At 43.0% G+C, this 58,309-nt stretch overlaps 3 protein-coding genes across 6 annotated transcripts; 1 reads left to right on the forward strand and 2 right to left on the reverse strand.

The window, feature by feature from the left end:
- The first annotated feature begins 334 nt into the window (after nt 1–334).
- Nucleotides 335–32,199, forward strand: mtmr10 (myotubularin related protein 10). 2 transcript variants are annotated; one of them, XM_060853818.1, is made up of 16 exons: nt 335–407; nt 488–545; nt 5,861–5,997; nt 8,903–8,975; nt 11,905–12,047; nt 13,940–14,030; nt 16,235–16,385; nt 16,607–16,694; nt 17,369–17,457; nt 18,305–18,435; nt 19,264–19,333; nt 21,439–21,509; nt 22,108–22,280; nt 22,678–22,848; nt 27,540–27,719; nt 28,277–32,199. In XM_060853818.1, exons 1-16 carry the CDS (start codon nt 342–344, stop codon nt 28,874–28,876), a joined length of 2,292 nt encoding a protein of 763 aa, XP_060709801.1. In that variant the 5' UTR covers nt 335–341; the 3' UTR covers nt 28,877–32,199. The 2 variants fall into 2 exon arrangements, with proteins under 2 accessions (XP_060709801.1, XP_060709802.1); XM_060853819.1 differs by having other exon boundaries at nt 28,280–32,199.
- Nucleotides 32,200–32,739: 540 nt separating this feature from the next.
- Nucleotides 32,740–44,404, reverse strand: fan1 (FANCD2 and FANCI associated nuclease 1). 3 transcript variants are annotated; one of them, XM_060853606.1, is made up of 13 exons: nt 43,649–44,404; nt 41,616–41,756; nt 40,835–41,033; nt 39,710–39,943; nt 39,240–39,368; nt 38,002–38,110; nt 35,855–35,974; nt 35,351–35,515; nt 34,522–34,675; nt 34,328–34,431; nt 33,829–34,023; nt 33,370–33,498; nt 32,740–33,234 (listed from the first exon to the last, which is right to left on the reverse strand). In XM_060853606.1, exons 1-13 carry the CDS (start codon nt 44,400–44,402, stop codon nt 33,097–33,099), a joined length of 2,571 nt encoding a protein of 856 aa, XP_060709589.1. In that variant the 5' UTR covers nt 44,403–44,404; the 3' UTR covers nt 32,740–33,096. The 3 variants fall into 3 exon arrangements, with proteins under 3 accessions (XP_060709589.1, XP_060709590.1, XP_060709588.1); XM_060853605.1 differs by having other exon boundaries at nt 32,742–33,234; nt 34,510–34,675; XM_060853607.1 differs by lacking the exon at nt 39,240–39,368 and having other exon boundaries at nt 32,741–33,234; nt 34,510–34,675.
- Nucleotides 44,405–45,069: 665 nt separating this feature from the next.
- On the reverse strand, nt 45,070–57,397 carry mphosph10 (M-phase phosphoprotein 10 (U3 small nucleolar ribonucleoprotein)). Its single transcript, XM_060853644.1, has 11 exons — nt 57,312–57,397; nt 55,893–56,541; nt 54,587–54,735; nt 53,764–53,932; nt 52,286–52,427; nt 51,883–51,950; nt 48,765–48,902; nt 47,930–48,040; nt 46,983–47,090; nt 46,367–46,597; nt 45,070–45,343 (listed from the first exon to the last, which is right to left on the reverse strand). Exons 1-11 carry the CDS (start codon nt 57,377–57,379, stop codon nt 45,194–45,196), a joined length of 1,983 nt encoding a protein of 660 aa, XP_060709627.1. The 5' UTR covers nt 57,380–57,397; the 3' UTR covers nt 45,070–45,193.
- Between the last annotated feature and the right edge of the window lie 912 nt (nt 57,398–58,309).

Here is a 58,309-nt window from a genome sequence, read left to right on the forward strand (position 1 = left end):
AGGCCCGCCCACCAAAATTCTCATCCTCCATCAGACCCCGCCCCTCCATCGGGCCCCGCCCCATTCCCCTCCGCAGGCCCGCCCACCAAAATTACGCGCCTCCATCAGACCCCGCCCCATTCCCCTCCACAGGCCCCGCCCCATTCCTCCCGTCAGACCCCGCCCCTCTACCAGGCCCCGATCCATTCGACCCCGCACAAAGTCCTGCCCAAACCCCGCCCCTCCAACAGGACCCACCCCCGTCAGACCCCACCCTCCGAAACCCCGCCCCCACCACCAGACCCCGCCCCCTCCCAGGTTCCACCCCCAGCAGACCCCGCCCCTCCCCGCCGTCCCTCGGGATGTTCCGCGGCTCGGGGATGAAGAGCTCGAGGCCGAGTTTCAGGAGTTACCTGCCGCCGGCGGAGGTGAGGCTGAGTGCGATGTGTCAGGCCGCGGTCTCTCTCGATCTCTCGGTGCCTGCTGTAACGGGTGTTTCTTTCCGTAGAGCTCCTTCCCGAGCCGGGCCGAAGTGAACCGGGTGTGTGAGGCCGCGCTGTTGCCGGGTGAGTCTTTACTCGAAGCCGGGGCCGCGGAGGCGGTGAGGGAGGGAGGGCCGCACTGAGAGCCGGGAGTCTGAGCCCGGGGTAGAAACCGTGAGGAAAACGGAGAGAAAAGTTCCAGAGAAAGGCCCCCTGAAGTGGGAGCTCAAGGTGGGCTGTTATGGGGGCGACGGACCGAAGGTTCCCCTGTGGGTGTGCACCTTGGTAAGAGAGGTTGTGGATTAGTGTTGCTGGAAGAGCACAGCAGGTCAGGCAGCATCCGAGGAGCAGGAGAATCGGGCAAAAGCCCTTCATCAGGAATGAAAAGAGAGGGTCTACTGTCTGAGGCTGGGCTGCAGATTGTGCCCAGGGTTTGATGTTTTCTGAGTGAGAATCTGGTCAGGCAGTTTATTGACCAGAGTCTGGGGAGAGAGCCATGTTCCTGCTCAGAGGTTATGGGCTGAAAATGTGTTGCTGGAAAAACGCAGCAGGTCAGACAGCATCCAAGGAGCAGGAAAATCGAGGTTTCGGGCATGAGCCCTTCTTCAGGAAGGGCTCCTGAAGAAGGGCTCATGCCCGAAACGTCGAATCTCCTGTTTCTTGGATGCTGCCTGACCTGCTGCGCTTTTCCAGCAACACATTTTCAGCTCTGATCTCCAGCATCTGCAGTCCTCACTTTCTCCCAGAGGTTACTGGGCTCAGTAACAGCTTGATGGGCCGAATAACCTTTCATATTGAGCAACACCAGGCAACATTAAAATGGTTTGGCAAAAGAGAGGAACGATGGAAGCATATTAAAACAAGGGCGTGAGCTTCAAAATTGAGGTGTTGCTTTTACTGTTCAAGTAGATCCTGATTGCCCTAGGACCCAGTGTATGTTGCTCAGATTGATTTGGAACCATTGTACATTTGGGACGCAGCAGTGGGTCAGTTTTTGTACAATCGTTAAGTTCCAGTTTTGCAACGAGATCACAGTTGATCACAGTTGGAGGGTGAATTTCACTTCCCTGCAGTGTCTCAGATCTAGCTAAAGGTAGATTTGATTGATGCTGTGTATCTTGTCGTGACTAATTAGGACATACTGTTATTTCCAGCAGCGGTGCCGCACCAATCTGTTAGGTGTCTCAGTTACTTTGGTCTGAGTCTGAGAGATTGGAGCATAGGATAGCACTGGGACAGTCGCTGGACCAGAGGATAAGAGGGAGAGAGTACTCCTTGGTATGGGCAGGGATGCAAGTTTTGACAAAATAGCTTATTTCTAAATAATTTTAGAAAGTTTTGTCTCATTCTGTCACAGCTGTGTGAATTTTCTCCTTTGGGAGCAGATGTCATTATTGATGGGATAATAATTTGGAAGGCTGTCACGTCGGAACCCAGCTGTAGTATGATTGGGCATGTCGATGTCTCACCAGTGGAAATCATCATCATTAATGTTGTAACCTAATCATCAAATTAAACAAGATACACACAATATTTCTATTTTAAAAGGACATGACTGAGGGAACGCTGCGCTGTTGAAGGGTCAGTGTTTGGGGGAGGGAGATCTGTTTGGGAATTGTCAGCGGGTCATTACTGAAGAGCTGCACTGATGATGGGCAATGTTCGCATTCAAAGAATTGAGATGCTCTGGATTTCACAGGGTGAAAGGGTGTTTGAATCAGAAAACCTCATTTTTTAAAAGGTACTGGGTATGCAGTTGTTCAAATGTAACCCACAAGGCTGTGGGGTGAAGTATTTCAATGTGGGACTAAATTGGCTGGTTGCTTGTTGGCTGACTTGGGTTTAATGGATTGAATCCTTTCCTTCCATGTCATAAATGTATTTGCTTCTACCGGAGCTTTTTTGTGCCATAAAACTCAACAACGGTATAAAGTGAACTGTGGAATCGCTCTGTCCGTTCGAATGTGCTGAACTGGATTTTGAATGGATGAAAATATTTAGTCACAAGTGAGTAGTAGCTCACTTGCACCTTCTCGAGGGCAGGTAGGGATGGGCAATTAATGCTGGCCCAACCTGCATCCCATTGGTGAGTAAAAATATATTGACAGCATTATTGCTGTAGTAATGTCCGGGTGTTCCACTGAGTTACGCTGAGCACTTTCAGGCAGTGCTACACTCGTGATAACAGTAATGATTCTATGACTCACTCACATGGCAATGAGCTTTAATAATTCAACAGAAAACTTATTGTTTAACCCACCACAAAGCAAGTATTTTGTGTTGTATGAACAGTTGAAGAAATGGCAGAATGAATATTTCCTGCACACTGTAAGAGGGCTTAGGCCTTTTGCTGACTGTTGGTGCAGTGATTGAATGTCTGATTCGTTTTGCTTTTGATGGACTGGGTACACTGACGTTTTCCACGTAATTGAATTGTCTTGTGACCCTGTCTCAAATACTTATACGTGTATGCACTGTTGGCAACGTCTTGTGTCTGACTGATGAACGTTGATGGATGTTTCCATCACTGTGCCCATTTTACAGTTTTCAGTTGTAGCAAAAATGAGGCTATTCAGTCCCTGGAAGACAGTGAGGTCTGCAGACACTGGAGATCAGAGTTGAGTGTGTGTTGCTGGAAAAGCACAGCAGGTTAGGCAGCATCCAAGGAGCAGAAAAACAGCCGTTTTGGGCCGGAGTCCTCCTTCAGGAATATTCAGTTCCTTGGACCTGTTGTATCATTTAATAAGATCATGGCTGACTTGTATCTTCAACTACCTGTCTTGGTTTCTATCCCTTAAACCTACAGAAAATGTTTACAGTCTCAGTTTTTGTGATTTTCAATCAGCTGTTATTGGGGACATATGTTCAGATTTCCACCCACTGTTCTGGTGAGAGAGATCTGCTGGAACATTTCAGGTGGTTTAGCTGCTCAGTATCAGAAACAAGTCCAAGCCTGTCCTACTGTGATGACAATAAACATTAATTTCATGAAGAGTTTTTTTTGTTATACAAGAGAGAAATCTTTCAGGCACACTGGGTCTTATTAAACTCCCCAAAGCAGTGGAGATTCAGGGCTTAGTAAACAAAATTGGTTAGGAATAATTTTGGATTTGGATTTCCTACAGTGTGGAAAAAGGCCTTTCAGCCCAACAAGTCCACACTGACCCTGTGAAGAGCAGCCCACCCAGACCCTCTGACACCCTAATGTACCTAACACTATGGGCAATTTAGCATGGCCAATTCACCTGACTTACACATCTTTGGACTGTGGGAGGAAATCAGAGCACCCGGAGGAAAACCATGCAGACATGGGGAGCATGTGCAAACTCCACACAGACAGTTGCCTGAGGCTGGAATCGAACCTGGGATCCTGGTGCTGTGAGACAGCAGTGCTAACCACTGAGCCACCATGCTGCCCCCATTTTAGAATGCAATCTTCGTGAAAAGGGTCAATATTTGAATTGGATTTTAAAAATGCTGATTTGTTATGTGACATTTAAGAACAATTCTGAAACAGACTGATGTTAGAATGGCACAAAGTGTAGATTTAGCTCAGTCTGTGGATTAATCTATTATAGAGGCAACTAGTGTCATATCAATGGACTGGAATTTCTGTGCAGTCTCTGCCTCACCATATGAAGGTGTTAGGTGTATAATTAATGGCTATGCTTTTCAGCTGACTGTACAACTGGCTGATACTCTCAAACACAGGGCCAGCAACTGCTAATGAGGCAGTTACACAACCTGAAGCTGCTGGCCAGGCTGCATTTTTTGATATGAAGCAGCAGATGTGATTATGGCTGCACAAATGCATTGCTTTTTTTTAAACTGATTTATAACCATCTGAAACATGTTGAGTAGGAACATTTGTAGCCCTGTTATAAGCCACAGCATGGAGTGACATGTTAATTGAATCTCTGAGCAATCAGACTGCACAGTGATGGTTTTTCTTTATTAAATCAGACATTTTCTGTCGCTGTCAAAACAGTAGGTGGATGTCTCGTGTGTGTGTTCTTAAACTATTTTCACTCTGCTTGTTGGAGTGTTTTTAATCTTTCAACATCACTTTTTGAAAAAAAAAACTGGTCAAGTTGCAGACTGGAGTTATTTTTGATAATTTAATGCATCTTGGTTAGCATTTTAGCTCATGACCAGTTGAGTTACAGTAGAACCAGCTTGTAACCTTCGTTTCTTTGGTTTTAAACAGGATAAAGCAACTGTTTTCTATAGGCTGAAAAAGCTGGCAACAGTGGGGATCCAGTGCATAAAACATTAAAAATCAAAAGTGAATGGAATGCTGACCTTTATATCCAAATGACTAAAACACATGGGATAGAAGTTATATTTCAGCTTTACAAAGCCAAGTGTGGACCCTGTCTGGAGTTACTTTAATCAATGTGATCGCAACACCTTAAGAAAGATATATTGACTTTGGAGGGAAATGCAGTATAGGTTTATTGGAATAATACTTGGGATTCCAATGCTTAGATTGGGAAGAAAGATTACACAACTGGGCACGTGACCCTGGAATTTAGACGGTTAAGCGGGGGGAGGGAGGGGGTGATTTGGTCAAAAATTTCAAACTATTGAGAGGAACAGATTTTGTAGCTGGAGAGAAACTTTCTGCTGGTTTGGTAGTGGAGTTGACGAGAGGGTAGTCTCAAAATTAGAATCAGACCTTTTAGGAGTGAAACTAGGAAACACAAGGTGCTGAGAATTTGGAACTTTTCTATATGCTGTTAATTAAAATTAAATATGATATTTTTTGTAAATTAGAGGTACAAAAGGAAAATTGCCAAATTAATTTATCTCATTGAAAGCTGGATCAGGCTCAAGAGGCTGGATGACCTCCTCTATCACTGTACTCAATGCAGATGGTGGATGAATGGAATTTGAAAGACTTTTGAAAGCCAGTATTTGATTCTTTTCATGATTGTCTATACCTAACACCAGAATTGAAAATAGCAGATCTCAAGTTAGCCCAAGTTTACTTGACCCCGTTCTTTCCCCAAAGCTTTTCTGACTTGACTTGGATCCTGTTTGGAATTATTTGGTTATGAAATATTGGGCTGGACAACATTACCTTTTAGTAAAAAGTGAAGTCTGCAGATGCTGGAGATCAGAGCTGAAAATGTGTTGCTGGTTAAAGCACAGCAGGTCAGGCAGCATCCAAGGAACAGGAAATTTGACGTTTCGGGCCAGAGCCCTTCAGGAATTCCTGATGAATGGCTCTGGCCCGAAACGTTGAATTTCCTGTTCCTTGGATGCTGCCTGATCTGCTGTGCTTTAACCAGCAACACATTTTCACCACCGTAGCCTTTTATTCTGGAAATATAAACCATAATCACTAATGTGGTGGGACACTGAGGTATTTCTAACCTTCAGTTGTTTTATTTCAGGGGAACTTGTGGTGAGTGAGACGAGCAATGTCCGAAAATGTATTGCTACAGACACAAGTGCTCATGATCTCTCTGGGACACTGCTATGCACCAACTTCAAGATCTCCTTCATTACAAAGGATGTGACACCTTTTCGGGTTTGTGCATTCTTGTAAATATTCAAGACTTGAGTGATATTTGTCTCCTAATAAGTATAAATAAATTGACAAATTTCATGTAATTCTAGACTGGAGAAAGTTGAGTTATTATACTTTAAAGCAATAAAGATTATGTAGATATTAAGTCTTCAAAGTAAAAAAAATGAGAGAGTAAATAACAAGAAAATATTTTCACTGACAAGAGGGCCAGTAACGAGCAAGATAATTGGTAAAAGAGCCAGAGGGTGTGATGAAGAGACTTTTTGTTTGCATTGAGTCATGATACACAGCCTGAAAGGATGGTGAAAACAAATTTACTGTTAATTACAAAAGAAAATTTGGGTGTACAATTGAAAAAGAAAACAATATCATCCTATAGGGAAGGAACTGGGCAGGAAACTACAAATGAACACAGAATGTGGGAGAAATTCAACTGGTCTCGCATCATCTAAGGAGAGAGAAGCAGTTACTGTTTCAAGTCTGTTATGACTCTTCAGAAGCACAACTTCCTCATTTCACAGATGTTGACAAACCTGAGTTTATCCAGTACCCTGCATCTGCAGTGATTTGATTTCTTTTGGGGCAGGGAATTAGTTGGATTGTTCTTTCAAAGATTGATGTTCAGAGATCTTGGAGTTTGTTGTGGTTTCAGAAGAGGGTTGATAACTGGTGTTGTGAAATGGGGAGAAGTTGATACTTTTGAGACAGGGCTAAGGGAGCCAAGAGCAGAGATTGAAATGGGGAGACTGTTGAAGATGCGCTGGGAGGAAAGCATATAAGGAGGACATAGAGTTTCGCGCTGTGATCGATAGCTGATTGTATATGTTGGGGTAGGAGGAGGAATAAGCGAATACCCAAATTTCCCCTCATGAGTGTACTGTATCAAATAAAGCTCAGTGTGTATTAATGAGGGGCTGCTTATTGACTAGTTCACGTGAAATGTTTTATACAGAGTAACAGACTGAGTGTTATATAACATGAGATTTTATGCAGAACAACTGACTTTTATTGTGGGGGGGAGGTGGAGAGAGAAGAGGGAGGGAGGTAGTATGAATAATAACAGACCTTGCATTATGACATGAGCTGTATGTTAATCTAGGTACAGCACAGCATGTTCTCTCAGCAGTCAAGCCACAAGAAATGTTTTGTGTGTTTATATAATAATAAGCAGAATGTTGTGTTATTCTGTATGATGTGTTACAAGTTAATAGGGAGACTGCTGTAACAGGTATTCTGTAGCAACGTTGGTGTTATACTGGGTAGTGCACAGCGTGATTTACGGCAGTGAGATTATTATATCGGGTGCCCACAGTTTACAGAAGATTATATTTTATGGACAATCTGAGGAAAGCTTTCTACTTGTGGTTTGTCTTGAATCATTGTTCCATTCATCTGGACTGCTTAGGAAAACTAAAAATGGTGCAATTATCTGAGATGAAGCACATGCCCAGACAGATTCAGAAAATGAAAAAAGGCTCAGCTCTTCAACAGGAGCAGGAAAACTGTGTCTATCCCCTCATTCATTACTGTGAACAAACTAAAGGCAGTTGAGGTGACAGAATTTTGTGGGAAAATTCCAAATAGTAACATTGGAAAATTTCTTTTGCATTATTTATGACCAAAATATGCTTCAAACAAATGCATTTTAAGAGTTCGCTATAAGCCAATGTGACAGAATAGAATACTAAAGATACTTGGGCTCATTGTTATATTCTTCATATAAAGGTTGTCCTCTGTTGCAGGTGTAGGTAGGTTGGTAGGTCAGAATTACAGGGTCACTTTAAAATGAATTGAATTAGCTTTATTGTCATGTACTCAAATGAATACAGTGAAACGTTTTTAAGTCGTCACTTACAGCGCCACCTTGGTACAGAGATACCTAGGCACGATCCTGAGTTACAGAATAGAGAAATGAAGGAAAAAAGTTACTTTACATCTATACAGAGTATAACCAAAGGTCAGAAAAACAAGAAACCGAATTAAAAAGACAAACATTGCAGTCTCTCTCCAAAGGTTCTCTGCAGCAGACTAGTGTAGGGGCCTCCATATGGTCTGACCACGAGCCGCCGCCATGCTCTGCAGTGAGCCACTGGACGCCTGTTTCGTGCCACTCTGATTCCACAATGACTGTGTAATGGTCACATCTGTCAACGCCACTGTGGACAGATGTTCCTACAGATTCGTCTCCACCAATGCCGTTTCGGAGGTTGGGGCCATGTGTCCAAGGCCGAGAGGGAGGAGAGTGAGAAGGGATTTCTGCATTTGAATTGCATACTTAGTAATAGAACATAGAACAGACCCTTCAGCCCACGATGTTGTGCTGACCATTGATCCTCATGTATGCACCCTCAACTTTGTGACCATATGCATGTCCAGCAGTCTCTTAAATGTCCCCAGTGACCTTGTTTCCACAACTGCTGCAGGCAAAGCATTCCATGCTCTCACAACTCTGTGTAAAGAACCTGCCACTGACATCCCCGCTATACTTTCCTCCAACCAGATAAAACTATGAGCCCTCGTGTTAGCCATTTCTGCCCTGGGCTATTGACTCTATCTATGCCTCTCATTATCTTGTATACCTCAATTAGGTCCCCTCTCCTCCTCCTTTTCTCCAATGAAAAAAGGCCGAGCTCAGTCAACCTTTCTTCATAAGATAAGCCCTCCAGTCCAGGCAGCATCCTGGTAGTGTAACACGATAATGTAACATGATTTCCTCCCGCTACAGTTATAAATTGTGTTCATTTTGTACCAATTGTTGATTTATCGCCACACTGCTTGTAAATTGTAAAGCTGCAAGTCAATTGTCTTGAGATGTAGATATCTGCACTGTTAAGGAGTAAAGCTACTCATTCTTACTATTGTTTTAGGGAGGCAGAAATTAACTCTAACTTTGTTTCAATTTCAGAAATTTCAGTACAGAAACCTGCTGTTGGAGGAACATGACATCTCTCTCACCTGTGTGGAACAGGTTGTAGCAGGTCTGGTGCTCTTCACTTGTCTGTTCTGTTATTCGCTAAGTAGACAAGCAGGAGGCTGGAAGAACATAGCAAGCCAGGTAGTATCAGGAGGTAGAGAAGTCAATGTTTTGAGTGTAACTCTTCAGGAATAATAGAATCTCTGCGGTGTGGAAACAGGTACCTCAGGCCCAACAAGTCCATACTGACTCCCTGAAGACTATCTCGTCCAAACCCATTCCCCTACCTTATTAATCTACATTTACCTCTAACTAATGCACCTAATCTACACATCCTTGAACACTATGGGCAACTTAGAATGGTCAATTCACTTAACCTGCACATCTTTGGAATATGGGAGGAAACTGGAGCACCCGAAGGAAACCCATGAAGACATGGGGAGAATGTGCAAACTCCACACAGTCGCCCAAGGCTGTGACTGAGTTACAGTTGTTTTCTGATTTTGTTCCTCCTGATTTGACTTTTGTAGGCTATAAATAAAGGAAGGTTAAGTCACAGGTCATCTCAAACTTGTGTTTATTGGCCACGTTAATGGTTAAAGACTCTGATTTTCGGGTTGTCACAGGAAGTTCTGTTTTTGACCTGGATTCAGAAACAACTAATAGTCATCAGAAGATTAAATCATTGTTGTGGTTCTGTTTGCCGAGCCGGTTGCCCCCTCCCTCGACTTCTCTCTCGCTTGACCTTTCTCTCTCTCGCTCGACATATCTCTCTCTCTCTCTCTCTCTCTCTCTCTCGCTCGACATATCTCTCTCTCTCTCTCTCTCTCGCTCGACATATCTCTCTCTCTCTCTGTCTGTCTGCCTGTCTCCCTCTCTCTCGCTCTCTCTCTGTGCCTGCACCCCCCGCCCCCGCCCACGCCCTCACCCTCACTCTCGCCGCCGCCTTCGCCCTCTCCGCAGCCCTCTCTCTCTCTCGCCCTGCCTGTAGCCCTCTGCGTCTCGCGCATCCCCTCCCCCGGCTCCACCAGAATCACTTGGGTGCTGAGCTCCAGAGATGAGAGTAACTGTCCTGACAGCACACAACTTTTGACTGAGTGTGGTATCAAGGATCCCTACAAAACCATGTCAGTCGAAATCTGAGGAAAGCTCTGTTCTGGTTGAAGTCATGCCTCACACAGTGGAAGATGGTTGTGGTTGTTGGAGGTCAATCATCTTAGTCACAGATGATCTCTGCAGGAGTTCCTCAGTGTAGAGTCTTAGATCAGATCACCTTCAGTTGCTTCATCAATGGCCTTCCCTCCACCATAAGGTCAGAAGTATGGGCTGTTTGCTGATGATTGCACAAAGTTTAGCACTAGTCTTGATTCCTCAGATACTGATGTAGTCCTTTACCATATGTAACAAAACCTGGACAATATCGCGGTTAAAGCTAATAAGTGGCAAGTAACATTCGCACCACACAAATGCCAGGAAATGATCATTTCCAACAAGAGAGAATCTAACCATCACCCCTTAACATTAAATTGTATTACCATGACTAAATCCCCCACTATCAACATACTATTGACCAGAAACTGAACTGAGATAGTCATCACATAACATTCTGGCTACAACAACAGGTCAGAGACAAGACATTTTCCAGCAAGTAACTCACCACCTGACTTATCTATCTCCAAGACAAGTCATGAGTTTGATGGCATTCTCTCTCATGGATGAGTGCAGCTACAACAAAACTTGAAGCTTTACACCAACCAAGTCAAAACAACCGCTTGATTGGCATTACATCCATGAGTGATGCACAGTAGCAGTGTGTAGCACCTTGAAGACATAATGCAGTAACCTTCCAAATCCTTCCAAATCTACCACCTAGACAGACGAGAGCAGCAGATCCATGGGAACTCCAGCACCTGCAAATTCCCCTTTAAAGTCTCACAGCAATCCTGATTTGGAAATATATCGTTGTTCTTAAGTGACACTGGGTCCAAGCCCAAAAACTCCCTCCCTTAAAGCACCCTGGGGTCCCTAAGTGCCAAACACTTCAGTGGTTCAAGAGGCAGCAAATCACCAACTTTTCAGGGCAGTTAGGGATTAGCAATAAATGTTAGCCAAAGCAGAATACTCTCTTCTCTTGAACGAATAACTAAAATCCTTCAAGTGCAGGTTTGCCCAGGAGGAATGGGGTCTTGGAACATTAGGATCTGGGGCTCAGTGCCCTGCAGACCAATGGATTGCTATCAGCTGTGGAGGGAATGCAGGTCCTTTTAATCTCATCCTTATATCTGTGTCACTTCTAGAATTCTATCATGCTTCCAGGTTTTTTTTCTCACAATTACATTGCTCCGTCTGCATTTGCCTACCCTTTTCAGCCTCTTACACAGCTGTTTTCCATATACTTGTTCCTCACCTTCCTTTCTATGTTAAAAGAAGTCTTCATTGTGCAGCTTTTTAACATCGCATTCACTTCTCGTGTCTCACCTTCCTCAGTCTCCTTTTTGCTCAAAGTCCACAGCCCTTGAAAGCCCAAGCATGGTCTTACCAAGACTGTTGCTCCAGATTTCCCTCTTCTCCAAGGCTGCTTTGGTGTTTGATGTTGGCCTGTATATTAAGTCATGATCTTTCACCCTTTGTGCTGTTGTATACAGAATGTGTTGGTACTAAATAGAATCAGGTTAAGAATTGTGAAGTATGAAATAAATGTAAGTTTTCGACTAAATTTAAGTACAAGAAAATGTACTTTCTGTTTGGCAATTCATATGCTTTTGGAAACTTGCATGCTCTTAAATGGAAAAGACAACTGCGGACATTGAATGAAGTCTGTACATTCTCAGAGGAGCTGCTGCTTGTTGCTTGTGTTCAAAAATATAGGCTATATAAAATTGCAGGAATGTGTCATGTATTTTCCACTTGACCTGTCTGTCTTTGAAAGAGGGGTTCAGTGGAGTTGGCCCTAACCACTTGTGCGTTTAACATCCCATCTTTTCTTCATCCAGTGAATGATGAGAGGAAGAAGAGGAAGGTTTTGGGGCCTAATCAGCGTCTGAAGTTTAAACCTACTGAGCTGATCATCTACTGTAAGGATTTCCGTATCATTCGCTTCCGTTTTGATGAGTCTGTTCCAGAATCAGCCAGAAAGGTGAATAGTACCTGGGTGTGACGGGCACTGTGTGGCCTTGGGTAGTGATTGTACAAGCCGAGTAGATTAAGTAATTGACAAGAATGAAAATGGAGACCTGGCAGTCAAGACAGGGCTCTCCTGTCTGAGATGTGTGGCTGTTCTCTTGATGAATGGCAGTGATTGTATGTATAATAAAACTGAAAGAGCCTGGAGTAGTGGAGGAGTGGTCATGTGCTGTACATAAAAAGTTCTTTGTGCATGTCAGAAATTGCTACTGTGACAGGAGGCTCCATTCTCGTGTTCACTTTTAACTGTTTACTTGCAGGCTGTGACTAATTGACCTTTCTTCCTCGTGACTGCATTTGTGGAGAAGGTGGTCAAAGTGGCTGAAAACATACTGAAATATTAGCTTTTCTTTAGTGTTTGCTGAACATTCCTAAGCAAGGCATTTGCTGGATGATTATGGAAATGTAACTTTCAAAAACCTGCAGAACCACGAAGCAGGGACTTCCTTAGTTTTCAAAGTATGGGTGAGAGGGGAAGAAAGTAGAATTAGTTAGGATTGTCATGACTGTTCTGTGATCCCTGCTGAAAATTGTATATTAGATTATGGTAGGATTAGGCCTCTCTGTCCCCTGAGTGAATGTCATGTTGTTGCTAACTGTCCAGTGGCTACTGAAATGAGGTACCTGAGACTCCCTGCAAGAAGTAGCATCATTGGATGGTGAAGGGCAGCTGATTGGTTACCGCTCAGCATGAGTCTTTTGTTTTGCAGTTCGGTTATTTTCAGTCGGTGTGTTGGAATATATAATTCAAAACTGAAATCCTGCCCATGGCCAGTGGGAATGTTGAGTGCACTCCTCTAAATGGGAGCACTGCCTCTATTGTTTATTTTTCTCAACACTATTCTACCTAAAATGCCTTGTATTCCATAAAATTACCAAACTGGATTGCCATGTGATTATGGACTGAGAACTAACTTTACCATAGAGCCACTATCACTATGATAGACTGAATGGCTTCTTCCTGTGCTGAATGATTTTGTCTGCATATTTTGAAGGAGGAGGGATTGCACTGATATTAAATACCAAGTTTTGAAGGTTAACTGCAAAAGAATGGGATGTAAACTTGACATTGAGAGTCTAGTAGACGGATACAGATCAGAAATAATGGTAAGGTGCCATCTATCTTGGATGCTGGGTGTTCTGACATCTGCAACAATTAACTTCTAGAGCACCTTTAATGTGGTTAGATATCATAAAGTATTTTATTGGATTATCTGAAAGAGGTTATTTCTGAACCACAAGGAAGTAGGAGGGCAGGTGACAAAAAATTTGTTTAAAAATAGTAAGTTTTAAAAGAAACATCTTAAAGATAGGGAGAGAAGTGATGAGTTTTATGGAGGGAATTCCAGAGCTTAGGATTTGGGCAACTGCATGCAAAGCATCAGTCATGGCACAGTTTAAATTAGGAATGTGAAAAGTCTAAAGTTGATGAGCACAAAGATCTGGGAGGCTTGGGGCTGGAGGGAACTGCTAAGATAGGAAGGGTTGATACTATGAAGGGAAGGATGAGAATTTTAAATTTAATTTGCTGCTGGATGGGATTAGGGTATTAGGTAGGGCAAGCAGAGGTGTGATTGATGGATAGAACTTGTTGTGAGTTAGAAATGCTATTGGACCAGGAGGAGAATGAAGCTAGATCCTGATGAAACCTAGAGGACACGCTTTTTGCAGCTTATTGGTTTCTCTAACATCTAAGCTCCTTTGAATGATGATGTTGGCGTTATAATTGTGATGGTTGGAGAGGGTTTAGGCCAGATTGTGAAGCTTTTTCCTTACAGCTGTGCTGTTGGTGAGAAAGAGGTTCAGTTTCTGCAGACTTAACTTTGGATTCCTCTTTTGTTCCAGATCTGCCTTGTGATTGCACATTACTCTCAGCCTAAAGATCTCCAGCTGCTGTTTGGGTTTGCATATGCCAGGGAAAAATGCCAGAATTCAGGTAAGGCAGTGGGAATGCCAGTGCATTGCAGACATTGTATTGTTTTGATGTAATTTGCCCTCAGTTAGTCTAACTACTTCAGTGAATCTCATCTTCTATCAAATAGATCCTATTTGACAACAATTCCATTTGCTGAGTAAGCAAAGTTCCCCAAAACCCCTTTCCCAGCCTGGTATGGGAAGTGCAGTGAGCAACTGAGCTGTGCAGGTCAGGTGCTGTAATGAGTCGTAGTCTTAGACCATTGAAAAACACCTTTTTGCAGAATGTCTGTGATGGTCAACAAACTCCTACCCCCTCTAGTCCCGGTTCCCTATACCATCGCCTTGTATGTTATAGTATATCAAGCAATCATGTAAAAATTTTGATGTTTCTGCCTTGATACATTTTTCCTTTAAATCCTCTCTAGACCTCAAGACCATAATGTTAAACTCATGCCTTCTAGGTAATTGACCCTCTACTGAGGGGCAAACCTTTTCCCTATTTATGAGCCTCATTGTTTTGTACACCTCAAAATGGATGACATTGCATACAGTTTCTTCATTACTTACCTGACAAAGGCAAGTTTACTATATGCCTCCTTAACCATCTTATCCACTTGTCCTGCCACTTTCAAGAATCAATGGGCATGCACACTAATGTCCTTCTGATCCTTTCCTGTGATCCTATCATTCAACATATATTCTTTGTCTGTTAGTTCTCCGAAATACATCACTTCACACTTTGCGTGATTAAATTCCATTTGACTCTTCAGTCCGTCTGACCAGCCAGACTATAACATCCTTTACTTCAAGGCTTTCCAGTTTGCTGTTTACCACATTACTAATATTTTGTGGCATTGCAAACTAACTGATCAAACCCTCACATTCATGACCAGATCATTCGTGTACACGACAAGACAGTAAAGGACTTGGCACCAAATCCCTGGCACTGGTCCACAACACTGGACTCGGGCTACCAGTCACAAAAACACCCTTTGGACTACACTCAGTAAACCAATTTTGATCCAATTTGCAAATTTCGTTAAATTTTATGGGCTTTTGCCTTCTTGACTAGTCTGTTATGTAGAACCTTGTCAAAAACATTAGAGTAGTTTTTTATTTGTCATATACAACTGATACAGTAAAAATGCAACAGCGTTCTTTCAAGACTATAGATGTTACATGGACAGCACAAACTACACACTCATACATGGCATGAAGTGCAAAACACACAAGTTACACTGTAATAGAAGAATGATAAATAATAAACACTTTTCCAGCAGCAATTCGAAGTTGTGCAATGAATTTCAGATGGAAAAGAGTCCGATTAATACTGTATTAAGGAGCCAGATGGCTTGCAGGAAGAAACTGTTGCACAGTCTGTCCGTGAGAGACTGAATGCTCTGATATCTTCTGCCAGATGGCAGGAGGGAAAAGAGTTTGAGTGAGGGTTATGTGGGGTCTTCCACAATGCTCTTAGCCTTTCAGATTCAGCATGTGGTCAGAATGTAAGGGGGTTGGGGGGGAAGAGAGACCCCGATGATCATCTCTCACTCTGTTGCAGGGTCTTACAATCCAAGATGTTGCAGTTCCCGAACCAGGCAGTGATGCAGCAGTTGATGAACCCTTTGTAGAATGTGGTGAAGATTGGGGGTGGGAGGTGGGCTTTCCTCAGCTTGCATAGAAAGTAGAGATGCTCATTGTTTTCTTGTCTATGGAACTGGTGTTGAGGGTCCAGGTGAGATTCTGCACAAGGTGTACACCAAGAAATCTCGTGCTCTTCATGATCTCCACTGGGAAGCTGTCTACATCTATGGTCTGCCATAGTCTATATAGATGACATCCACTGCAATGCGTCATTCACACATTCAGTTACCTCTAAACTCAACCAAACCTGTCAGGCATGATCGCCCCCTCTCAAAGCCATGATGATTCTCCTTGATTAATTCTTGCCCCTCTAAATTGAGATTAAAATTTCTGTCCCTCAGAATGTTTTCCAATGGTTTCCCAGCAGTGATGCTAAATTTGTGCCTTACACTTCAAATGTGGTCAGCTTAGGAACTGCAACAAAAGAGCAACTCCCTCTTATTTATCTTGAGAAGAATTTTTTTGTAAAGTGGCTATGTGTGGTTGGGGAATAGCTTGATCTGGTATCAATGCTTGATTACAGTTACAGATTCCTGTCTCTGATGTAAAAGTCTCTAAGCCATGATCATCTTCTCTTAGTTAACAAGGTCAATGGAACAGACTTGGAATTGGATGGATTGCAGACCTCACTCTTTGAAACCTACTCTGACTGGGATAGGGAGATAAAGCGGACAGGGGCCTCGGAGTGGAGAGTTTGTTCTGTCAATGAGCACTATGCCACTTCCACGAGGTAGGCAAACTTAAAAAACATGGACTGTGGCATGGAGAAGTGTGTCAATGTGTAATGTGATTGTATTTCAGTGTGATTTAAAGAGCATGATTTAATAAGAAGCTGGGCGTCGGGGAGAATGGGTAATAATCCGGGTTATTTCCTTTATTTCTGATTGTAGAGTTGAAAGAAGCATATGCTTCGTGAGGCATGCTATTATGTTAATTCAATTGTGTTTATAGCCTTCCAGAGTACTTTGTTGTACCCTCTTCTCTGGCGGATGAAGACTTGAAACAGTTGGTTCCTTCTTTCAATGGTGACCGAATCCCGGTGGGTGCTTACTGCATTTTTAGTTCACAAGCCTTTGTTTTACAGTAGCATCCAGATCTCCAGTTTGAAGGAGAGTATGGAGCACAGTACAACATATCAAGGAGTGAGCTCCTTCAAAAAGTATTTATACTGCAGGTTAATGTGTACTGATCAGTCTGAGAGGTTAGTAAGATTTGGAAAATTCAGTCGGAAAATTCAGTCAGAAAATTCTGATCTGAAATATGGCGATTGTTCTGACAAAATGTACTTTGATGCAGGCACTTGGTCCATGGGAAGTGTCTAGGGAGAGGTGGAGGGAAGATCTGGAATGAAGATCTGAAACAAAAACAGAAATTGTTAGCAGATCTGGCAGCATCTTTGGGAAGAAAACAAAGTTAACGTTTCGAGTCTGGCGATCCTTCTTCATCTTTGATTTATTATCCTCAATTGAAAATGTTTTTCTCTCAGCAACTCTGCATGTGTGAGACCTATAATTTAAATCCAAATAAATAGCTCCTCGTTCAGTTTGTAAAGTAACTGAATTGTCAAACCTTTATTAAAGCAGGAGAACTTTGCACATGATGATGAGCACAGTTTACGGTTTGTGTAATGAATGCAGTTTGTGAGTGCTGCATGTTTGAAGGAGTAGAATTGTGATTGACGTGAAAAGTTTGGTTTTGTCTAATTATTTGCAGATGTGGTGCTGGCATCACTGGACTGGCAGTTCCCTGGTGAGAATGGCCAACATTAAACCCGGGCCAAAGCTGAGAAAACACAACACAAGGTAAGAAGACAATAACTCTCTCTATACCCGCAGAACAGCACAGATGGTTAATTTTCAACATGAACCAATTATTTCAAACAGGTCAACAATAACCACAATGTCCATTTCTTCAATGGGTTTTCCTGAACTTATACATGCTCATTTGCTTCAGTTTCAAGCACTGTTCCTCAGAACTGAGTCAAAGTTTCATAGATTTCAGGTTTTAGTGTGCTTTTGCAATTTTTTTTTGTTATATACATAGTTAAGTCAATGTACAGATAGCCAACACTGACTCTCACTGGGACACAGTTTAGATTAGATTCCCTGCAGTGCAGAAACAGGCCCCTCAGCCCAACCAGTCCACACTGACCCTCCGAAGAGTAACCCACTCAGACCCATTTCCCCTCTAACTAATGCACCTAACACTATGGGCAACTTAGCATGGCCAATTCATCTGACCTGCATCTTTAGAGTGTGGGAGGAAACCGGAGCACCCGGAGGAAACCCAGGCAGATACGGGGAGAATGTGCAAACTCCACACAACAGTCACCCGAGGCTGGAATCGAGCCTGGGATCCTGGTGCTGTGAGGTAACAGTGCTAACCACTGAGCCACTGTGCGGCCCCAAAATTCCAATGATAATACCACTAGGCCATTGCCTTTCCTAGCAAGTGCTGGCTGTCACTGGGGCATCATTCCCAGGTGTGCTGGTTCTCACTGGGATGGCAGTATTTTTGCTGCTTATGTGTTAGCAAAGTTAGCAACATTATCGTTGGAATGTAGCAGAAATGTCTACTGCTTGGAAAATAAATGCGTTTTGTCTGTCTTGAGTAGAGTGCTACCTGCTTAACTATTTTCCCTTTAAATAGGATCCTCAAGGCAATAGCACAGAGTCATCCAGACAAGAGTGAAGTATTTAAATCTGATTTGGATAAGAGCTTGCCAAATATATCAGAGGTGCAGACAGCATTGATGAGACTCAAGCAACTGTGCATTAATGGTGAGGTGCGATCCAGGACTTTCCAATATTGTTTATTACTTGTGTGTATTTTACTGACCAAGTTTGGTAAGACTTTATATTTTTGTGTGATTGTGTTTGGAGCAGGAATTTGTTTGCATGTCCCTTAGTTTCTGTATTCGTGTGGCACTGCTTCACTGACTGACTGACTGACTGGTTTAGAGAAGTTAGGCAATAACAGATGAATATTTCTGTTGATCCCTGAACTGGTGTAGGCAGATGCATTTTTCTCTCTTGCTCGCTCGCTGTCTCTGTCTTGCTCTTTCTGTCTGTCTGTCTCGCTCTCACTTTCTCTCTCTCTCCTCCTCCCCCCCCCCACCCCGCCCACCTTGTGTCACTGACCCTGTGTTTTTCTATTTTTTTCTCCCCAAACTCTACCCTCCTTAAACCTTTTCTCATCCTCTATGAACTCTTTGCTCTCCCCCACCCAAAAAACTTTCCCATCTTTAAAAGACTTCCACAAAACCTGAGTGTTGTGACCAACCCTTTGATCAACTTATCCAGTCCTCTCACTATGGCTGTGTAGTCTTACTTTATTTCTTCTACCTATCTCTTAACTCCATTCCCCTCCTGACACCCCTGATCTTGTAAAAGGACAACGATTTTATTGACATTGAAGTTTCTGTTTTAACTGAGAGTGAGCTGATTATTTGATGCAGTGACTGCATGCTGAGCTTCATTGTAGAACTGAGTTAGATACTAGCAGTTTCATTTACCAGAAAACACCTTACTTCCAAACATTTGCAAGAGTCATCAACCTTTTGAATTAAATAGCAAATAATCACGTGAATGTAATCTGCCTCACTGTAGATTTATTTGAAGAAACAGATGAGAAGTGGCTGTCCTTATTGGAAAACACCCGGTGGCTAGAGTATATCAGGTAGGAACATGGTGCAAGAAGAGAAACCCTACACGAAGATATTTCCGGTTTCTCTAGTCATGTTAGTGAAGGACTGCAGTTCAGTTTTGAACACCTGAGATTTTTTTTTTGCTGCTCGAAAAAAAAAAGTTTTCACATTTTGCAGCATTCCGCACGTAACGCAATTTAGCTTTGTAATTAGATCATGGCTGAACCCTATCTTAGCTCTACATCCCTGCATATGGCATTCAGGTTCTAGCACAAGTCAGCATCCGCAGTACTCATAAGCATTGCTCGGGTTTATGCGTGCAGAGCCTGTACCCCGTCACGAGTCAGTGTCCTCAGTGACTGGACCCCGGTGAGGGGTTGGTGTCTAATGGAACCTTTGCTAATAAAACTAAGAAATAGGAACAGGAGTATGCTGTTTGGCTGTAAGGTGTGCTCTGAAATTCAATAGGATAAGAACATAAGAACGAGGAGCAGGAGTAGGCTGTCTGGCCCTTCGAACCTGCTCCACCATTCAATAAGATCATGGCTGATCTTTTCGTGGACTCACATCCACTTACCTGCACTCTCACCATGTCCCTTAATTCCTTTATTGTTCAAAAAATATCTACCTTACCTTTAAAAACGTTTACTGAAGTAGCATCAACTGCTTCACTGGGCAGGGAATTCCCTAGATTAGCAACCTTCTGGGTGAAGAAGTTGTTCCTTCTCAATTCAGTCCTAAATCTGCTCCCTCTAATCTTGAGGCTGTGCCCTCTTGTCCGAACTTCACCTGCCAGTGGAAACATCCTCTCTACTTTTATCTTATCTACTCCCTACATAATTTTATATGTTTCTATAAGATTCCCCCTCCCCCCCCAAATCTTCTGAATTCCAGTGAATGTAATCCCAGTCTACTCATTTTCTCATAAGCCAACCCCCTCAACTCTCTAATCAATTTAGTGAACCCACTCTAGTGCCAGTAATCCTTTCTCAAGTAAGGTGGCCGAATCTGCATGCAGTACTTCAGATATGGCCTCACCAGCACCTTGTAAGCTGCAACATAACCTCCCTGCTTTTAAACTCAATCCCTTTCACAATGAAGGACAAAATTCTATTTGCCTTCCTGTTGAACCTGCAGACCAACCTGAGATTCATGCACAAGGACACCCAGGTCCCTTCTCATCGTAGCTTTCTACAACTGTTTACCATTCAAGTAGTAGCCCTTTTTACTCTTAATCCTACCAAAATTGATGACTTCACATTTATTAACATTGTATTCCATCTGCCAGTCCTTTGCTCACTCACTCAATGTATCTATATTCCTCTGCAAAGTTTCAAAGACCTCTGCACACTTTGCCACTCATCTTAGTGTCATCTGCAAATTTTGACACACTACACATGGTCCCTCACTCTGAATCATCTACAAAAGTTGTAAATAATGGCGATCCCAACACCGATCCCTGAGGCACACCACTAGTCACTGCCAACCAGAATAGCAGTAATTTATCCCTACTCTTTGTTTCCTGTTAGTCATCCAATCCTCTGTCTATGCCAATACTTTAACCCTAATGCCATGCATCCTTATGCAGCTGCCTCTTGTGCGGCACCTTGTCGAAGACCTTTTGGAAATCTAGGAATACCACATCAACTGGGTCCCCATTGTCCACCTTGCTCATAATGCTTTCATTGAATTCCAAGGATAGCTGATTGACATTCCTCGTGTCAGTTTTCCTGACCTTTCTCCATAACTATCAATTCCCCTACTGATTAATATCTATTTTAGCCTTAAATGTACAATAGAACTCTGCCCCCACAGTTCTGTGGCGAGGAATTCCAAAGACTCCTAACATTCTGAGAGAACAAATTTCTTATCTCAACTTTAAATTGGTGCTATTTATTCTGTGACTATACCCTCTGGTCCTAAACTCTCCTATGAGAAGAAACATCCTTTCAGCATTTACCCTGTGAAGTCCTTGAAGAATCCTATTATGCCCATGGAAGCTGTGCCACAGCACAGACAGGAACCCATAGAATCATATTAATTGTAGTTAAATATTGTCAGGAATGGAAGGAGAGAAGAAATAAATGGAAATACTTGTTTCGAGTGCTCACTTAATGTTTTCTTTCTCTCTTCATAGACTGTTCTTAAAACACTCTGCAGAACTTGCACAGTGGATGTATAGTGAGAATATTTCTGTCATCATTCATGGTGAGTATTAACTTTTTCAGGCTATTAATAATAAATGTTTGCTGTGCTATTGCAAGCCTTATCCTGAATGCAGTGCAGTGTTCAGTTTCTGCAGATTCTGGTATTCCATATTTTGTAGTAAAGGAGGAAGCAACTTAACTCTCCGGTGTAGTCTGCCATTGCTTAAGTAACTGGTGAATCTAAAATCTGCGGTAAAGTTTAAAAGTTAGGGAATTATGGCTGAGGTTCTTTTTGCCGGTCATTGGTCTGTGGAATTTCCTTCCCCAGAGAGAAGTGGGAGCAGAATCAATGAATATATTCAAGGCCAAGTTAGAGAGATTTTAGGTCAACAAGAGATCTGTGGTTATTGGTATAATCAGGAAAGTGGAGTTGAGGCCACAGCCACATCAGCCGGGATCATATTGAATGTCAGAGCAGGTTGGAGGAGCTGAATGATCCACTTTTCCTAACACTTGTCTTAGAGGTGGAAATTGGATCTACCAGCAAAAAGGATTAACTAAGTATTTGAATCCTGTGAAAGAAGCTGCATCTTCTCTCTCAGCTGCTCTGAATTCACAGCTGCATTTCAATGGATGTTGACTGTGTGTTTCTTCATCAGAGGAGGAAGGAAGAGATCTGAACTGTGTGATAGCCTCAATAATGCAGGTGATGTTGGATCCTCATTTTCGCACCATACTGGGATTTCAAAGCCTAATCCAGAAGGAATGGGTTGTGGCTGGTTACCGCTTTTTGGATCGTTGTAACCATCTTGGAGAGTCTGAGAGACATGAGGTGAGGATTACCTTGCACTCACTTGTTACTTTAAAATTAGAACTTTCACTATGGCATAGTGCAGTAAAGCTGTGCTGGGAGTTGGCCACCTTGTGAACTAATCAACCACTTTGTAGTTTCAGCGGCTTTAATCTTCCGCTGTTGTCAAAATTTGCATTTTAAGTAGAGTGGGTTTAATTTTAATGTGGCTTCATATGGGAAACTCTCTAGCTGCCTTAACATTTTGCTGATACTGTTTAGAAATTCTGCTGATTCTTTTGGTTGCTCTTGAGATTATTGTTGCTGTAAAAAAAACATGCCTGAACCGTTTGAATATTGGGAGTGAGACCGTTTGCTGTGATGTCTTAATTTAGATATGGATGTATTCAAGCTAAAACTGTTTTACTCTGTATTCCAGTCTCCCCTGTTCCTGCTGTTCCTGGACTGTGTTTGGCAGCTACTGCAACAATTTCCAGCTGCATTTGAGTTCACTGAAACCTATCTGACTGTCGTATATGATAGCTTGCGGATTCCCTTGTTTGGCACGTTCCTTTTCAACAGCCCATATCAGCAGATGCAGCAAAGTCAGGTGGGTGCACAAGTTTTTCCTCTCCTCAAATTTCTGACTGTTAGGGTACAGATTGACCTCTACTCAAATTGCTGGCTGTTGGAGGGCCTTCTCAAGTTGCTGATTATTAGGTTGCAGTTTCATCCTCAAGAGGTTAGAGAAGACGTTGTTGGGGCCCTGGCTGATATTTTTGCATCATTAGCCATTAGTGACGGAAAACTGGAGGGTAGTGAATGTGCTCTTATTCAAGAAAGGCTGCAAAGGAAAATGTGGGAACTATAGACCAGTAGCCTAACATCTGTGGTAGGTTAGTTACTTGAAAAGATTCAAAGATATATATACGTTTGGAAAGACAGGTTTGATTAGGAGTAGTCATCATGGCTTTGTGAGTGGGATCATATCTCACAAATTTAAGAATTTTTTGAAGTAATCAGGAAGGTTGATGAGGGGAGGGCAGTAGACCTAGTCTATGTGGATTTCAGTAAGGCCTTTGATATGATTCCACATGGTAGGCTGCTCTGGAAGGTTAGAACGCATGGAATCCAGGGGAGCTGGCAAATTGGCTAGATGTAGGAAGCAGAGGGTAATAGTGGAAGAATCCTTATTGGACTGGAGGCCTGTGACTAGTGAACTGCCTCGGGTTGGTGCTGGGCCCATTGCTGTTCATTATCTATACCACTGATTTGGATGAAAATGTGTAAGGCATGAATAGTAAGTTTGCAAATGACAGTAATATAGGAGGTATCATGGACAGTGAGGAAGGTTATCAGAAATTGCAGCAGGGCCTTGATCAGCTGGGGAAATGTGTCGAGAAATGGCAAATGGACTTTAATATAGGTAAGGGTGAGGTCTTGCATTTTGAAAAGTCAATGGCAGGAGTTTCATGGTGAATAGTAGGTGTAAGAAGTAGTATAACAGGAAACCAACAGGGAGTATGGAGTCAAGTAGAAAGTTAAGCAGCAGGTTAGCATGTGTGCAGGATTTAAGACAGACTAGGAATGAAGCAAAAAGGAAGGATAAGTTAGGTAGAGGTGATGGAAATCATGAGGGTAAGCAAACTAGCATTAGGGTAAATGCTCGAAGCATTTGAAACAAAGCAGATGAATTAACAGCACAAATCATCATAAATGATTATAATGTGGTAGGTATCACAGAGATGTGGTTTCAGGGGGTTCAGGACTGGCAGTTAAACATCCAAGGATTTGCAACTTATCAAAAAGACAGGGAGGTGGACAAAGGGGGTGGGGTTGCCCTATTAGTTAAGAATGAAATTAAATCTTTGGTATTAAATGATATAGGGTCAGATGATGTGGAGTCTATGTGGGTGGAGTTGAGGAACCACAAAGGCAAAAAACCATAGTGGGGATTATGTACAGACGTCTTAACAGTGGTCAGGGCCAGGGGTGCAAGATGTACCAGAAAATAGATAGGGCATGTCAGAAAGATCAGGTCACGGTGATCGTGGGGGACTTCAATATGCAAATGGACTGGGTGAATAATATTGCCAGTGGATCCAAAGAAAGGGAATTCATGGAATGCTTACAGGGTGACTTTTTGGAACAGCTTATGATGGAGCCCAAAAGGGAGCAGGCTATTCCGGACTAAGTGCTATGTAACAAGCCAGACTTTTATAAAAGATCTTAAAGTCAGGGGACACTTAGGAGGCAGCGATCATAATATGGTAGAGTTCAGTCTGCAGTTCGAAAGAGGGAAGGCAAAATTGGGCTTAATGTTGTTACAGTTAAATAAAGGTAATGAGAGAGGGACATGAGAGAGGAACCGACAAAAACTGACTGGAAGCAGAGCCTAGTGGAGAAGGCAGTAGAACAACAATGGCAGGAGTTTCTGGGTGTAATTGAAGGCACAATACAGAGGTACATCCCAAAGAAAAGAAAGATTACCCGTCGGCACAACATCATGGGCTGAAGGGCCTGTTCTGTGCTGTACTGTTCTATGTTCTAACTTAATAAATACTTAGTGTCAGTCTTCACAGTGGAAGATGTGAGTAATGTCCCAACAATTAAGGAGAGTCAAGGGGCAGAGTTGAGTATGGTGGCCATTACAAAAGAAAGTGCTAGAAAAGCTAAAAGGTCTAAAAACAGATAAATCTCCTGGCCCAGATGGGCTACATCCTAGAGTTAAGGGAGGTGGCTGAAGAAATAACGAAGGCGTTGGTTGTAATCTTTCAAAAACCACTGGTGTCAGGGAAAGTCCCAGATGAGTGGAAAATCGCTGTTGTAAGCCCCTTGTTCAAGAAAGGATCAAGACAAAAGATGGAAAGTTATAAGCCGATTAGCCTAATCTCAGTTGCTGGTAAAATTCTAGAATCCATTGTTAAGGATGAGATTTCTAAATTCTTGGAAGTGCAGAGTTGAATTAGGACAATAAGGATTTAATAAGGGGAGGTCATACCTGGCAGACCTGTTAGAATTCTTTGAAGAGGTAACAAATAGGTTAGACCAGAGAAACCCAGTGAATGTTATCTATCTAGACTTCCAAAAGGCCTTTGATAAGATGCCTCATGGGAGCCCTGCTGAGCAAGGTGAGGGCCCATGGTGTTCCAGGTGAGCTATTGGCATGGATTGAGGATTGGCTGTCTGACAGAAGGCAGAGAGTTGGGATAAAAGGTTCTTTTTTGGAATGGCAGCTAGTGACAAGTGGTGTCCTGCAGCATTCAGTGTTGAGGATGCAGCTGTTCGCTTTATATATGGATGAAGAGACTGGCGGCATTCTGGCGAAGTTCGCCGATGATACACAGTTAGATGGACAGGCAGGTAGTTCTGAGGAGGTGGGGAGGCTGCAGAAAGATTTAGACAGTTTAGGAGAAAGGTCCAAGAAATGGCTGATGAAATTCAATGTGAGCAAATGCGAGGTCTTGCACTTCAGAAAAAAGAACACAGGAAAAGACTATTTTATAAACTGAAGAAAATTCATAAAGCCAAAGTACAAAGGGATCTGGGAGTGCTAGTACTGGATTCTCTAAAGGTTGACTTACAGGTTGAGTCTGTGGTTAAGAAAGCAAATGTAATGTTTCAAGAGGGTTGGAATGTGAAAGCAGTGAGGTGGTACTATGACTTCATAAAACTCTGGTTAGGCCGCTTTTAGAATACTATGTCCAGTTTTGGGCCCCACACCTCAGGAAGGACACACTGGCACTGGTGCGTGTCCAGCGGAGATTCACACGGATGATCCCTGGAATGATAGGCCTAACATACGATGGGTGGCTGAGGATCCTGGGATTGTATTCATTGGAGTTCAGAAGGTTGAGGGGAGATCTAATAGAAACTTACAAGATAACACAAGGCTTAGAAAAGGTGGATGCTGGGAAATTGTTTCTGTCAGGTGGCGATACTAGGACTCGTGGGCACAGCCTTAGAATTAGAGGGGGTCAATTTAGAATGGAAGTGAGGATACATTTCTTCAGCCAGAAAGTGGTGGGCCTGTGGAATTCACCACAGTACAGTGGAGGCCGGGATGTTAAATGTCTTCAAGACAGAGATTAATAAATTCTTAATCTTGCAAGGAATTAAGAGATACAGGGAGAGTGTGGGTAAGTGGCATTGAAATGTCCATCAGCCATGATTGAATGGCAAGAGTGGACTCGAAGGGCCGAATGGCCTTACTTCCACTCCTATGTCTTATGGTCTTAACAGAGGGACCTTGGAGTTCAAGTGCATGGTAGTCTGAAAATGGAGTCACGGGTAGACAGGGCAGTGAAGAAGGCTTTTGGCACACTGCCCTTCATTTAGGGCATTAAGTGTAGAAGTTGGGAAGTTATGTTGCAGAGTTGTACAGGATGTTGGTGAGGCTGCACTTTGCTGTAGGAAGGATGTTATTAAAATGGAAAGAGTGCAGAAGAAATTTGTAAGGATGTTGCCAGGACTCGGGAGCCTGAGTTATAGGGAGAAGTTGGACAAGCTAGGACATTTGTATTTTGAGCGTAGGAGGCCGAGGGAGACTCTTATAGAAATGTGTAAGATCTTGAGAGGCATGGATAAGCTGAATGCACTCAGTCTTGTTTCCAGTGTTGGAGAATCAAGGACTAGTGGGCATCAATTTAAAGTTAGAGGGAAAAGAATAAAAGGGAACCTGAGGGGCAACTCTTTTTGCACGTATGTGTAATAAGCTGCCAGCAGAAGTGGTTAAGGCAGGTACAGTAACAACAGTTAAAAAGCATTTGGACAAATACATGGATAAGAAAGGTTTAAAAGGATATGTGCCAAGTGCAGGGAAATGGGATTAACATGGATGGACATTTTAGTCAGGATGGACCAGTTTGGGCCAAAGGGCCTATCTCTGTGCTATAGGACTCTATGACTCGAAGTTACTGACTTTTGGAGAGCTATTTGCTCTCTCCTCAAGATGCTGACTGTTGGGAGTAGTTTGTGCTCTTCTCAAGGTTCTGACTTGGAGAAGAGTTCCCCTATCAAATTGCTGATTGTTGAGATAGAGCTTGCCCTCTCCTCTGCTGACTGGTGGCATACAGTTTGCATTCTCGTCAGATTGGTGACTGTTGAGGTACAGTTCTCTTCTCCTTGAGTTCCTGATTAATGGAATACAGTTTGCCCTGTTCTCCAAATCACTGACTGTCGTGGAACAATTCTCTTCTCAAGTTTATATAATCTCTAAACAATATACACCAAATGACCATGTCTGTAATGTTATACTGGTGATTTAATTTTAATTTAATTTCCTTCTCTGACTAACTGCAGGATTTTGCCACTAACGGGAACCTGCACTGTGAAGGGAAAAGTATTGAACTACCCCCTGTCTGGGACTGGTTTCTTCAGTTCACAGCTAAAGATCTAACGCTGTTCAATAATCCTCTATACATTGGCAAAAGTGTGACCTGTGTGCAGAATGGGACAGTCAAATCTTTCAAAAGAGCAAAGGTGAGTGAGCCTGAGATTAGCTATTGTAGCTTGACTATTTGTTTTTAAATGTTATCTTGAGACTCGGGTACAATTAGCTCTTTGCTCCATTCTGCCCTCTGTCTGATAACCAGAGAAGGAGGGGTGTCTTCAATGTTGGTAACATGAGATGGTCCAACCCAGCTATTAGTATAAACGTTATCAGGTTAGCGTGAGAATCCCAAGAACTCCAGTTCCTTCCTCAGTAATGCTTATAGTTGATCTGTGCTAAGAGTAAAATCATACTGTAGGACAAGGCCAGAGCTGGAATACATGCAAGCTGCAGTCAAAGTGGGTCCTTGCTTGGGTATTAATGCTTGTAAATTGTATGAAGAAGAAAAAACCATAATATGCCTTGATTTTAAGGCTGTGAGGAAAGGAACTATGTAGTAGGATCTCGAGAGATGAAAGTTGCAGTAACATAGGAAGAGATTAGAGAGGGGCTGACTATGAGGACTTTGCATGTTATCCAACACTGTGCTGTGAATAATGAAAACAGCAGAAGCAGTTTGTTCATTTTATTACTTCTTTCTTGCCAGAAGAATTCCTCCTCCTCCTCCATCTATTCAGTATACACGATGAAGAATGGAAAGCTTAGTGACCAGCATGACTTCTTCCCGCGCCGGAACTCATTACAACGACCGAGCCCTGATTTAGTGCAGCTTAATGAGAGCCACGATCGCAATATGGAGCGTTACTTCAGGGACTGGTACTCAAAGCCCTTGGACTTGCATGGAATCATTCTGCCGCATCTCAGCAGTGCACATACCCAGCTCTGGAAGCAGTGTTATTTACGCTGGATCCCTGAGGCACAGATCACCAATGGAGGATTCATCTCTGCCTTTCATAAGATCTCGATATTGGCAGATGACATTGAAACTCTGCAGCAGCGTGTTCGCCAGTATTGGTGCGACCCCTGCCTAACCAGCTTTCCCGACTCCTACAGTCATAGAATGTATTTCCAGGCCAAAGATTTCAGTGAAGTACCTGGGACACTTGACTGTTTTTCTTCTTCTTTTCCCTTCTCCCCTGTTGGGAACCTCTGTCGACGAAGTATTCTGGGAACTCCCCTAAGCAAATTCCTACTCACTGGTGCCAAAACATGGCCTTCTACAGAAACGCTGGCCAATGATGAGTGAAGGTCCCTGGATTGGGAACATTGAGGCATCAGCATCCCATCAAAGGCTAAAAGCTAAACCGAATCAAACTGAACGCTGCTGTCTGACACTGAGTATTGAATATGCAAAATAGTAGAAATTTGCACGGATATTTTTAAGAGGGTAAGCACTCGACGTAAACACATTACAGTTCCAAGAGGCTTTTTAAAACATACTTTATATTGAAGAAACCTTTGGTGTTTTCTCAAAGCAATTGCAACCATAAGCTGCCACTCATTGCCTACTTTGTGTTCAAAGTGGATTAGACACTGGTGTTTTTTCTCTGGGACCAGTCTGATGAGCTGAAACTCTGCCGACTGTATGACCCTGACGTATTGACAATGTGACAGCAGAAACATTGCACTAATTGTAATCTCACTGGGTGCCTTAAGTGTTCCTCAGCACTTTCACCTTAATGGCCAAGTGTGCCTAAAGAGTTTATAAAAATTCCAATAATTTTTTAAAAAGGTTTTCCAGAATAAATTATTTTTTGTACATTTAAAAAATAGATAATTTCTGACCAGCTTTGAATCCAGCTGACAACATGGTGAACGTTGAGATCTTGGGGTTGACCATGACCATATGATGGAGAAATATATTGTCCAAGGAATATAAAGTTTTTTTTTTCTGTGATGTGCTCAGTGGAGAGGATCCTTCACACTAGAATTATTGAATTTGCTCTGTGACACTGAGCATCTCCCTGCTGCCCAGTTACTACTTCAAGAAACATCACATAGGCCTTTCAAATTAGTATAACTAAGACTTCGTCCAGGGAATGTAGATCATTTAGCATTGAACCTAGTCAATTTGGAATATTTTAATTCCTTCCATCCTGTGTATTCTGGTGACTTGTGTTCAGTGTTGTAACGCTGCTGCTATCAGATTCTCTGCCAAATGAATCAGAAATCTACCTTTGCTTGGATTTCATTCTCTGCTTCTGAAGGGGCTGTCTCTTGCTAGGATGCAGTTCCTGCAGGTGCTGATTCTCACTGTCATGTCTGAACAAACTGCAGGACATATGTAGATCTTGGCTCGAAGATCATTTCTTTCAGACATTTCTTGGTAATTCGATTTTTGGCAGCATATTCCAATTGTCAGCTGCCATGCATATAAAGCAGTTGCTGGATGGGAGCAGTAGGAAGTGCTAATGCCTACAACAATACAACTGAGGACTTAGAACTGCCTGATGGTGGGAACTGTAACCTGTCAGTAATATACTCTATTGTCTTTCGGTAAAATTCCTCTCCTCCAAGTGCCGGATGTTGTAATCTGAACTGTGATTAATTTATGTCTAATTTTGTTGTAATCACATAAAGCAGCTATATTTTCTAATGTCATATTGGGCCAGTGTGTGTGGGGATCCTGACATAAGCCTACTGCCATTGCAACTGACCATAGCTGACACAAACTGTTCATTTATCAATTTGGAGTAGGCTGAAATTCTGAACTCACAGGAAGTTGGTGACTAGTTCTTTTAAAAACATGTGCTTATGAAAGTGAGATCACTATAACTTTGTAACATTTTTGCAGAACTACCAACAGTTTGATCTGCAATGACTTCAGTTTTGTTTTTAATTTCCACTGAAGATTCAAGATGGCTGGCCAATTTTTATGCAAAAGGCTGAAGGAAATTTGAGTCTAATGGCACCTGCATTTGCAGTTACCCTCAGTAAAGCTAACTTGAAACTTTCCAATTGTCATTATTCATATAAAGATGTGTCATCTACACATTGCTGAATGGGAAAGCTGTAGAATCTGAGCTGATAAGACTGAGAGGAAGGATCTGAAAGCTCATCTTTTCTTAATGAGCTGTCACTTCTGCATGTCTCCAGTTTGGAATGAACCCTGGGTTTTGCAGATTCCCATTGACTACCCTATAGCTTAAATTGCACAAGTTCTTTTGGAGGGGGAGGCAGAGGAGGTGGCACCAGCCATCTTGGGTAGCAGTTCTTTGTTTGAGTTTTGTAATCTAGAGATAGAGAATTATTAAGAGAACTTTAAAGAGAGATGAAAATGTAAGATTTATCTGGCAAGTCTGTCGCTTTATGAAAGTTCAGTGCAAGTTAATGCATTGGGTGACTTTTGTCTGAAGGGGCTGTCCACACGTTAACTGTCTATCTGCTTGGTGACTTGCTATGTATTTCCAGTTTGCACTTTTTCTCTACTGCTGAGTCTGTTTTACACCTACCAGCTTTTAAATTTTTGAGCAAGCAGGTGCATTATTGGAAAAATATTTTTATCACAGTCTGATGGCTCTTGTAATTATTCATTATGATTTCTGAACTCTTAACAGTGGCTCAGTAACTCGTGACATCACGTTCTTAGACTTCTCAAGAATTTCATTCCCAGAAGTAAGTAAAGAACCTAATGCTGGAAAACTTCAGCACCTATAAGAAATTGGCAGGTACAAAGATGTTCCCCATCTTTCCTGATATACAGTAGATAAGTGAGAAAGGCACTTGCTGGGCATTAATGGATGTACAGGTTTGATGACAAACCTGAATGGATGAGCTTGTTTAAGTTTGCCTTCATATTTTAGAAAAATAATTTTATTTTTTAATCACAATGATTTATCTTTTTAGTCTGTTTGGGGTTTAAACCTAGTGCTGAGTTGTGTTTTCTGGTTAGTCTTTTTCCTGGTTGATATGATCTAGCTATGCACATTTCCCAGGCTTGCTTTAAATTGCAGGGATGTGATATATGATTGTATCCTTGTTTCCAATACAGTCCTTTGTTAATAACATGTCCAGTTTGAGCATTCTGTCACAGGCAAGTGATGCAAAATGGCCAGAAACTTCCAAATAGGGAATGTTAACAGTTAAGCTTCTGCAACAGTTTAATTTGTTATTTACAAAACTCTTATTTTGAATTAGTGTTTTAAACTCCAGGATCCTGAGCCTTTTAAACAAGGGAATTATTCACGAATGCTTTGTTTTAGGTCAAACCCTTAATGCTAAAAATGATGGAACCAGAAACTGCACAGATCCTTAGGAAGTAGAATGACTGATTCAAATCATTTTTAGTAATAGTGTTCAATAGAGGATGTTTTTTCTTTTTTGCATTTTCCAACCCATTCTTGATGGGATGTATTGCTTTTCTTTGCTTGGTTATTCCTGTGTTCTATTTATTCAGCACCTGTTTTTTAAAAATTTGATTCCAGGTTTAGCAGGTGTTGCTGTCAGCAGGTGCTGGAAGGGGAGGGCTGGGTTTCAGCTGCTGTGCACTGTGTGCATGATGTATTTCTAAACCTGTATTTGTTCATCCTGTGTGCCTCTAATAAATACTTTGGTGTAAATGTTCCTTAACTTGCTGGGCTACAGTCTGTTATTTTATAGAGACCAATTTGCATCTTTTAACAAGAGAACATTTGAAAGGAAGAATACAAAATGCTCCACCATTCAGTATGATCTTGGCTGATGAAACACTCATTCTTTGAAATTCAGGCAAACAGTGCCTGTATTCTCATCATTATGGCAATAATACATTTTCTGAGAAGACTGCCAACTGTATTCCTAGTTGTGGTGTACCTGAGCTTTTATACAATTAAGCAAGACTCTCCACTTTTGTAATATTCTATTAGCCATCTTCATAGCTTACTGCACTAAATTATCCTGAAGCTCGTTACATATTCCAACATAGCTTTAACAAACTTGGAAATAATAAATTAGTGTTGCTCCTTTTCTGTTTTTGTCAGTGTTGAGTTTACTCAATATGAAAACTTTACATAGTACTGAAACTTTCCTCAGTCAACACACAGGCCATGTACCACAGAAGCTAGTCAATACTGGAACATAATAAATATTTAATGTATTTTGAAAATACATTTCCAGAGCTGCTTGTACAACTATTAAAACTTGTATACAAGTTAACAATGCAAATGATGGAAACTAGAAATAAAAACAAGCTTCTGTAAATAGAGAAACAATCTACTTCCTGATGTCTTGCTTTGTAATATCAATATTAAAAAGTGCATGTTCTTTCTATGAGCAGTTTGGCAACAGGAGTACAAATTGGTGAAGAGTTGGGCTATTTTAAGAGTATCATAGACAGCAGCAACATTAGTGAGTGACTGAAACTAGCTGTCTTCCAGTGTCACATCCATATAGCTATTTCCAGCTGGGTGTATCACTGCAGGGAGCGATGTAGCAGGGTTGTCCTCCTGGTCTGTAGCTTGAGTGAGACCTTGGGTTATGAAATTGGCATTAACTGAGCTGGTGGCTCCGTGCACCGACTGCATTGACATGGCAAACTTCAACGTCAGCCTCAAGTCGTTGCAGCTGGTCCAGCCACACCATCTGTTTGTGAGAGAGTTGGTCACTTGGACCTTTCACTTCTGCAAGCTGGAAACCAGAGAAAATTGACAGCTTTTAAAGCAAGGCAGTCACTTCAGAGAAGAGAAACAGTGTATATTCAGGTTTTGTAGTGTGTAAAGATGCAGGATGCATTCGCATAGATAGTGTCTCACTTCTACTCACCTTGTACTGGCAGCTGTGGCTGTTCCATACAACAAGATCAGGGAGACCCGCTCGGCCATTCCTCAAATCTTTGGCCAGAATCCTACAAATACCACTTAGGAATGGACCACCCAGACAGCTTACCAGGCTCTGAAAAACCCATACATGTCAAAGGAGACAGTCAATAGTTGTCCTTTCACTGAAATTGCAACTGAATACAGAGGAACCTCGATTATCCAAATATCAATTATCCGAAGAGGACCTTCGGGACGGGGGCTTGCGCAAGATATGCTGCTGCCTAGTCTCCAGAACCGGGAGCAGACTTATCAGAAAGCTCCGAGCCCCAAAGGAAAACTATTAACTGAATAATCAATTATCAGAACGAAATAGTGCCTGCCCACCTCTTTCAGATAATCCCGGTTCCTCTGTAATAGGTAAAGAAACTGTAATCCTACCATAGTAAATACAGATGCTGTATACCTGAGTCTGCTGAAGCGAGCTGAAGATTTCCCAGTTAACTAATGTGGCATTTATGTCTCTGTGACCATTCCATACATCAGCGATGAGCGTGCAGAGGGTCTCTTTGGATGCATTTTGCAGAAAGTTTACCCGTGACTCAATGCATTCCCTCCGTTGCTGATAAAAACAATCAGTGTAGAGATCCAGAGGACATGACTAAACACAAAGACATGTTATTATTTCTGTACACAGCAATTTCCAGGTGGGAAACTCATTATTCAATTTGCTTTTTGCAACATTTGACCAGTAGAATGGTAATGACAATCATGAAAGAAATCAATGTAATGGAGGGAAAGTTTGATGAAGGTGTCAAGGTTATGATAGGATTGAATGAGCCAGACACACAGGTTCCTAATGGCTGACGATACAAGATCCAGGTGACACTGAATTAAGTTTTGGGCATGAGGTACACAGTGGACGTGAGGAAGAACATCATTATACAGTGACACTTTACAGATACCTGATAGGGATTTCGGAAAACATCCGGGATTCCAGACTGAAAGATAATGTCCCAGAAGAGAAGTCCAAAGAGTGTTAAGAATGTGGTTCCTTCACCATGTATTCCTGTAAGAGAAAGAAAATGATAGATCATCACACAGCCTTTACTGTCAGAAACTCGAGCAGATTAAGTGCAGTGATTACCCTGATCAAAACCTTGCTGCCGATAGTAGGCCAGAGAAACCTCCTCCACTGAACAGATAATGGTATCGCAAGGCTCCCCTTGGCCCAAACTTGGTCCTTCACTGGTGTTCTCCATTAGGAATAAAGCATTGCCCATCCCTGGGCATGACCTGCCCTTTATCGTCACCTAGAAAGAAAATTACAATCAGGTGGGATCCACTTCCAATCCTTGACTTGCCTGAAATCATTTACAGGATAATGCAAGAGTCCCCTGAATGAAGAAAACACTGGAATTGTGAGGGATGCACAGGAAGACCAATTACAATTAAGCCTCATCTCAAAGGATACAATCAGCCATGGGAGAAGGCAGGAGAATAGGGTTGAGAAATATATCAGGTATGATTGAATGGTGGAGCAGACCGCTGGGCCAATGGTCTAATTCTGCTCCAATGTCTTATAGTCTACGACCATATAGTTCCTTTGGAAGTTCTGATGAGGAAGATTCTTGTAAACAATTATGTGGGGCAGGTGGCCAAGTAACTGGCATTTGTGGTCAGGTATCCAGCTAGTGTCAGTGATTTCAGGAGTGGAGCTCAGCAAACTGGGACCAATCCTCTATCAGGTTAGGCGGAGGAAGGAGATCTGGTTTCCTTGTGAAATGAAGCAGCAGCTGTTATTGCATCTTACAATGGAGGGTCAGATTTTGTATCGGTTTTGCACCAATACCTAGTCAGGCCTTTGCTCACAACTTCATGGAAATAACATAAATCAATAAAATGATTTCAACAAACTATTTATGTCAGACGAAGACAAAGAAAGTGGGTCAATAACTTGGGGCTGTGACATCCTTAGAGACACTCACATGTGGCACATCCTGTACTCTCACTATTGGCAGATTCTGAAGAAGGTGACACCATTTCTTGCAGCTTGGGGAGTCACGAATCCGTACTGCTCGTTGATATAAAGCCAGCCGATGGCTCATGTGAACACAGTCATCATCCAACCCTTTCCGCAAACAGTGGATTGCCTGGAAGTCAAAATCATATGAAGAAACCACTGTAACAGAATAATCTGAGGAGATCATTAGTCAGCTGAGTACAAATCAACTTTCACTGCCTATTTAAAACTTTGACATTTCTCAACCAGGTTACCGACCCTAGTTAGTTATCAAAACTTGTTTATTATGTAATAAAGCACACCAGAATTGGAGCATTGGGTTCAATTCCCGCCACTGTGTGAAAAATGGATGGATATCTTGTCATAGATCAATTAGAACTAGGGTCTGTCCTGTCATAGCAACATGCTCATGTATACAAGTAGTTGGCAAAGATATCAAACATCATAACTTTAAAGCAATCTCAATTACTTGATCAGTCTGCTTCAGATGCTGATGGAGATTCAGACTCAGTCGATTCCACCAGTGGCCACGGCTGTTTGGACAATAGATGCTTTGTTCCAAAAGACTTTGCAGTTCCTCCACTGCTTCCTGAGAACAGGATTCAAAAACATAATGGTATCAGCAGCTTCAATCACTACATTATATTAATTAAGTTAAACTAAACCAACCAATGCCACTGTTTCCAATTCTGAATGCCCATACAAGATCCCTAGGCCTTGCAGTTAGGGGATCTTGTGTGGGCATTCAGAATTGGAAACATTTAAAAAGGTTTAAAAATAAAAATGTATTTGTGGGATGTGGGCATTGCTGGCCAGCCAGCATTTATTGTCCACCCCTAGTTGCCCTTTTGAACTGCTGCAATCCACCTGCTGTGAGTCAACCCAGAATGCCATTGGGGAGAGAAATCCAAGATTCTGACCCAGTGACAGTGAAAAGACAGTGACATATTTCCAAGTCAGGGCGGTGACCGGCTTGGAGAGGAATTTGTAGGTGGTGGTATTCCTATAAGACCATAAGATATAGGAGTGGAAGTAAGACCATTTGTCCATCGAGTCCACTCCTATGTATCTACTGTTTTGTCCTTCTAGATGAAAGTGATTATAGGTTTGGAATCTGTCTGAGGATCTTCCGTGAATTTCTGCAGTGCATCTTGTAGATAGTACACACTGCTGCTATTGAGCGTCAGTGGTGGAGGGAGTGAACGTTTGTGGGTCTAGTGCCAATCAAGCAGGCTGCTTTGTCCTGGATGGTGTCAAGGTTCTTGAGTATTGTTAGAGCTGCACTCATCACGTGCTATGAAGTATTCCATCACATTCCTGACTTGTGTGTTGTGGATGATGGAATGCAGCCTTGACATCAAGGGCTCGCACTCTCACCTCTAGAACTCAGCTCTTTTGTCCATATTTGAACAAAGGCTGTAATGAGGTCAGGAGCTGAGTGACCCAGGTGGAACCCAAACTGGTGTCACAGAGCAGGTTATAGAATCAGAGATGTATAGCATGGAAACAGCCTCTTCAGTCCAACTCGTCCATGCCAACCAGATATCCTAATCTTAGAACCCCTACAGATTAATCTAGTCCCATTTGCCAGCATTTGGCCCATTTCCATCTAAACCTTTCCTATTCATATATCCATCCAGATGCTTCTAAATGTTCTAATTGTATTAGTCTTCACCACTTCCTCTGGCAGCTCATTCCATACAAGCACCACCCTCTGCATGAAAAAGTTGCTTAGGTTCCTTTTAAATCTTTCCCCACACAACTTAAACTCATTTCCTCTACTTTCGGACTCCGCTACCCTGGAGGAAAGACCTTGGCTATTCACTCCATCTATGCCCCGCATGAATTTATAAACTTCTGTAAGGTCACCCCTCAGTCTCCAATGCTCTGGGGAAAAATAGCTCCAACCTATTCACCCTCTCCCTATAACCCAAACCCTTCAATCTCAGCCACATGCTTGTACATCTTTTCTGAACCCTTTCAAGTTTCCTAAAGCAGGGAGGCCAGAATTCGACATGTCCAAAAGTGTCCTAACCAATGTCCTATACAGCTGTAACATGACCTCAAACTCCTATACTTAATGCACTGACCAACAAAGGCAAATATACTATCTTGTCAACTTTTGACCCTACTTTCAAGAAATTATGAAGCTGCATTCCAAGGTCTCTTTGTTCAGCACCACTCCTCAGGCTCTTACCTATAACTGTATAAGTCCTACCCATTCAAAATGTAGCACCTCAGATTTATCTAAATTAAACTCCATCTGCCACTCCTTGGCCCATCTGCTCAAATCTCGTTGTACACTGAGGCAACCTTCTTGGCTGTCCACTACCCCGCCAATTTGGTGTCACGCTGAACAGGTGCTGCTTGATAGCACTCTTGATGACATTTTCCATCATCTTCCTGATGATCCAGAGTAGACTGATTGGACAGTAATTAGCTGGGTTGGATTTGTCCTGCTTTTTATGTACAGTATACCCTTGGGCAACTTTCTAACATTGTTGGGTACATGCCAGTGTTGTAACAATAGTGGAACAGCTTGGGTTGGGGAGCAGCTAGATTGCTGTTCTTGGCATTGAATTACTATGGTCTTATCAGGCTTCTACATTTCTTTACCTCATACATGTGCAGTCGTTGTAAAATTTCAACCCCATAGGTTCTGATCCGTGTGTAGACCCAGCCTGTAGTGAAACGTCGCAGATACACTGGGAGCTGCTGGTGAAACCTAAAATTAAGGAACATTTGTCACTTACTGTAAGATGAAAAAGAAACACTTACCAAGTAAACACCTGAACATTCAGTTTGACTAAAACACCAAGGTTCTGGATTTTTCTTTGTGCTTTCAGTTTCAAACCAGTTTGCTATTGTAGACTTTGGTCAGTTGACTCAGTCACTGCAGGATCCAGATTCACAGACAGGTACAGTAGGGAGAATAAAAATATATACTGGGGCAGGAAGTATGAATATTAACATGACAGTGTAGAGTGAGCTGTACTCTGTACCTAATATGTACTGTCTTGGTCCTGGGAGTGTTTGACAGGGCAGCGTAAAGGACAGAGAGCTTTACTTTCTTTTTTAAAAGATTAGATGGATCTTAACTCTGTACCGAGCTTTATGCTGTCCCTGTCCTGAAGTGTTTTATGGTGACATTGCTGACTGCTTTAATTTCAGTTAAAAGGAGTAGAAGGAGCATTACTCTACATCTAACCCCATGTTGTCCCTGCCTGGGAGTGTTTCATGGAGTCAGTGTAGAGGGAGATTTACTTTCAGTTTAAAAGAGTAAAGACATTTTTACTTTAAATGACAGTGGGCTTGAGTAAGCCCATGCTATCCCTGTTCTGGAAGTGATTGATGAGGTCAATGTAAAGAGAGCTTTACTTTTAGTTTAAAAGACTAGAATAAGTTTTATTCTGTATCTAACCCTATGCTATTCCTGTCCTAGAACTTGTGATGCGAGTTATCCAAATTTGTACTGCTTGCTAATGATTTTGCACTACATTCAGCCATCTAAACTCCATACTGAATTCAAAATCTGTACTAACAAAGACCTCAAGCCAACTCTAGCTTGGCAACTTGCCATACTGCCTCACGAAACATATACCCTCACACTTCAAACTCCAGCCTTTCCTTGGATTACTGTTTTCACTTAACATTTGGTAATTCTTATGTCATACTTTCTCTTCACTTCTTCTGTTTCTTACGTCACGCTCTCTCTGTTGTCCTTGTGAAATATTCTAGGGTTATTTGCTGAATTAGAGATTTGGGAGGTGCAGCACTAACAAGAAAGAATGCGTTGTTCCCATGAAACTGCTGGCCAGGAGATAGTCCCCACACTGTGCAATCCTGCTCTTTACCTGATGTCACTGTTCTCCAGCTGGCTCCATTTCTCCTTGGCGGTTTTACAAATCTGGAGAGCATCACTCCAAAACCCACTGGTCATCGCGGTGATTACCTCGGCCAGTGATTGCACGGCTTCATTATATCTATCAGAGACAGTCAACACACCTATTAGGGAGCAGATGAGCACCTTTGGATATGGAGTCTATGATGGAGCAAACTGACTGTGCCAGTCAGAAAAGTGTTTGAATAAATGCAGAGTAGTAATTCTACATTGAAGTCAAAACCACAGTCAGCATAATGCTGTACAACCGCCATGGGGAGCTTTGCACACCCTAACACCCATTCACTCAACAACATGTCCAACCCCTCTACCTATTCCACCTATAATTGATCTGGCTAGACATAGAAGCAATTCCTAGCTTGGGTGGGTTTGCCATTAACTGTATGGATGCTGCAGTTAGAGTGGATCAAGATGTAGCATCACCTGAGCAGGTCATCTCTGTGTTGGAATATTTTCTTCTCCCTCAGCACAGTGTAACTAGGGAAGGTGACATGACCCATGTTGACCATGAGCACAGTGGACAGCTGATTCTGGCCAGCACAGGCTGCTTCCTCTTCATCTGTGTAGTCCGTCAGATTGAAAAGTAGTAATAGCCGTGAGAACACGGCACGGGCTGGAGCAGCAACTTTCACACAATTTCCGACCATCTTCTTCACCCTGACAACACACATCGTTGTTAAACAAAAGCCATTGAGTTAGGCAGGATTTAAATTTTAAGTACACAGTCATAGAGTTCTACAGCATGGAAAAAGAGCCTTTGATCCAACTCGTTCACACCAACCAGATATCCTAAACTGATCTAGTCCAATTTGCCAGCATTTGGCCCATATCCCTTAAACCCTTCATATTTATATACCCATCCAGATGCCTTTTAATATTGTAATTGTACCCACCTCCACCATTTCCTCTGGCAGCTCATTCCATACACACTACCCTTAGCCTATTCAGCTTCTCCATATAGCTCAATCTCTCTAATCTCAGGAACATCCTTGCAAATCTTTTCTGAAACCTTTCAAGTTTAACAACATTTTTCCTTGAGCAAAGAGACCAGAATGTATATGCTAAAAGTGGCCTCACCAATGTTCTGTACAAAGTCATTTCAGCTAACTGGTCTCTGTTTATGCTGCACATCAGCCTTGTCTCAGCTTTCTTCATCAACTTTTATCAGCTCATACTTTCGTTCCTTAGTGCTTATTCTACTTTTCAATGAACATACTGACTTTAAAAGAGCAAAGAGAGCACACAGGCCCCACAGCATTGACAGTACCATCAGTTATCATGTAGTCCCTCCCTAACTGCTACCCGTCAAGAGTCTGCACACTGTCCCAGTCCAAAAACCTCCCACAATTAGAAACTTTGCCTTTGCCCTCCTCTACAACCCAAATCCCTCAACCTCCTAGACCAGATTCACTTCCCCCTTGCTTTATCCCTCCCTGGAGCAGAGACACCCCCATCCTATTGCTTTTACTTGCCCCCTCACTGGGGCATGGGCTCCACTCTGCTCTAACATGCAGCTGGTATAAAGTTAAATGGTGTCTTTTGAAAGACCTGTTGAGAATGGCGAGGCCAGGACTCGATGGCTTCTGATTGCAGCTGAAGATTGATTGTTGCTTCGCCAAATGTAGCAGAGACTCCAATATTTCTGCCCTCTGACCCTGGGATCGCAGGTGGAAGCTTCTCGCCATTAGTTTGAGTTCAGGAGCAGATAGCAGGTTCAGGGCCTCTGAGACATTGCATAAATCTGACTCTGGGAAGGTGAAAAGATCATTGTCAGTGTATAACACACTGGGACCCAGGATAGTATGGGCCAGGAATGCCTGGGGAATGGGGGATAAACAATGTAAATAGGGGACAGTTGCTGCCTCCCCCGGGACCCTGAGCTTAGCCCAAATTGAATGTTTACTGCAGCAACACCATTGGTTTCACATGTATATGGCACAGCATCTGAAGAACAGCAAAAGGCCCTAAGATTTTACTGGAGAGTGGCAAAGGTTAGTAACAGATCAAATAAAGAAGCAGGCCCTTTCCTGGTGAAGGGTGTATGCCCAAAATGCCAATTCTCCTGCTCCTCAGATGCTACCTGACCTGCTGTGCTTTTCCAGCACCACACTCTTGCCGCAGGCACTGAGTGAATAGAAGAAATTTACCAACGGTTGAGGTTTAAGAAAGTTTGTCAGATGCAGGGTAGAAAGTCTAAGATGGTGGCCAAATGAATTGGTGAGGGTCACAGCATGCTGCAGTCATGGAGATGGAAAAAGATTCTATATTCATTAACACCGCTATCTTCAATTTGCTGATTAAAATCTACCCTCCTCATGGGAGTCCATACCTGTCAGTAACAAGCCTGCAAGGCTCAGTTCCTTAATGGTGGGGGTCAGATCCAGACCAATATCAGGATAATTCAGTTTAGTCACTTTCAACCAATTCAACTTCCGTTGAAAGAGTCGCACATAGAGCTTTTGGCCAGTTGCTGTGGATAAAATGAAGCACTCAGTAAGTAGAGCAAGTAAACAGTAACATGAGTTAAGGACATTCTTTTATGTCAGCTGCCAGTTTTTACTTTTTTGATACTTTTCCTTTTGTTTTCATGCAGGAGGACATCACTGGCTAGGCCAGCATTTATTGCCCAAACTTAAGGGTCAACCACATTGCCATGGGTCCAGAGGCACATTTAGAGTCATAGAGATGTACAGCACAGAAACAGACCCTTCAGTGCAACTCGTCTATGCCATCAGATATCCTAAATTAATCTAGTCCCATTTGCCAACATTTGGCCGATACCCTTTGAAACCCTTCCTATTCATATACCCATCCAGATGCCTTTTAGATGTTGTAATTGTACCAGCCTCCACCAATTCCTCTGACAGCTCATTTCATATATCCACCACCCTCTGTGTGAAAAGGGTTTTAAATGTTTCTCCCCACTTAGGCCAGACCAAATAAGGAGAGACAGGCAGAAGGCTAGAAGAACACAGCAAGCCAGGCAGCATCAGGAGGTGGAGAAGTCGACATTTTGGGTGTAATCCTTCTTCAGGACTGAGGGGTGGGTGTGGGACAAGCTGCAAATAAAGGGGGTGGCAGTGGCAGGGTGGTGAAGTGGAGATAGGTGAAGACAGGTAGAGGATATAATCTGCTTGGTCAATAGGAGGAATGAATCCAGTTGGTGGCAGTGAGTTGTGGAAGAGTTGGGGAGGTGCTGGGAAGGGAGATTATTTGAAATTGGAGAACTGAATGTTGAGTCCTCCAGGCTGTGGACCGCCCAAGTAGAAGGGGTTTTTAGATTACTTACAGTGTGGAAACAGGCCCTTCGGCCCAACAAGTCCACACCGACCCGCCGAAGCGCAACCCACCCATACCCTTACATTTACCCCTTACCTAACACTACGGGCAATTTAGCATGGCCAATTCACCTGACCTGCACATCTTTGGACTGTGGGAGGAAACCGGAGCACCCGGAGGAAACCCACGCAGACACGGGGAGAATGTGCAAACTCCACACAGTCAGTCGCCTGAGTCGGGAATTGAACCCGGGTCTCTGGTGCTGTGAGGCAGCAGTGCTAACCACTGTGCCACCGTGCCGCCCTAAATTGGGTTGTTCCTCCAATTTCCATCTCTGGTGACAGCCTTCAGATGGACATTTAGTACAAGCCCACATCCACAAATAACTGCCTGGAGTACACCTCCTCCCCAGTATCCTACAAGAACTCCACCCCATTCTCCCAAGTCCTCCGCCTCTACTGCATCTGCTCTGATGAAGAGACAGTCCACGCGCCAGCATCTCACGTCTACCTATTTCGCGTAATGTGCGTCTCCTCCATCTGTCATCCAGACAGCCCTCCATCGCACCATCTACATTCTCCGTTCCATTGCTCTAAGTCCCGCACAATGCAATAAAGAGTCTCCCTCATCCTCACCTGCCACTGCAACAGTCTCTGCATCCAACGCATCATCCTTAAACACTTCTGCCAAATCCAACTAGACCCCATCACCAAGAACATCTTCCCCTCTCTGCTCAAGACATTTGAATTATGATTCCAATAACACAACAGCCAAGATCCTTTGGCTCTGGAGTGGTACGCAGGGATGTTGTTGTTGATTGTTCTCCAAAAAAAAAGCAGCAAGTGGGCTTCCTATCAAATCTCAAAGAATTCTAGGCGAAGTAGGTTCCACCACCCCCACAATGACTCCTGAGTCAGAGACAGGCTCTAGTTCTATTCATACAACAACACATTGAGCCTTGGGAGGCCTGACCACTCCACCTGGTCTGGATCACTCAGTGCTCTGCTCTCCTGAGACCAGCAGGAGCTGCCCGAATGGACTTGGCCACAATTTACTGCCAGCTCAGTGCCTCTGTCTAATCACCTGAGAGTTTCTGGAAAGTTCCTAGCCAGTAATTATCATCTTCATTGAAAAGCTCTTTATCTTCACTCGCCAGAACCGCTTCCATCACCAGCAGGAAATTGCTCAGGTAATAAGGGACGGGAGGCCTGCCCTTCCCCGGACCCGCTCCCTCCCCGGGGGCGGGGGCCGGGGCCGCTCCCTCCCCGGGGGCAGAGTCAGGGTCCGCTCCCTCCCCGGGGGCGGGGGCCGGGGCCGCTCCCTCCCCGGGGGCAGAGTCAGGGTCCGCTCCCTCCCCGGGGGCGGGGGCCGGGGCCGCTCCCTCCCCGGGGGCAGAGTCAGGGTCCGCTCCCTCCCCGGGGGCAGGGGCCGGGGCCGGGGCCGCTCCCTCCCCGGGGGCGGGGGCCGGGGCCGCTCCCTCCCCGGGGGCAGAGTCAGGGTCCGCTCCCTCCCCGGGGGCGGGGGCCGGGGCCGCTCCCTCCCCGGGGGCAGGGGCAGGGTCAGGGTCAGGGTCAAGGGCCGGGGCCGCTCCCTCCCCGGGGGCAGGGGCAGGGTCAGGGTCAGGGTCAAGGGCCGGGGCCGCTCCCTCCCGGGGGGCGGGGGCCGCTCTCCGATGCCGCCTCGAGAGTCTGCATGGAAGGCGGCCGCTTCTGCTGTCAGCGCCGCGGGCACCAGTCCGTGTTTCTGGCGGGGCCGGGGCCGGGGGCGGGGGGTTCAGGCCGCCCCGAGCTCGGAGAGAAAGGCGGGAGCACGGCCTCTTCGGGACAGGGGACAACATGACAGCAGAGGTCCCGCCTTTAGCAGGCCGACCAATCATAGCCCAGATTGGACCCACCCTTCACAGACCAACCAATCACAACCTGGTCCCGGCCCTTCGCTGCGCCAACCAATCAGATTGCAAGAATTGGCCCATGGTCACGGTGCGGGAGCCTATTGGCATTTCTCTGGTGACCCAGCATTAAAACTAAATCAGAAACAGCCCAATAAACATTTGCATTGAATCACGATCGAGTATTTTTGCGCTGCGTACGATGTTTATAGATTAGATTCCCTACAGTGTGGAAACAGGCCCTTCAGCCCAACAAGTCCACATTGACCCTTCAAAGAGTAACCTACCCAAACCCATTTCCCTCTGACTAATGCACCTAACACTGTGGGGAATTTAGCATTGCCAATTCACCTAACCTGCATATCTTTGGACTATGGGAGAAAACCAGAGCACCCAGAGGAAACCTACTTAGACGCAGGGAGAACGTGCAAACTCCACACACACAGTTGCCCGAGGCCAGAATTGAACCTAGGTGCCTGGTGCTGAAAGGCAGCTATGCTAACCACTGAGCCACCTATACTTTTAGAGCTTTTGTTTACTCTTGATATTTTGTGTTTACTGCAACCAGCAAAGGTATTATCCAACATTTGTGACACAGGTGAATAAGAGACCTCCACACAGCATAAAAGAAAACTCTTTTATTTAGAAACGGTCATGTTTTAAAATAAAGATGATTCTGGAATGCTCTTATGTACAGGATGCAGGTAAGTATCTGTGTAAAGGAGTTGAAGGGCATGGTGTTAAAGTTTCAGCTTGCTTGTCGATAGCGCTCTTGGTTTGTTTTGCTTGTTGGCTTTCATCTTGGCTTCTCTCAGATCAGCTTTCACTTGATCTTGTAACTGGGAGAAAAAGGCCTTTGACGAGCGTAGAGTTTTGTCTTTCCCTTCATCCTTTTAAATGGTTAAAAACAAAATTAGGTATAATAGAAATTTTAGCTTTCTGACACCACCCCTGCAATACAGTGAATTATATGGGAAATCAAAGGCAAGAAGATTACAAAATTCTCCACAGTGCTGCATATAAAGTCTACTGCAATAAACTGGGGGCTCCTTTTTGGGGTACTGATGTTTCAGGCAGTATCAAAAGGAGAGACTTTAATAAAGTAGATAACATGGTAAATGATCATTAAGTGATAAGATATATACAAAACTTAGAGGTACTACAAAGACGTATGATATAATTGAATTGAACTAAGCATGAGAGAGAATGTTGGAAATACACAAGTCAAAAAGGATAGGCTAGCCATTCAGAGGCTTCTATACAATGACTCAATAATAAAATTAAACTATCTTTTCTCTCAGATGGTGACAGAACTGCTGTGTATTTTCTTCAGGAGGGATATGGGCCGGGGTGTTGACAGGTGGGACTAGATTGGGTTGGGATATCTGGTCGTCATGGATGGGATGGACCAAAAGGTCTGTTTCCATGCTGTACATCTCTATGACTCTAAGTGCTTCTCTGAAACTGCTGTACAGAGATTTTGTGCGTGAATGGATACAAATTGAATGACATGAATTTAGAGAATGCTGAAGGAACTCAAAAGGTTTGGCAGAATCTGTGGAGTAAAACGGAGTTAACTGGAGTTAATATTTCAAATTAGAATAACTTTTTCCTGAATTTATTTCAGATTTACAGCATCCACAGTATTTTGCTTTTACTCTAATGGAAAGAATGTTTGAAATTTCGATGTAGTACATGGAAGGAAACTGGTCTGAACATTCTGTAAAGGAAACATTTGCTGTGAATAGGAATAATGGAACTTGTGTAATTATATGCCAGAGGAAGCAACCATTGAAAGGACATAAAACGTGGTAAAATTAACTTAATCTCTCCATTTCCCATTCAGTGAGACACACATTAAACATCACACCGCTGCCTACACCGGACATTAATCAACCCATAACAGTGCTCACCTTCAGCAGAGTTGCCTTTCCTTCCCAGGTCAATTTTCTCAATTTTTCAGCATTCTTTTCCTTCACTTGTTTATTACTCAGCTTCACATTCAACTTCTCCACCACTTTCTGACGTGCTTCCTTCTCCTTCAGTCGGAGACGCTTCAGTTTCTTCTTCTTCCTTCTCTCTCGTTTCTTGTCCGTTGCTGTCTTTTCTGTGGCTCCCTGGATCTCCCCAGCTCGGCCCTTCTCCTGCAATTATCAGGCCAGACAGCACAAAAATAAACCAGTGTTCTTGCAAAAACTCTTCAGCCTCCTGTCATCACACTCTCTCTCAGCCTCACTGATGCTGTGACGCTGCATCATAGCCAATCAAATGTGTTGAATCTGAACTACGAGTAGCTTTGTAGTCAGCATGATCATGATCCCGTTCTTATCCATGGTATCACCAATATAGCCAAAAGTAGAAGTCCAAGCTTGAGTTCACCTTTAAAATCATAAGCGTAGAGGCTCACATTGCAACCCTTTTCTCACGGTTATCAATTAAAATGGATTGGGCAAAGTGGGTCTCAGTGCCATTCCAGGGAAAGCCTTAGAACTGTTGGGCTTTATCCTATCTCCCTCTTTTACCTCTTACCTTGATTTCTTCTGGTGCTAGCAGAGTGGCATCACTAACATTCACAGGTGCCACCTCCTCCATACAAATAGAAGGCAGGTTAGAGACCACCTTCACTTCAGGCATGGGCTGGCAAAAGAAAAAAAACTTCTGTTAAAAGCTGACCCCACTGGCACAGTTTAAACATTTTGTTCTTCCTCTCCAATTGACAGCCAAGGTGATTTAGTTCAATGGTTAGTGAGAGCTGCTTATTGCATGGGTGTTCGCAGTGACTGACTTTTCCTCTGGATGTGGCAGATATTGATTTTTACACCACACAAATCCCAGTCAGAGTGCTATGGGGTGATGTAAACCTGCCCCTAGGACAAATGTGACAGGATCACAAATAGACTGCACCTAGATAGCAAGTGTAGTCAATTACACTAATCACAAGATTTAAATATCAAAAAAAAAAGTCAGTGGTTGAATTGTAGACATTTATCTTTTGGTGTCTGAATCCAAAACTTTCAATTCTACCCCAGCACTGAGGGAGTGTGTGCTTGTTATTTTAGTAGTTTTGTTTGAGAGTTCTCTCTCCTGAAGACCTGAAATTAGTATGCTATAGATCTCAGAAATTGCTTGCATGGTCACCCACATCCAGTGATCATTCTTACGGTGAACCTTAAATGAGGGATATCCAACCCTGTATTCCAGCAGAGGTCAGAGCAGGTGATGGGGACTGAAGCACATTGTGGTTCACCTTTGGTTTCACCTAGTTGGAATCAGTTAAATCAACATGGTACAGAAATGCAGCTGATCTGATTGTTCCAGCAGCCCCAGATAGTGAATATCATATATCAAACAATGCATCAGAGGAAATGACTATCCAGTGGGTGCTACTATAGTCTGGAAGTAGACACAGGCCATATACATAGTGGTACAGTCATGCAGACCAGGCTTGACTCTAATTTTGCGTTTCTTTTACTCACCGGTTTGGGTGTGAAATGGAAGTTTGAAAGTGCATCCAGTTTAAGGAAAAGGGAATCCATCAACCTCTGGATCTCAGCATGCTGCACATTTTCCTCCACTTCAGATATTTGCTGCGATTGCAAGAGTTTAATTAAAAGTCTGTCACATATGTATTCTCAGCTAATGTAATCTCTCACACCAAAATGGTCTAGCCTGTGATCTCAGTTTACTCACAATGTCCTCACTTGCACCGGGATGGCAGGTCCTGACGGTGCTCACTCTCACCGGGGGAGATCAATACCTAAAAAGGTGCTGACTTTTATGGAGACAGTTTCATTGGAATCATTTCTGTCTATTACACACATGAACACTTAGGTATGGTGAGACCAATCAGAAAACTCTGTTTCTTCATTCTTTCATAGGATGTGGGTATCAGTTGGAATGGTTGTTGCCCATCTCTCATTGTCCTTGAACTGAGCAGGTTCCTGACTATTTTAGAAGCAGTTAAGAGTCAAACACATTGCTGTGTTTCTGGGGTCACTTGTCAGCCAGTCAGATAAGTATGACAGATTTCCTTCCCCAAATGACAGTTGGGAACCAGATGGAATTTTATAACCGCTCATGGCAGTTGTCTTGGTCACCATACCTCAAACTAATTAATGTGAATTTTACAAGTTTCCATTATGAGATCTGAACCTATGTCTCCAGGTTATCAGTTAATAATGCTTGACATCAACACTGAGCCAGGTACTGTGTCCTGTTTCAAGTTTTCCTGTGTCTAACATAGATATTAAAAACTGAACTCCTCTTCAAATTCAATTAACCCAAAGGTTTGTGATTATCCAAGATTATTACCTGAGTTTGCTTTAAATATTCCTGCTCATAAACTTCAGCCAGGCTCAGTTTGCTTTTCTCATGGTCCAAGGTGAGTCTCTTTTTATATTCAAAGGCCTCTTCTTTTGGTCTTTCCTTACGTACAACATCATCCCAAGCCTGTAACACATGGCACATGATGCTTATCCATCAATACCTGATTGCTGTACATTAAATAGTTGCCAATTAAGAACTTATAAAAGAAAACGGTGCAGAGAACCAAACCCAACCAATTACCCCATGGCTGTCCATCATTCAGGAACAACATTGTGGAAAATTGATTGTTTGAAGGAGACTAAATGTACCAATTCCAAACATTCATCTCATCAATCTTAGTTGAAGCAGAAAATGCTGAACATTCATATGAATTCACAAAGCAAAGTGGGACTGAACATTTGAGAGGGGAATCTCCTGTCACAGCTCCAGGTCCTGTCAATATGTGGACCATATTCCTTCCTTCACACTCTCACTAGCCCACTGGTCCCCCTAATACTTGTTCTAGGATTTTGATATTCAGCATTGCTTCACCTTAGGTCCACAGAAGATGTTACCTAGTAAGGTAACGAAACGTCTGGAAATGAACCTACATCCAAAACCTCAACCCAAGCTACAAATCTTCTCAAAACTCGCTAAGGATTTTGATATTTCTGATTGGTGGACAGATATTTTATCCCTGAACATACAGGCTTCTCTCTGGACTGATTTTCCACATTTGCATTTTCCTTTTTTCTTACCTCATCTTTAACTACAGCAAGGAGTGTTAAATTATTACACCAAATGTCAGCCACATAACAAAACATTCCTTTCCAACAATGGTGAGAAACATCTTCCATTATGGCACATTGTTCTGACGTTGAGTTTAAGATCATGGGCTCACCTTTGATTCTCTGACAAATGAAATAATTTAATTTGTATTGGTTTTTGCTGTCCTGTTAATAATTTTGAACAGCTCTATGAACACCTTCTCCATCTCTCTGCTCTTGCAAATTAAGTGTCATATTTGAATTAATTACACAAACATGCCACCCACATCTCAGGGTGAGAAACGTCAATGTTTACTTGGGCAACTGCAGCATTTAAAGCATACTTCATCAGAAATTTTACATATATGTGAAACATTAATCCCACTTCAAATACTCCACTTCCATTCTTAAAATTTTATTAATTTATTCTATTATTTACATTTTCAGTTTGTGTTTTCCACATTGTTGTACAGGTGGTTCTCCTATAATGCATGTTTATTAAAGGTGATTTATCCGTAACATGATTTGTGAATTGCCAACTTTTTTTTAAATAAAGCACTAGGTGTCACAGTGTGCGCAAGACTGAGATCTGTGTTGGTATCACGTGATCAGTTGGCTTGTGCATTTCTCAAAGAGCTTCGTGAAAGGTATTATGACATGTTTGTGCGAGTGGATTTGAAAAAGCATTGCTAAAATGTCTCTACAGTCTGAGGACAAGAAGCTGGGAGCATCCTGTTAATCTAAAAACTTAAGGAGTTGAGATTAGAGAGTTGAAATTTCACTTGAATTGACTAACCGTAAAAGGAGTGTTGAGGGATAGCTTGAAACTTGGCTTTATTGTTTGTATGAAGAGCTTTTTAATTTTTTTTTGTTTAAAAAATATGTTTAGATGTTAAAGAATATCTGTAGACTCAAGTGAATCTTGTTTCAGTGACTAATCATTATAACCAACTGCAAAATAATACCAGTACAGGGGCTTGGACATGGTCAGACTCAGGAAATACTGCACAGTGAGCGAGTAAGCTGTGAAGAAGAGATTCAGGGTTAGTCAGGGTCAGTTGGTAGCGAGGAGGAGAGTGAGCAGGGAAGATGTTACAGGAAATAGTGGGTACAATAGGAGAGAGAGAGAGAGAGAGAGAGAGAGAGAGAGAGAGAGAGAGAGAGAGAGAGAGAGAGAGAGAGAATCAGGTATGAAAGTGAAGATGGTGGCAATTCACTGGCCGAGTGGAGAAGATCGTTGATCTTCTTTCTACATTCTGTGCATTCCTTCAGTTGATCGAGACTGCACTGGCCTGATCCAGGTTGGCATGGTTTCAGTAGAATGGCATCCTCTGTTGGTCTGGGAGATACCTGACTCTGTATTACCCCATCCCCATCAGCAGCATCTCCATGCTCACAAAGAGAGGCATGAATTTTCCACTATCTGCCACATTTAGGCCCAATGTCAGAAACTATACAGGGCAGTTTCGGACTGACAGCTCTTGTCTGGGTGCACCACAGATGTTGGTCAATTCTGGGATATCCAGGAAGTGGTCAGTTGTTTTGGTAATGGCACATGGGATGACGGTGCTAGAATGTGAGAGAGGAGCACCAAAGGGCAAGGTAGGTAATAAATCAAGCAGGTTTTGTAAAATAAGTTGATAGACTTTGTGAAACCCTCCAAAATACTTGACAAACTGACACTTAGTGAAAGAAATTAAGATTCAGCCCATGATCTATCAAGGCAGGTTTCATTCTGGATCTGACTTGTGCAGTGTTATTATTGGATGGGATCTGAAGATCGGTGAGAATGCAGTGCAGCCAGCAGGTATAAATGCCAAACAGTTGAAGAGTCTGATGAACTGAACTATACAGTACCATACAACAGCTCAAAATTTACTTAGATTGTGCTATTGTTTGGGTTAGGCGAACTACTACTTTTGTTTAGATTTTTACTCATATTTTTGGTGGTTCGCTCCAATCCTGTTTCTCGCCATAACCCCATTATTTCTATTGCATGATTTTCTATAACAGTGTTGCTTGGGAATGCAACTACAGTATCATAGCAGAACTACCTGTACTGTTAATCTACTTTGCTGTTATTTTATGTTTGATTTAAATAGAACCATTTTGTATTGGTGGCACTCCAGCAGTTGAAACGTGAACAAATCATACTTGGTATGCACAAGCTGCCTGTGCAATTAGGCACCAATATTCACAGTTAAAACGTTCCAAACCATTAGTTGCTAGTCACACCATGCTATATGGCACAAACGACTAGCTCTAACTTCACAAATGTTTGCTGACAGTACCTAGGGAAAATCGACAAGCCGGACAGAAACGTTGATCCAGGAGGTACTACAAAGACTTCCACTGACCTGGTCTTTAATCCTCTGAATAATAACATCCTCCAGTTTAAGTGTTGTCTCCTCAGTGATAACTGGAGCTGAGAATAGATATGAAAAAGAGCGCAAACTCAATATAAAGTTAACTACAACACAGCTCAACATTTCAGGTCAACAATTCATCATCAGATTTATGAACTTTGATGAAAGGTTGCTGACCTAAAACAGTTTTGCTTGGCATACATGCTATTTGACCTGCTGTGCATTTTCAATTTCAGATTTCCAGCATCAACAGTAATTATTTTTCAATAACATAGTTAAGTTTTGCCCATAAAGAGACACATGAATGTAAACATGCTAACAACATAATTATGTTTGAATGAGCACCCTCCCAGTCCCCATCATTTCAAAGTTATTGTGTGGAGGTAAGGCTTACCTTTCCTAACTGCATGGTCAAACTGGAGGTCCTCCTCCAGCAGGCTGTTCTCTGGTCGTTTCTGGGCATTGACCTCTCCCAGAAGCTGCCAAGGCTTCTGCTCCAAGGCAGACATTTCCAGTTGTTGGATTTGAGCATTCAGCTATAGGAAACAAAACAACACAATGCTGGTTACCTGCGAATTACATTATGTGTTGGTCACAGGTTGGAGATGAGTAATTCTACCTTAACATTTCACATTGACAGGACAGTAAGCAGCAATCTGTATTCTAACTGTATACCATCCTTCGGTTCCTTTAGCCACTAATCTGAACATCACGCTTCAATTACTAACTCCACAACCTCCAAACCCAGAGTAAACATGATTGTGTTATTCTCTGTCCAGATATCTTGATGGTTAATCTCAAAGGCACTTCCTTCAATCAGACATAACAGTTTGCTTGTATCTACTCTTTCCAATTTTTCCAAACTTTTAAACACCATTTCATAACTTTAAATATTTAAATCTGCAAAATACTGCGGATGCTGAAAATCTGAAATTAAAACAGAAAACATTGAAAATACTCAACAGATCAGGCAGCATCTATGGAGAGAAAAACACCTGATTTCTGAAACACTTATGTTACCCCAAAAATTTAAAATCATATCTAAATCCCTTCACATTTTATCCCCATAACTACACACAGCCCACCACCAGCACTAATACCTTTAGCCACACATGCCCCAAGCTACAGAATTTTGCTCCAAAGTTTCCCATCTCAAACCTGGATAACCTGGGAAAGGGTTAGCTCACTCAAGGACAAAGTAAGGGATCTACGCACGGAGCCAGAAGAGGTAGGTGAGGTCCTAAACAAATACGTTGTGTTGGTATTCACCAAAGAAAAAGAATTGATGGAGGATGATGTCAGGGAAGGGAGTGTCAAATTTCTAAGCCAAGTTGCTACTAAAAAGGAAGAGGTATTGTGCGTTCTAAAAAATATTAAAGTAGATAAATCCCCAGGTCCTGCTGAGATCAATCCCAGAATTTTGAGGAAGGCGAGAGATCAAATTGCTGGAGCACTGACAACCTTTGTGGCCACAGGTGAGGTCCCAGACGACTGGAGAAGAGCCAATTGCCCTATTAATAAATGGAATAGAGAATTGTGACTAGTTGTGTTCCACAGAGATCAGTGCTGGGACCTCTGTTGTTCGTGGACTATATAAGTAATTTGGAGGAATATGTAGCTGGTCTAATTAGTAAGTTAGTGAATGATGCAAAGAAAGGCTTGGAAGGCTGAAGGGCCTGTTCCTGTGCTGTATTGTTCTTTCTTCTCAGCTCTCTGACAAAACTATTGCTCATCTTCCTAATAACTCCTTTGTGGAATCAATGTCAAGATCTTGTGTTGTACACAGGGGATACTTTTCAGGGCTTTCTTTGAGCCGAAATGTTGTGCTGGATATTGTGCCCTGTATGTGTTCATTGTAATTCCAATAATCACCTTTTCTTGCCGCTTCTCAAAGGTTGACTTTGTCTCTTCTGGTTTGTTTCCTCCTGTCACACAGGCTAATTCTTTTCCATCACTGTCATCTGGCAGGTTAAAGCGAACTTTCTGATTTGCCCCTTTGGCCTCTTGGGCACACTCCGACTCAGCCATCTCCTCCTGGTTTCTGGATCACAGAAAGGAACCCACAATAATGCAATATTAATTAATAAATACACTTCAGTTTGTAAAAAGAATATGTCTACTTTCAATGGATAGATCAATAGAGAGACAGTTGCAGGCATTTAAGGGGTTATTGCTGAATACTCAGAATATTCCTACTATTAAAAAAAATTAAGGGATGTCTCCCCATCTGTTGGTAACTAAAATGCTTAGAGAAAGCATGAAACTCAAGGAAAACAAAAATACCTGTGCAATGATAAGTGACAGGTCAGATGATTCATCAGAATATAAAGAATGGTGAGAATTTCTAGTTATTTAAAAAGGAAAAAAAAAGTAAACTGAGTGTTGGTCCTCTACAAATTGGGAGTTAATCGTAGACAATAATGAAACGGCAGATGAAACAAACTCTGGCAATAAGTCATCTGGAACGAAGGAAACAGATAAATTACGTTTATATTCCTATGTAATGAAGAGGATGAGAGATGGTCCTGTTGAGAGGTTTTATATTCCACCTATGGCACACCAAACTATTGGCCAAAAAGCGCTGTTTCTGCCAGTCATTTAAACTGTCAGAGGTTGAGGTTGGAGTGGGAGTTTAGAGTCAACAATTGGAGAACTGAGCCCAGTGCGATATGGCTTTTTAGGCCTCAAAACATACTCGTCTGTTTCTTCCTCCGGCTCAAATTCTTCTGCATCTGGTTCCTCTTCTGCCTCAACACTTTCTTTCTCCTCATCGTTGTCTTTCACCATGGGATTCTCATCCTCAACTGGGTCAAAGAAATCCTTGTACTGTAGGTTTCTGGAACTCTTCAAACAACAAAAATCAGTAAAAATTTGACTCTGGTTTCATCTTACAATATGACTGTCCATAATGTGCAACACTCAGCATAGATAGCAAGTGAGACAGGGTGGGAGAGGGAGTCAGAGTGAAGGAGACAGATGTAGGGACTGAGAGAGGGAGCCAGATGTGAGGACCTTCATGAAAGGGAAATCAGGAAGGCTATTGGAACATTGGCCCTTATTCCAAAGGAGTTGGAAAGTTTTACTGCAACTATGCAGGGTGCTGATGAGACCACATCTAAAGTATTTAGAACAATTTTGGTCTCCTTACTTAAGGAAAGGCATCATTTCATTGGAGGCAGTTCAGAGAAGGCTCAATAGGACAGTCCTTAGTACAGAGGGATTGTTGTATGAGCAAACGTTGAACAGGTTTGGACTTCTATTCTTTTAATGTCATTCTTGTGAATTCCAATCTCTTTGAGGTGTATTAGAACCTTAGTGGGTTTGACAGGGTAAACATTGCAAGGTTTCCTTTCATAAGGAATAGGAACAGGAGTAAGGATCAGTGGTGCTGGAAGAGCACAGCAGTTCAGGCAGCATCCAACGAGCAGCGAAATCAACGTTTCGGGCAAAAGCCCTTCATCAAGAATAAAGGAACAGGAGTAGACAGCTCAGACCCTTGAGCCTGCTCTACCATTCAATGGGATCATGGTTGATCTGACACTCATCATTTTCCTGCATTTTCCCCATAATCTTAAGATTCTTGGTCAGGAGTGGACTCAATCTACCTCAGTCTTAAATAATCAAAAGAACTCTGCTCCCACAGTTCTCTATTGCGACTTCCAAAAACTCTCAACCCCCAGAAGAAATTTCTCTTTCTCCCAGTCTTAAATTGGTGCTTCATTATTCTAAGACTATGCCGTTTGGTCCTAGACTCTCCCATAAGGGGAAATATCCTCAGCATTTACCTTGCTGTTGAGGAGCAGGGGAGGCCAGGTATGTTAAGGAGCAGAGGTCAGGGATATCATCGAGAAGGGGGGTTCAGGTAGCAAGTATCAGTGCTGTTACGGAGCAGGGGTTAGAGAGCAGAGGTCAGTGCTGTTAGGGGTGGGGCTTCTCTCTATCATGAAACAGGGTTCAAGGTCATCATTCAGTGAGGCAGAACACTGTGGTAATGTTGTTACCTTTCTTTTCATCTTTATTTTGGGGACAAGTTCTTCATCTTCAGAGGGAATATCTTCAAAATAATGAATTTCATCATCATCTTTCTGCATCTCTTCTTCCTTCTCAAATTTCTCTAAAAAATTTTCCATTTCTGCAAGTCTAAAAAATTTATCATCTATTTCAGAGCTGCCAGTAAATCTCGAGCTCTTTCCCTGGACTTTAGTCTTTTTCTCAACTTCATCAATATCAAAGTTAAGTTCAGAGTCTTCATCACTAAGATTTTCAGTTTCTGAACCTTTTTCAAAGTCTTTTCTCTTTATCATCTGTTTTTTTAACTCTCCCCGTTTTCCATCATTGCCCTTTGTTGTCTCATCTTGTTTTGTAAACTCATTTTCAAACTTTTCCTTAGGATTGTCAAGCTCTACATTTTCTGTTTCAATCAGCCTGATAATAGCAGCCTGCTGCAAAAATGCCACTGTATCTTTGAAATAGTTTAAGACTGAATTGTTCTGCAGTTCGATCTCCTGCCAGATCTGCTCTTCATCAAACTGTTCCACAATCAGCTCCTTCAGTGGACTTCCAGCAGGCAAACCTGCCTCTTGAGCTTTCTGTAAATCATATAGCTCCTTAGTGAGAAGAGTGAGGTCTGATGCCAAGCCATCCTGCACACTAGGAGATGGAAGGGATAATGTTAAATCCACAATCTCACCCTCACAAACTGCCCTCAACACTCTCTCCGTCCCACACCCCAACCCTGCCCTCTTCATTACCCCCCCATCCCCTCCTTACCCTTCTCCCTGTCCATACCCCCCTCACCTCCCCCAACCCAACACAGTCCTGACCCCACTGTCCTGTCCTTACCTTGTCTCCCCTCTCTGCCTGCACCTTACCCCTCTCTCCTGCCCTATTCCCCTCTCCATCAGATTGACATTCCTTCTCTTGCTTTCCCATTCTCTTTCATCCAGCAAGGTTCCTTTTCCAACCCTCCTGTTCACCCCTTTCCTCATTCTTCTCCCCGTCCTCCTCCTCCTCCTTCCATTCCTTGTCCTCCTTCCTGCCCCTTCCCTAGTCTCCTTTCTCCTCCCATCCACCCTCCATGTACTAGTCACACTCCTCCTTCACACACCCTCTTTACCTCACCCGTCCCTTCCTTCTTCCTGCCCCTCCTCCTACCACCCCAACTACTCGTCCCCACAGTGCCCTTGGCCCCCCTGCCACACCCTCCACCGCCATCCCCCCCCTCTTCCACATCCACCCCCGCCGCCCCTCCCTCCCACGCCGTCCCCCGCCATACTCCCCCTCCCACGCCATACTCCCCCTCCCACGCCGTCCCCCACACCCCCCGTCCCCCTCTCTCCCACGTACCCCCCCCCGCCGTCCCTCTCCCACACACTACCCCCCACCCCGTCCCTCTCCCCTCCTCCCGCGGGTGCCGGTACCTCAGGAGCCGTTCGGGCTGTTCCACCGCGCGCTCCAACCGTCGCACGCACTCCGCCAGCGCCGCCATCTTGTCCCTGAAGCCCCTCCTCCCTCCGCTCTCTGAGGCCGCTTTCGCGCCGCCTTTCAAATACATGTATCTTTGAGTCTCGCTGCTTCAGTAATTCGGGACGCCGGACTGAGGAAGTTCAACATCAAAGTCCGAGGTATCAGGCAGAGCCCGAGGATCCCGGGGTAGGGAGAGGTTCGAACAGACTCAGTTCCAGGGAGATAACCGTCAGATTGTCCCATTCCTATTCAATTCCCTCAATCCTCGCTAAAGGATGGAGGCAGCTCTCAGAAGGAAAGGTGAAGATAATCTCTCCCATACCGCGATACTGAAGGATCTGCCCTCAGCCTGTCTGAGAAGGTGACATCCTCAAGACTGCGGTGAGCTAACAACCTGCACCTAAACTTCCAAAAAAAACCCCACAAGAATGGCTATTAATAATAGTCAACCTTGTAAGAGTTCATTGTTGATCTTCTTCAAGAATAAGAGGGTTGTTTTTCAGACTGGAGGCCTGTGACCAGTGGAGTGCCACAAGGATCGGTGCTGGGTCCACTACTTTTCATCATTTATGTAAATAATTTGGATATGAGCATCGGGGTACAGTTAGTAAGTTTGCTGATGACACCAAAATTAGGAGCGCACTCCGAAAGCTAGTGTGCTTCCAATTAAATCTGTTGGACTATAACCTAGTGTTGTGTGATTTTTAACTTTGGACACCAAAATTGGAGGTGTAGTGGACAGCGAAGAAGGTTACCTTGAGTCCAACAGGATCTGGACCAGATGGGCCAATGGGCTGAGAAATGGCAAATGGAACTTAATTTAGATAAATGCGAGGTGCTGCATTTTGGGAAAGCAAATCTTAGCAGGACTTATACACTTAATGGTAAGATCCTAGAGAGTGTTGCTGAACAAAGAGACCTTGGAGTGCAGGTTCATAATTCCTCGAAAATG

This window comes from Hemiscyllium ocellatum, chromosome 42 (assembly GCF_020745735.1).
Source record: "Hemiscyllium ocellatum isolate sHemOce1 chromosome 42, sHemOce1.pat.X.cur, whole genome shotgun sequence".
NCBI lineage: Eukaryota > Metazoa > Chordata > Chondrichthyes > Orectolobiformes > Hemiscylliidae > Hemiscyllium > Hemiscyllium ocellatum.

Coding starts and splice junctions, on each gene's coding strand:
- mtmr10 (XM_060853818.1), top strand. CDS start 342: ATGTTCCGCGGCTCGGGGATGAAGAGCTCGAGGCCGAGTTTCAGGAGT. Junction 17,458..18,304: donor CTGAGAAAACACAACACAAG/GTAAGAAGACAA, acceptor CCCTTTAAATAG/GATCCTCAAGGCAATAGCAC. Junction 19,334..21,438: donor CGGTGGCTAGAGTATATCAG/GTAGGAACATGG, acceptor CTCTCTTCATAG/ACTGTTCTTAAAACACTCTG.
- fan1 (XM_060853605.1), bottom strand. CDS start 44,402: ATGTTGTCCCCTGTCCCGAAGAGGCCGTGCTCCCGCCTTTCTCTCCGA. Junction 39,369..39,709: donor CACAGAGATGACCTGCTCAG/GTGATGCTACAT, acceptor TGTCTCTGATAG/ATATAATGAAGCCGTGCAAT. Junction 33,499..33,828: donor GCTCGCTTCAGCAGACTCAG/GTATACAGCATC, acceptor TGGGTTTTTCAG/AGCCTGGTAAGCTGTCTGGG.
- mphosph10 (XM_060853644.1), bottom strand. CDS start 57,379: ATGGCGGCGCTGGCGGAGTGCGTGCGACGGTTGGAGCGCGCGGTGGAA. Junction 54,736..55,892: donor AAATAAAGATGAAAAGAAAG/GTAACAACATTA, acceptor TGTTGTTTGAAG/AGTTCCAGAAACCTACAGTA. Junction 48,041..48,764: donor AATATTTAAAGCAAACTCAG/GTAATAATCTTG, acceptor TTGCAATCGCAG/CAAATATCTGAAGTGGAGGA.